Consider the following 69,820-nt stretch of genomic DNA (forward strand, 5'->3'; position numbering starts at 1 on the left):
GTCACTTACTGGTGGTAGCGGGCCATGTTGTAATTAATAAAGATACTAAAGATAAAAGCACACTTTCTCGGCCTACTCTGCAGCTTATAAACATTTCCAAATTCTTAACAGGCATGGTGCCAATGTTAGTTTAGGGAGCAGTAAATAGAACTTAACTCATGGCAGGAAAGGTAATACTAACTTTGTAAAAAACAAGGATGTAATTCTACTAATTCAGCAAGCTGTTCACCTTCTCTTGATCACAAGTTTTATTTAATTTATAGCACATCATTATTTACAGATTAGTTACCAGTGTGTATACCAGTTTATTACAGGACTCCTGAGTACATGCTGAGATGGTCAAGAGCTGGTGGGATTTTATGGTAGGCAGTTTGGAGGGGGAACACGCACAGGAATTACAGAGGCTTTACTTAGTACTTGCTCTGGAGACGTTGTACAAGAAGTGTGCATTAATACAAGTAATCCTCAGATTGTTTTGATTATTGTAGTTAGCTGTTGATGTATTTTCATACTGTTAGGACAAATTGAATATAATCCAACTGTATGCACTGTGTATATAAAAACAATCGACTCAAAGATGATTTAGCTTTTTTGCCTCTTGGCTTCTGAGAGTGTACTAACTTGCATTTCCTTTTTTCAGTTATGGTGACTAGAAGAAGGCAGTGCAGCAGTGGATATGTGTTGGAACATCGAAGGATAACAAAATGCAACTGATAAAGCTTGGCTTTTGAGTGTGGTGTTACCCACTATTTGTTTTAGAGGGTTGTGTTACCATTCAGGAGTTGCCTTTGAAAGTAGCACTACTAATTCCTTGGATATAAAAAAAATTCTCAGGTGGAAGTCAATTGCTGTCTGCCATAGCTAACATCTTCCAAGAGTCAAGAGTGAGCCTTTTTTTTAGTCAGTATACATGCATCAGTAGATTCTGCAGCAGAAAAATACTCCGGGGTTGCCCTTTACATAGGGTGCTTTCTGTTTATGCTGAAAAAAAGAGCAAGTTATATACAAGTGCGTTTTAGTCCTCTAAAATACAGAGGACTAAATTGTTATAAATTCTTCTTTACCAAGAAACCATGAAAAGTTTTACTGTATTCTTACATTAATGGTTTTATAATTGCCCAGGCCTTCTGGATGAGAGGAAGGAAGTGTTGATGTACTGAGACGATATTAGTGATAAATCCCCGGAATATTTGGTGTTCTGGTATGTACTAGCTTCTTGCAAAACTCCAGACAGCACTGCATCTCTTGCACAAGATGCTTTCTTCAAAACTTTGCCTTGGTTTTGATGCATTTTTATCTTACATATATGTTGATGTGCCAATGTATGTGAGGGGAATCCTCAGGCACCAGTACTTCATGTAGAAAACTAACTTCAGAGTGACTGAAGTACTTAAACAATCATGGCTAATAAAGTTTATACTCACTTCTTCTGTAGTAGACATAAATTGATCTCATTTAAACAATTAACAGTTAAGAATGAAAGAAGAAAAAGCATGCGTACCTTGTGTAGGGATTTAAAACTACCTTTGGGCTTGGGGATAAGAATATCACTTTAAACTTCAGTTACGGACTGTGGATTCTAGGAGTAAGTCTGCCTGTGTGTAGCAGATGGGTAGAATTGCAGTATTGCCCAGGGCTAATAAATTTACTGTTAAACAAAAAGCATTATGGGTTTCGTTTTGTTTTGTTTTTTAATTAAAATACCTGTTAGCGACACTTGCATGGTGGAAGAGATTACTAGTGTTACATATTGATGGAGGTTTATTGTTACAAAGTGGTCTCTGAGAGTGTATCTTCTGCAAGAAAGAATAATATGCTGTAATATTAAGAGACTCCTTTTTCAGCAGTAGCTTATTGTCTGGGTACTGCTGCTTAGGCTGAACCAGATCACCCTAACTAAAATGTAATGCCAACATAAGAGCTATCATACAAAAAAAGATGGATACCTGCCTAAAATGCTAAATAATGAGAATGTACCACCAGTGTAAATTAGCTCATGCGCTGACTCAGACTTCATCTTGAAAGTCACTAGTTTAAATGTAAGTAGATGTGCATCAGTAGATTCTGCAGCAGAAAAATGCTCCAGCGTTGTTCTTTGTATCGGGTGTTTTCCCTCTATGCTGAAAAAAAGAGCAAGTTACATAAAAGTGAGTGACTTTGAGGAGAATCACTCTAGAACGTTTTCTGAACATCTGAATGCTATTCTTAACTTGCTCCTGTTACCATACTGTTACTGATGTATATGCCATCAGAGTCCTTCGATAATTGGATATAGAGCCCCCCCCTTTTTAAATTTTTTTAAATAATACTGTGCTATATAGTCATCACTGGTGTAAATCAGGCTGCACATAAAAGTGTGACTTGGGGGTGGAGGTTGACTCTGCAAGAGATGATTGACAATTCATTTGATTTGTCCCTGTCAGCAAATAACCAAAGTTGAAGTCTTTTCCAAAGACCAGACCAGAAACTGTTCCTTGCTTGGTGGCTATACCTTCATACCCTGGGTTTGCCACAGAATTAATTTTAGTGTAGGAGTGGGTGAACAAGCTGGAACATTTTTAGATGGGTCCTTTCTGAAAGATGCAAGGTTGGCCTTGCAGTGGCTAATCAGAAATGCCTTAAATTTTGGGGCTTTCTGAATATGTAGATGTCTCCAGGTCTTTCAAGCAGTTGGTAAGCGTTCAAGGCGAGGGAAGTATTTTCATTTAATTGTAATTGCAGCCATTAACATCTGCTTGGCTGCAACAGCTGCATGTTGAAATACTCATGAAACAAAACCTGCCTATCTACACAAAAAAAGGTTTGCTTTAGAGGAGGGAGTGGGTGAAGTTCAGGTTTGTAACGCTGAGTTTAATGAAGCAGGTGTGTAATTTTCCCTGTGTTGAAATACTTCTCTTGCTCTTTACATCAGAAACTGGTATGTTCTGATGAGATGACTGAAGTGGATGTCTTCCATATACAAATGATTGTCCCCAGTAGATGAATGAGCGTTAGCAGTTGTCTTGCCTACTACAGATTTGGAAAAAGAAAAAGCAAGCTACGAAAGTGGAGACTGCAAGTACTCACTTCTACAAAATAGTAGTGCTCATGAGAACTGGAAAAAGAAAAAAAACCCTGAAGTTCTTACAATCAGTCAGAAATTTGAAATGTTTTGCACACATACGGATAGTTGTACTTCACCAGATGGCAGTGAGTTTTGTGATGTAGCTTCAGCCAGCTATATCGTTCACGCTGGCTGCAGCTATGTGTTACTAGTATTTGCACACAACAGAGAACAGGAACTCATCCCCGCATCCTCATAAAGGTCAAAAGTCTAACTCTGGTGGCTGTTAAAAGTGATCCTTATGTAGGTCCCAGTACCAGTCATAAGACCTGGAAAGTCAAGACACAAAACCACGCGTATTTATTGTATTATGATTTATCCTTTTCCTGTTTTGTTTCTCCCTACCCTTTAAATTACTAGCCTAAGCAGTTAGCGCTGATGTCTTGGAAACAGTTGCTTCAATTAACAGGATTAGTAATTGGCTCAGAATATTGTCACCAAGAAATTCTGGTCTCTAGGATAATTTGTTCCTGTTCTATTGCTTGAATCCGTGATGCTCCAAGTTCTTTGGCATCGTAAACAGAGAATTGCTTCATTTTCCATCTGTTCTGGTGAAAGGACAGTTAAAAAGGAGAAGAAAATGGCAAGATGACTGGACTTTTCTAAATTTATACGATCAATAGTGGTGGTTAATACTGTCCCAGAGCAGGGTGGAAAACTGATACTACTCCATACAATGGATCCTGAAGAGCTGGTGGAAAGGACAAGTAAAATAGTTGAGAAGTTTCATTCTCAGCTTTGGATGACTTAAATTTAGGAACTTTTCAAAGTTACCCAGATGTTTGTTTTGAGAGATTATCATCTTCCAAAAAACCAGTTTGGATTATATGTGCACTTCTTGTATAAAATAGTTGAAAAAATAAATTTTTTCTATATAAAGTGCATGATCACAATTTATTTTCAAAAATCAGATCCTGAAAATAGAAAACTACTATAAAAGGTAATTTTAATAACTCTGCCACCTAAAAAATGTTTATTTAAAGTTAGTGTGACATTTCCCCCCAATCATCTTTAGTGTGAAGTTCAATTTTAATGCTGCAAATACCTCATTATTTACAGTACTCAAGACAAATTTACATTTATTTCTTTGGGCAATAGCCACAAGTTAAGACCAAGTTTACCAGACGATAGGATGCCAGCTGCCATAAGGAGGAAGTCGCTAGGTAATACCTTTTTGGTGGAAAAAGGATCCACATGAAATACTTCTATTTTCAATAATGTTGAAAATGTGTAGTTAATCTGCTTTCACTGTCTAAAGTAACAGAGCGCTAGAAACTTACTTAAAAAAAAGTTTCTTACCTTAGAGTAACAGCACTTCTGGTTCTTAAGATTTGGTGAGTTTCTGTGCTGAGCAAAAAAAAAAAAAGTAGTTTCACACTTCAGCTCTGCAAGCAGCAGCAGAGGCAGGAAGATGTAATCACGGATGTGGGTTCCAGCAAGCTGCTGCACAGGAGAACTGCGCTGGTGGCAGAACTCTCCGCGATGAATCCAGAAGAACAAATTGTAACGTGGCTTATTTCATTAGGAGTTTTAAATTCCCCTAAGAAAATAGTAGATGATCCGGAGGAGTTCCTGAAAACTTCTCTGAAAGATGGAACTGTGCTTTGTAAACTCATTAATCGACTTCTTCCGGGATCTGCAGAAAAGGTAACTCTTTAAGATGTATTTTGCTAGCCTGAAACAGAGCACTGCTCAGTAAAATACTGCCCTGGTCATTTTGAGGTGTGGTTTTCAAAGTACGATTGTAGCTTTAGTTCTTTGATTTTGTCTCCACATCCAGAAAAAAACCCCGAAAGGTTGCAGTTGGCCGCATTACGCGTGTTCATTCAGTGGCAGGAAATACCGGGCCTACCAGAGATCAAAATATCTTGGTTTTGAATAGAAGGATATGCAGTTTGTCTGTATTTATGTAAATATTAATTACAACTGTAAATATATTCGCTCTTTCAGAACTCTTACTGTAAAATACTCTGTTAGTCAGGAAATACACTAGAGAAGCAGATTAGGTTAGGAATAAATAATAAACGTTGCATCCATGCCATTTTGAACTGTCCCAAGGCCAGCAAGTCCATGGGTGCTGAAGCCATTTAAGCCATGTGAGTACCTCCTATTACAGTTTTACAAGGCATATATTCAGACAGTCCAAAAGTGTGATAAGTAACTGCAGGAGAAAAAAAGGGAAGGAGTCCAATGAGAGATAGGAAATGGCAACACAGAAGAGAAGCTGTTTAATTAAAAAAAAAAAAAACAGGTTCTCCACCCTGTAAAACAGGAGCCTTTATTTATTATGCAAAAATCAGTTTTGCTAGCTCCTTATCTTTCGCTTGTATGTCATGGTTGGGGGCAGTGCGTTCTTAAAGGTCATCAATTTCCCACTGTCACTTAGGGCACTGTCATATGTTGACATTCAAAACAAGATGCCGACCATTGCGATGTATGCATCACTTCCTCCAGTGGCTCTTTCTTCCTGCTTCGACAGCTTGCCTGCCACCCCCATCCGCCCCCTTAAGAAGCTTCCCTAATTCAGTATAAAATGCACATGTCAATATTCATGCAGGCCTTCTGAATAGAGGCTATACGGAAGGTAATGCAATGATCTCAGTGAATTTTCTTTCTTTAGTATTGCCTGGAGCCTAAAAATGAAGCTGATTGCATCAGTAATATTCAAGAGTTCTTGAAAGGCTGTGCACTCCTTAAAGTGGAGGTAAGTCAACTTGGATCCTTTCTTTTATTGTCATAACATGCTTGTTTAATCAGCCTTCTGAAAGGAAGCCAGATACCAGAGGGATGAAATCGGTAGTCATTCCTCATCTTTTGTATTAATAACATAAATTGGAGCATGGGTAATTTCATATTCTGTCTGGAGAACTGGAAAACGGAGTGTATTGACTGTGAGCTTAACAGATTCCTCCTCATCTTTTGAGACAAACCTAAATGGTCAGGTAGAAATATGCACAGCAATAATGGGAGGCTGGCTAAACAGAGTTAAGCAGTGTGGACCTATTTACATTTTTTTTCATTATTAGAGAGAAGGGATTGCAGGTTTTAGCCTTGCTTTAATATAAAGGTGAAATATTCTTAATACTGCAGTATTTTTCATCCCTTTGCAACTGTTGCATGAGATTCTGCCAAACACATAATATTAAATTGATCCTTACAAATAAAAATAATCCTAATTAAGACAAAAGACACCTTTTCAGTGGCTATTCCTGATCCTATCTATATGCTGATTCTTATGCTTAAGTATAGCTTGTATTTGCAAGATCAGAGTCTAAATGAATCACTTAAGAGTTCAGCTAATTTTGCCATCAAATTTTTTACTAAGTGAATATGGATTTAAAATGTAAAGACTTTTGTATCACACTTAAATTCCTACAGTAAAAAAGAAACCTGTAACTAAGAGCCGTCACTGTCTCATTTGAAGTATGCTCAACATTGTGAAAAAAAACATATTCTGAAGACAAATTCTGCCAGAAGCAGGGACAGCATCCTGGGGCATTACACAGAATATTCATGCACCACAGTGAGAAAAGTCCAACCCATGGTAGCTCTGTTCCTGCGCTTTTCCTTTGAAAGTCTAAACAAGCAAAGAGCCTTTCTTCTCTTCAGAGTTTTTTAGCTAACCAGCATGAAAATTTGCTCATTCCAGAACTGTTTCACTAGCCTGTTGTTTCCCAGTAATGCATTTCTCAGAGCGTGCTGCAGCAGCCCAGTTTTAAGAGCGGATATATATAGAATCACTGAAGGCCTATCACATCAGAAATCAGTTGTTGCCAGTCTTCTGGTACTGACCATGTGATTTCCTCCGTTTTTCAGAGAGTTTATTTTTCTATTTGAAAACTAATCATAGTCGTTGTGGTGGAAAATATTAAAAAATAGGAGTCTTAAACAGCTAAAACAGTCCTCAACTGTTGTGCTTTAACATCTCATAGTTGTGAAAGCCAGTTCTGCAATACTGCAGTCACACTCCACAATTTTCAGACACTAGGAACTAGCAACATTGTGTGTCCAGCTCTGGGTGTTGCTCTGATCCTCCCTGTGCCTTTTCTTCCTTGGTTTTAATTTAAGAAAAGGTTTCTGACTTCTTTTTTCTTCTGATTTATAACCCCCTTAATCTTTGAAATATTCTGACCCTTCAGTAACTTCCCTAGTGCTGATGTGGTTGCCCCTGTCTTGGTTTCTGTGAAAGGAGACCTCAAAGCTGAATAAAAGCTCAAATCTCTCAAGCTTGAGTTTAAATGTTGCAGTGAAATGAAAATGATTTCTTCTTTTTTTTTTCCAAAATATTAAGTTATATTAGAATGCCAAGTGAAGACAGGAATTTTGCTTCTTTCTGGCTCCTCTCTGTAGCCTCAGGCAGAGGAACGCTCAAGGTAGGACAGCTGAGATGGTGGGCAAGACATGGCACAAGTCAGAGTGCTTATGCTTCCCTCTGGCTCTTCTCCTCCCGTATTGCCAGCTTTTCTGAGTGCTCTGAAGGCAAAGCCAGAGGAGACATGAAAACCCTCTGCCATCTGTTCCTTCTAAAAGCTGCCCTGTTTGGACCCTCTTGGCAAAGGGACTCTAAGAAGGATACCTATATGTGGTCCTTCCCTCAGGTCTGATGCTTAATTTGCCTTGGGAAGGGCCACTGCCCTTCAGAGGGAGTTTCTCTGCAGCACATTTACTCTGAAAGCACGTTTGGAGCATCAGAACAGGCAGGGAACCTTCTGGTTCCAAGATCCATCAGCACTGAAGTTGCAGTGGTTGGGTATTATGTCTAAGGAAGTTGAGCATAGGACAGAAAATCTGTTCTGCTCCAGTAATCCAGCCTGAGAAAAGAGTAACATCAGGAAAGCTCTCAGCTTAATAAGTTTGAATTCCCTGACAGCTGTCCTGCTGCTTACCCAGACCTTGGATTTCACAATAAAACCCTAATGGTTCTGTCAAATTCTGCCCTTCTCCGAATGCCACAGAGAACTCGTGTTCCTTAGATATGAAGAAGTAGCCTGGGACTGGATCTGAGCCACTTCTGTCTTGAGACTGACAAGTGCGTGTTAAGGTCAGAGATTCTGTTCCTGTTGCAGATGTGAGCAAAAGAGGATGTTCTGAGGAAATTCAGAGTTCACAACTTCTACTCTGGATAATGACTTGTACAAAAGGGCCTCATCCTGGGGAATCTCAAGCATGAAAAACTTCATACATGACATTAGCATCCCATCCTAGCATCCCATGGCTTCCTTGTACTTTGCCAAAGCAGTGGCTACCCTCACACTATGCCTTAAATTTGTTTTTGTCGTAGACGTTTGTACAGCTGCCATTTGGAGCTGAATAAATCACTTCACTGGGCATTGCGAGCGCGCAGGGAAGGTGATCAGTGTGGAAGGTAGGGTTTCCAACAGCTTTCATTTGAAACCCAAGTCCCACCTTCCACTGAACGGATACTGCTTGCAAGTCTCTTCCAGTGGGAGGGCATGCAAAGAGGTTACTCCTGCAGAGCTACACATACGCACTTCCCTCCTACCCTTCTTTGTTGTCCTGGTAACTCAATCTTAGGAAGTGGAAAAAAGAGACAGCGAGGCAAACAGCACCTTCTCCCATTTTACAGGAACAGTGAAACGTTTGGACATAGTGGAAGGGAGGGAGAAGGACACTCTGTGACCTTCCTGCTTTGAGGTGGCTCCATTAAGTTGCAGCAGCTCTACAGGCTGGTGGTGTGAGCTGGAAGAGTCCATCTCATTGCAGGGTATAAATAACCAAACTCGTCCTTAGCTTCAGCCCAGGACTGAAGCCTGCAAAAATTTGCTGCTTCAAATGTGTTAGTCCTAAAAAAGAAGGCAAGCAGGGGAATCAACACCTTCTTACAACTAGAGAAGTGCTGTAATGAGGTGAAACAATGAGACCGTGCCTGAAATCTTCTGACTTTTTCAGTGCTGGAATTTGATCCAAGTCATAAGAATGTCTGTCAGCCCAGCTCTGCTGAGACAGAGGACTAGGCAGAGGACATGGGCACCTCTTTGGAGCTTAAGTGTCCTTAGAGGATTCTTTGGTGGTTTGGACTGAGGAACAGTGCAGATAACCTGATTGTGCTTCATTTACGCTGTGGCTTCAACCTCTGAGCTGTGTATATGACCCAAGATCTGGTCCAGTGAGTGAGTACTGCTAAGGCAGTGACAGCTGGATGCAAGCGGGTTGAGGTGGAAAGTGGAAGGCAAGAGGTTCTGTCCTGATGGCCAGGTGGAGTCTAGTGTAGCAGATACAGGGAAAAGATCATGAGGAAAGAGAAAAATCAGGTAGAAAGCTCCTGGCCTAGCTTGATCTTGAGGGCACAAATGGGAACTTAGTCTTTGTTTTTGCTCTTGACACCACTTTGCATATAATAACAGCAGCTCAATAGCTAAGCATCATTTACTGCTGAAGAACCACAAGACCTTCATTCAGCGGCAACATTTTATTGCTAATACGACCACAAGATTTCTGGCAAGGGGCTGAATTTTGTGAACTAAGAACTGTATCTGCAAGATAAATCAATAGCTGGATTAAACCTGACTGTCCGGAACGATCATAGAGCATGTAGCGTGTTGTTGCCATCGTGGGCAGAACTGAAGCTATTCCTGCAGTTGGAGGTGCTTGCAACCTTCACCAAACTGTTTGTACCTGGACTGAGGGCATGGGAGAGCAGATGAAAAATCATCACCCCCTTGGCCCCCCATCCATGTGCTCCCAACACACGGGAGCTCGTGCTCTGCTTTGGCTTCGCTCCAAAGTGACATTACCTGTCCTAGCTGGGTAACGTCAGAAGCGAGAGCTCCTGCCCAGCACCGACCAGCACAAGCACTGGGGAATGGGTATGTCTGAATTCAGAGTGACCCAGTGTCCCAGACACCTCCGGCTCACAGGTGTGTGGGGTGTCTCCGACACCCCTGTGTCCCTGCATGGGGTTGGGACCTACAGCCAGGCTTCACCCTGGATGTCAGTACAGCGCTTCATTCCCTTTCCACGCTGCAGCCCGCTGTTGTGCTGAAGTGCCTGGGGATTTTCATGCTCCCCACAGGAGAGCGTTCACTGAACAGATGGGCACACGCAGCAGAGGCGCCGTGCTCGCCGCAGCGAGGACATGCTGTCTCAGAACTCACTGCCTCAACTGAACTGTGCCTCATCTACAGGCCCTTCTGCAGTATTTCTCTGCTCAGTGGTGCAAATCCGCTGTAATGACCATGTCAATAGCCTGAATTTTCCTTTCTTTTCCTATCCTTCCCCCTCATTTTTCCTGTCCTTTTTCCTGTTCTTTTTCCTTTCCCTTCCTTCTTCCCTTTCCCTTTCTTTTTTCCTTTCCTTTTCTCCTTTCCTCTTACCCCTCTTTCCTAATTTACTTTTTCCCCTTCCCTCCCCCCTCTTCCTCCCTTTTCCCTTCCCTTCCCTGATTTACTCTTTCCCTTTCCCTCCCTTTTCCCGTCCCTTCCCTTCCCTTTTCCCTTCCCCTGGCCTTTCTCCCGTTTCCCATCTCCCCTTCCCCTTTGCCGTCCGCTTCCCCCTCTCCCTCCCTCTCCCGCCCGCGGCCGGCGGAGGGAGCTGCGGCCGCACGGCCCGCCCGCGTCCCGCAGCCCGCGGCGGGGCGGAGCGGGGCGGCGGCGCCGCCTGTCACTTCCCCTTCCCCTTCCCCTTCGCTTCCCTTCCCCGCGCCGCGATCCGGCTCCGGGTCAGAGCCGCAGCGGCCGCCCCGTGGACCGCAGCACCGCCCGCCGCCGCTGCCGCCATGCCCCGGGGCTGCCCGCCCGCCCGCCCGCCGCCGTGAGTACCGACCGCGCCGCGGGCTCCGGCACCGGGCGGGCCGCGCCGCGTCCCCGCCGCTGTGCCTGGCCCGGCCTCGCCGGCGTCCCCGTCCTCCGGCTGGTCCCCGCGGGTGTCCCCAGCCGGTCCTCCCGGGTGTCGCCAGGCAGCACCCACGGGTGTTCCCCTCACCGGGCAGCTCGCACGGGTGTCCCCGCTGAGCTTGCCAGAGGGGGAGCGCGGCTCATTGCTGCCGAGAGAGCGAACCTGGTTTGGGGGTTGGCTGGGGGGTGTGGGAGCATCGCGGCACCGAAGATGAGGGGTCCGAGAGCCGGCGCGGCTGGCTGCGCTCCGGGCGGAGGAGGAGGGGGGGGGGGGGGGCTGGCTCTGCGGCGGGGAAAGGCGCTCCCCAGCCGCCTGCCTGTCTCCGTCTCGCCGGTTTTCGCAGAGCCGGCGGAGTCCGGCCGCGCCGCCGCTCCCGCTGAAGGCAGAGGCGCGTCTGGTCGGGAGCAGCCGGGGTTAGTAAAGCCGCCGGAACGCCGGCATCGCTGGCAGTCGGAGCGGGCGTGGGACGATCTGGCTCCAGCCCTCATCCTCGGGTTTGGATGAAGGGTCGCGGTCGCGCCGAGCTTTGGGCTTTGCACCCAGCTTGAGGTTTGCCGGGGTTTTGTCTAACTGTGGAAGTAGTTTGCGCAGCTAAAACAGCTCGGGCTCGAAACACAACCCAGCTTCCCCTAACTTTTCTGCACCTCGCATCCCGGTACTGGGATTTTGGGTGCTGATAACTTGCTAGATGCACCTGGGTTTGATTTTTCGTCCTTCCCGAAAAGCTGGGTGCTCTTCTGGTCACTGCTCTGCGAGCACCGGCCCCCCTCACCTTCTCGCTGTCTGTCTGTCTGTCTGTCGGAGGACTGGTGGTGCAGCAGTGCAGGTTTTCTCTCTCCCGGTGTGACGCCTGACGGAGCAGCCGGAGTGTTTCGCCATGGGGAGCTGCAGTCTGCGATTCTCAAAGTCGGGAAAGCATTTTAATGGAGATCCTCAGATGACAGCCATAGATTTAAGTGGGATTTTACTTACGTTCACCATGAGCTAAGAGCGAAAAAGCATTTCCCCCCCTCTATTTTTTTTCTAGCCTTGCAGCTTGTCTTCTAGTTAGCAATGGAATTATGGATGGATTGTGCTGGAAAAAGTGATTTTTAGCTCATAAATGAGGACTTTTCTGTATGATGAGTTTATTCTGGAACAAGCTGCAGAGTATATTTACATTACAGAGGCTGATCCAGAAGAGGTTTCCACATAGCCATTGTTCCACAGTAGCTATTCCAGACAATTTCTCCATGAAGAAAAGTCCTAAAAGTTATTGCTGGCTTTTGTGCTAGAATTTTTTGCATATCCCTGTCACCACGATTTTCCTCTGGACTTTGTCAGTCTGGTGACTCTGAGCTTACAGCATTATTCTGTGCATTGAAGGATCAGGGATGTATTTTACTACTTTGGTCCTTTAAAAAAAAAAAAAAAGATGCCATTCATTCAAGGCAGGACTTGTTTTTCTGGACTTACTGAAGTGGAAGAAAAAGGCTATGACTGAGAAAATGATACACCAGAGAGATGCACGCAAACTTCCCAGCCTCGCTGTTTGCTTTCCTCTTCTGCTTGGCAAGAGGGTGAAGGCGCGTTACTGTAATGTTGCATCCTCCAGCGGCTGCCAGCAGGGTCAGCAGACACCTGGGCTCTCCGTTACCATCTCCCTTTCCACGGAGATGCTAACATCGCTCCTTAGGGCTGGAGGCGATGCTCAGATAGCACTGGCTGCAATTGCAAGGCAGGAAAACTAGTTCACGCACCAGTTGGCAGAGGGGATGGGGTCCGCGTGGTCCAAAGGAGCAAACCCAAGCAAGCGTGGGCAATAGATCAGCTTGGAAACAGCCCAAAGTAGGTGGGGATGTCCCCGAAATGTACAGAGCAGTAGGTGCGATCGGAGCTGCAGAGCTACCGATTTTAATATTTGTAATGATGGCAGACTGTTCCCCCTCTGAGCGTGGATTAAATTTCTTTAGGGTAAAGCCTTTCTCCCAGTATTGAGTGGCTGAGTCAATTTTTAAATATATTCTCAACAAAGAGCAGCCTTTGTACTGTCTGTGTTGGACTTTGTTGCTGCACTGATGTGCCTGTCAAGAGGAAGAGATGCCGCGAGCATCCAGGGCTGCGGAAGAGGCCAGTCCTCTTCCTATTTGAAATATGCCAAGCGTACTCAAGGAGCTGTATGTGGAAAGCAAGAAAGGGCCATTTTAAAGGGCAGTACTACCCTAAAGGTAATTAAGGCTCGTGTACTTATTTAGCAGGATACACTCTTTAGTGCATTGGAAGTGTTTGTAAGTAGATGGTGTCTGCCAGGAGAGCTTTAAAATCATCTTTCCTGTTCACTGGATTTGCGGATCTGTGGTCTCCATCTGCAAGACAACGTGTATTTGGGGATTAGCAGATGGTGCCTTGGTGGTACCAATAATGGGGACTTTTTGTATCGCTTATCTTTGCTTCATTAATGGCACGATTTGTACAGTCTGTATGAACTTGAGGGCATTTCTCAGGTGTTAGAGGGGATTGCAGTGTTTTGGAAACTCAGATTGCCTCTCGTTGTGCTGGTGGTGATTTCTGAAGGCCTGGGTGTACAAGGTCCAGGTTACCAGTCATAGAAAATAAGCCCTTGCTAACTCTGTATATCTGTTTTGCCGTTGAGGCTTAGCAACACAAAATTTTTTAGAGTGGAATTTTTGTACATAAAATAACTGATTTTGGCTTCCTGTAAAAAAATGTAAATGTATTATATATGCCATATTGCAATAGCAGAAAATTCTGTGTGTTTGTTTCTTCTGCTGTGGAAAATATGTGTGTGTCTATGTACAGCCTCAATCTCTTCAGCTTTCGATAACAAAAATAGCAGCAAAATCTTCCCTTCCCTCAAGGCAAGCAATAACCTTCTCCGTGATTTTCAGAGGAGTCCCTGCTCTGCAGACAGCACCGATTTCTTCCTTCCCTGTCCCCAGCGTTACGCTCCAAATGCTGCCGGGTCCCCCTGCCCTTCCCGTGCCGCCTGCCTCCGGCGCCCCAGGAATTCACTTGCTATAAAGGAAATGGGACTTGTCAGCCCTGAATAAACACCCTTCCCCTGCAGAGACATACGGGCTACTTAATCCTCACTGTCACCCTCTACGTGAGCTGCTCAGACGGCCAGAGTAAGATGTTTCGGGCTCAACTGACCGAGTTCCTCTTTCGTAGGTGTTTGATCCACATGATTTGTACACCGGAGAACAGTTCTCCAAGGTCCTGAGTACATTAACAGCTGTAAATAAAGCTACCGAAGGTAAGAAAAAAGGTTTTTTTCTGTCTTCTTTTCAAATTCTGTCTCGTATGTATGCTGGGGTGGGGTTTTCTTTTTTGTAATTCCTAGTTTATGATGATTTCGGGAGGCTTGGCAAATTGTGCTGCCAGCACTGATGCCTGATGCTGGACGGTGGGATCAACATTTCATGCTTCTACCAACTCTGGGTTTAGATGTAGCATTTCAGAGTTGCTGTATGCACTTTGCAGAGCTTGATTATTATTGCTTTACACTAAGGGACCTCTGCTCAGTTTTGACAGTATTAAGGGATCTCAAATTAGGTCATCGTAAAGGAGCCTCGATGTGAATGAGCATGCACCTCCCAAAATGCAAATCTCAGATTTTAAGTAGTGCATTTTAAAGCTGGAGAGAAAAACAGATCCATTTACGTAATATCTTTACTGAATGTCAAAACAAACATTGTTGCCAGATGCTCAGTCAATTGTATTGATGTTTCTCTCTCTCCTCTCCCTGGGTCCGTGGAATAGGCTCCCGGATTTGGGAATCAAGCTGATGGCTTGTCCTGCCTCCCTGGGTGCAGGAGCAGGCTGCTGAAGCAAAGCAAATCAGCTCCTCTTGTTTCCATCCCAAATATGTAGCTGTTCCCCACAGGCTGCTTTAAACTGATATTCAGCCACATGGGCTGTGAAAGGAGAAGTTCAATGGGGAGGACGATGACAGCGTGGTGCTCTGGGGAGCGGTGAGAGGACCAGGGTCTCTTTTCTGAGGGGATGAGGAGCAGATCTGCATGGAGCTGGGAAGAGTTTGCAGGGTGGAAAGTGTTTATGGCCCCCTATCATACAAGCGGATTTGCACAGAGAGTCCTGCACACCCCCCAAAGTCCAGTACCAGGAGAAGAGTTCAGTTTCCCTGTTGCAGATTACATTTTAGGCGATTAAAAGGAGAAAAGTTCAAAACCCAAACCCACAATTTTCCTTTCATGGGAAGGTTTTTCTGTTGGCTTACTGCGTTTTGCCTAGATTTGGCTTGCGGTGGTTTTCTCAGTTGTTTCACTTCTCTTTCAGCTGAGTTTTTGCTTTTGGGTTCTCTTCTGCTAGTACAGAAGCTGCTCGGGTGTTCAATGAAACCACCTCATTGCTGGGACTGGACCCTCTCTTCCTTTTTTCCTCGCTGCTCGGGTGTTCAATGAAGCAACCTCATTGCTGGGACTGGACCCTCTCTTCCTTTTTTCCTCTTTTCTGTTCTATTCTGATGCAAGGTTTTATAAAATCATACATATATAAAATATATACTATATACATTATATAAACTATTGTATAAATTATCATGTATATATTATATAAACAGCAACATGCATATAATAATATAGTAATATATAATGTATAATATGTAACATATAATAATAGTATATATATGTACACACACACCACACACGTGTGTGTGTGTGTGTGTGTATGTGTGTATAATGCTGCTCTGAAGAAATTCAGGTTCTTAGACTGCCTTTGTGCAGCCAGCACTCAGCTCTGCCGCCAGCTCGCTCCCTAGAAGTCAGTGAACGGTAATTCAGCCTCAGCACATCTCCTTACAGCCTCTTACCGCTCCATTAAATGACAGCCCCCGGTGACGCCATGGAGAAAGCTCTTGCAGTTCAGTATGATGGGGGATATAAAATGCAGGTTGCCTAGACCGGGAGCGACCTTTGCAAATGCTGTCATGATGATTGACTTTAGCTTCATTGTTCTGAAAGCAAAAAGAGTGAGAAACTTTCCTGCCTCTGTGCTTGCCCGTTGCTGGACCGGAGGGGTGCGATGGGGTGTGTGCCGATGGGGCGGCGAGGCTGCGGTGCCGTTGTCACAGCAGTCCCTTTAGTGACAGCCCCAGCTCTATTCTTGCAGCCACCCGTGTCCCAGCTCACCCATGCAGTCACTGGGCGAGGCTTGGGATGGGGCTTTGCTGGGGAATAGTTTCTATCACACGTTACCAACGGGAGGCTATAGGGAAGCTGGGATCCTCTTGGTTTCATGGCAAACATCTGTTTGAACATATGCTTTCTCTGTTTAAATGTTAAAAAGCGCAATGCCTGCAATATAATTAGCTGCTCAGGCAGAGAGCACCCTTGGGAAAAGTACAGGGTAAAATAAATACATGTCTAAAACGTTTGCTTTTTGGTGGCTTGGCCAAGTTCCTGAGAAGCAGGAGCCTGTGTCCTACAAACCGCCACTGCAGATGGTCCGGTTTGTCCGTCTCGCCAGAGGCCAAGGGCTGAATGGAACATCAGGAGAAGTCTGGTACCGGCTACTGCAGTTCCTGCTACAGCCAGGGCTCCGGCATGCCTGCGCATCCTGACACCCGCAGAGCTGCTGCATCCTGACACCCTTGTCGGAGGCAGAGGGAAGTAGGTGACAGCTAAGGAAACGCCGTGGGAATGTGTTTCTGAGCATCCATTTGAAGTCCAAATCCTTGTGTCTTCGTGGATCTTGCTATGCAAATAACTAGAGGCATCATTTGTAGCGGATAAACTCAGAGTTCAGCAGCTGTCCATCAAATAACAGCAATACAGAGCTTGATGCTTTTATCTGAAAGAGAGGGCAGGGCAGGAAAACCAGCTGTGCTGGATCAGACGAGGCTCATCTGCCAAAAATAGTGTAGGAATGTGAGCAGAAAACCCAGCTATTTTAACCATAGTTTAAGCAACATATGGCAGCAGTGTTCCATGCTGGACCAGGCATAAAATAGGACGCTGTCATGATGCAATATAAATGATACACTTCCCTGCCAAACTGTCAAAGTCAGTTTTACATTTGTTTCTGGGTTGCTGCAGATATTTATAAAAGCTTTGGAAGATTGGGAGGGGCAGGGAGAAGCATAAAATCTACAGTAACCGAGTCATTTCCGTGGGACTGTTGCTGATGGCTTGAATAAGCGGAGAAGTCTGGACTCGTGGTTTACGCCCTCCCTTTTTAGAAGGAATCAGGGGAAGAACATCTCACGCTGGCAGCCGGCCACCCCTCCTGGCCTGTGAGTTGCCCGGAGCAGCCGAAACCGCTCCTGCTCAAATATCAGGATGCTTCAGAGAAAAAAAACCACTCTGTGTTTGCAAAGTGGGTTTTCCACGCGGACGGGTTTTGCTGTTGCTGCAGCCCAGGGAGCTGGGAATTCACCGTGCGGTCATCAGGCAGTTGTGTAACAAGCAGGGGCAAGAGAGAAGACTGACTCACTGACAGCACATGAGATTTAATGTGAACGTTGTCCATCGTTGGAGCATGGACTGGGCGGACCGGTGCGTGGGTATGGTATGGTTGGGGGTTTGTAAGGCAGTGGCACCTGGAAGTCGTAGTCACGGACCTGGTCCCCATTGTGCAAGGCGTTGGAGAAAGACAAAGCAAGTCCACTCTCCAAGAGCTCACAGTTTGTCTTGCTCCAGGTCCAATCTAAGGATGAGGTGTTTTCCTATTGAAACAAAAATCCTCTGGGGAGAATAAAAGCCCAGCTGAGTTCCTGTAACTCCCACCAAACTTCCCCTTCGGAATGATTTTTCCATGTTGACACTCAGACTGGAGGAGAATGGGGGAACAGCAGCCTTAGAGTTTGTGTTTTCTGACTCCTGTGCACACTCGGTGCCTTGATCACCCTCTCCTCTTGCAGCATTTTCAAAGAAGAACTCCAAGCATTATCCAGGGGACTTGCACACCCGGCAAAGTGATGCCTGCAGAACGCAGACTGCTCTTCTCTGTCCTCCTTTTGAGATCCATAGGCATGCTAGGTCCACACCACAGGTGGAAAAGCACAGCTCTGGGATACAGAAATGTTCTTAAATCTAAAAAGAAGCTACAAGGCAAATCTTAAAAGTACTTCACAGTTTACTGAAATGATAATGTCTGCCGTTGCTTCATTTGAGCACCATGGCACATAGAAAGGAGGTGATCTGAGTGTTGTCCCATGGTGTGGTATGAGGTACAGTAGCAGAGAAGTACTAGGAACTACTGGGTGGTTTGAATCCCATGTTTTTACCGCTCTGCAGCATCCAAGCAGGATTCTGGGGCTGAGCGCTGCCAGGTCCTGCAGGAGCCGGACTGCTCTTGGTGATGAGGCCACTGGCTCAATCTCAGCACAGGGCAGTTGTGACCAGGAAACTTTACCCTCTGGCAAGTTTTTTGGTATCAATATAGAAATACATCTCTACTCGTGAAAAATAGATATGTGTCAGAGCAGCAGCATTATTTCCAGCATCAGGCAGGTGGTGGCAGGAACAAGCCCAGAGACTAGTTTGCAAAACGATGAGCTTCGAGCGCGTGAAGGAGGCAACTCCAAGAGCTGCTGGTACGGCCTAAGCCTTTCCGTGGGCTGCCAGTCTCCTGGGCGTGACACTCCTGTCCTTCCTCAGCGCGGTCTGAATCCCTCCCTCACATGGTAATGGCAACGGTCCATGAACAGTAATCGAAATTGTGCCTAGCCTCTTTCAGCTGTATAATGAACCCAGAAGGACTTCTCCAAATAGAGAAGCGATTGTGTTGACCAGCTGTTCAGCATTCTTCCCCACTCAGCAGGGAAGCCCACGCTCCAGCTGCGGAGGTGACTTAAGAGTGCTCACTTGTGAGCTAAACTTCGAAACACCTTCAACAGTGCTTACTCAGATCCCAGAAACATTCCCATTTGGGCAGCATTGGGCTGAGTGTTATTCTGTTTTTCTACAGTTTTAAGGGGGATTTCAAAACCATAGTGCAATCGGATGTGTGGCTGCAGAGCTGGCATAACCTAGGAGTGCCTTGGGGTGCCATTCAACTTCTTCCATCATGGAAGGGTTAACCCAGCCCAGCAAAACCATCCTCACTGTTAACTAGGAGTACCCACACTGAGATGCAGTGCACTTGCTATCTTGCTCTGATAGATGCTCTTTCAACTGTTGTGCCCTGTTCTTGTTTTCTTTACAGGCTTTACTCTTTGTGTTGCTGTGATGCAGAGGGATGGTGGACAGTTGGATAAAACTCAGACGTTGTTTTTGTTTTACCAGATCAGCCATCAAAAGGGCCATGTTCACATCTATCATCTCGTAGCTCTGCGGCTGGAGGTCCCCCCACTGACTCCAACAGCACAGCTTCACAGTCAGCGAGGGTGTTAAGGAGACAGTCCAAGCCTGTGGTATCCTTTATTTAACATCTCATCAAGGGTTTGATGGCTGTGGGGATAGAGGGGTGTGAGTGGTATCCCTGGATCGAGCATGCCAGAGGGACTTGTTCTCCCTTGATCTCCATCGCAGCTTTGCTGCCCCGGCTGGAGAGAGTCTCGTGGCTTCTCCAGACCTTCTCTGTGAAACGAGAAGAGCGATTCTTCTCTGTCCTCCATTGCACTGTGAAACTAAATTAATGCGTGGGAGGGACCTTGTGGTCCTCTGGCAGGAGTGCTTACACAAAAGCAAGACATTATTGCTGTTATAAAGAGCAATACTGAAAAAACAGCTGTCACAACAAAGAAGAACAATAGCTTGTCTTAGTGGCTTCTGCTTTTTTGGACTATTTACTGATGTTTTTCCATGTTTGTTTCCTTAGGAGATGACCGAGAATGGCAGTCATCAGCTGGTGGTAAAGGCCAGGTTCAATTTTAAGCAGACCAATGAGGATGAACTCTCCGTTAACAAAGGAGACATTATTTATGTCACCCGGGTTGAAGAAGGGGGCTGGTGGGAAGGGACCTTGAATGGAAAAACAGGCTGGTTCCCAAGCAACTACGTCAGAGAAATCAAATCCACCGGTAAGCAAATTGCTTTCAAGGGCTGATTGAATGACAGCAGTATAATGCAGTGTAGATCCTTGTGCCGTTGGGAAATTGCTGCTGTTTATTAAGGACCGTTTGTGTCCTTAAAGCAGCGGGGCTAATGGAAGGATGAACGAGGCCAGAAGGGTAAAGCCTAGTCTTTCGCATGAGTTGTTTGAGAGCCGCTTCACCCTCTTCCCCAGTGCATCGTGCCTTTCTATTGCTCCCCCAAGCCCCAGCAGCGTGGGAGCAGGGATGTTGCCGGAGGACGAGGCCAGAGATGGCTGCATGGGTCCCTTTTGTCCTGGGGAGCTGCCAGGTCATTCCAGTGTCTGAGCACAGAATTAGCGTTTTGTTAGAGACCTCGGTCAGGCAATGTATTTGCGTTTGATCCTGCCATTTCTGGCAGTGGTGGAATGGATGCTCACGGTCGCAGTGAGGAAACCAGCAAAAACTATATGGCCACAGGGAACGGTCCCCTGGTTTTGTCCATAGTGATGGCTGATTTCACATAGTACATTTTCCCCCAGGTGCATCTTCTGCTGCGATATTGAGAAAGGAAGAGGGAGGGGAAGATCTGTCTGAGGACATCTGCCTTTATTGAGCTTTGTCTTGAGTGTCCTTAACATTTTCTGCGATGTGATTTTAACCAGATGTGGGGTGGTGATGACATGAAGCATGCCCCTGGCTAACTGCCCTGTAGCGTTACATATCCATTCAAGCAGCTCACCCCGTTGTGCTTCCGAGGCCATTGTGTGACAGTAAACTTGTTTTTTTTTACAAAATCCAACTTTAATTCCTTAATGTGCCTTGAGGGCTTACCGTAGACAGAGACCTGTTATGTGCTCGGTGCTGGTTTTATGGCTCAGGATCAGCCCTGGCCTCAAACACTGAGACATCAGCAGTGGTCTGCAAAGTGACTGCAAAATGTACAACCCCTGGTAGACATCCTTGCTCCCACACTTGCAAGCAAAAAAGCAAAGGAGGGAAGAATAAAATTAATGAGTGCTCAGAATTAGGCCAGGTTTTATTTAATGCTAAATGAAAAAAGCATTGTTAGGATATCTCCTCTCCCACTGTTTCCCTCTGGGAAATGATGTCTGAGCTGGAGCAGGACGTTGCAGCAGAGATTGAAGGCTTGTCTGGCACAACCCAGGAATCACTAATTAAGTCAGTGAGCGGAGAAGAGAAATGTTTTAAAAAAAGGAAAGCAAACTTGAGTCCTATGTGGAAAATCAGATGGGAGCTGCATGAAATAACGGCACCTCACTGAAGCGAAGGACAAGTCTCCCATTGATCCTGTTGTAGGAGCCCATCGGATTTTTTTACCCGCAGAGCTTTTCCCTCCAGGTCCTCACTCCACCACCCATTTCATGTGGGAGGAGGGTTCATTCCCCTGGCCTCTGCTTGCTCAGGACATGTGGTCGTATTGCAAATGATGGATGCAGGGACCATCAGCTAACCCTCTCCTGCCCCAGGACTGCTGCCTGGGGGCTGTAACCTCGGGGGGAGCCCTTGCTGCACGCCAGCGGGAGCTGCTTTCCTCACCTCCAAAGTGTGAGACTTGTCACTCTAAATGGAGTTACTTGTTTTTCAGCACTGTCTGTACCTCCACTGTGTCCTAAGCGTGCCCTTTGGGTGGAAATAACTAGCTGCGTGGAGCAAAGCTCCTCTGAGTCTTTAAATGAGGCACAGAGCTCGTGGCTGGAAGTGACAGGAAACTCAACAAGGGCAGTAATTAGACAATACATCAAGCTGCGGTTTCCAGGGGCTAAATTTATCAATTTCAAGCTTCTCCCCTGCTATTGGTGTGAAAGTAATTGCCTTCTGTGAGCGATTGCAGGGAGAAAGGAGAGACTGGCTGCTCCGCACGGCACAGAGGCATTTCGGTACGAGGTGTGCAGCGTGGCCAGGGCCGGCGGTGCAGCCTTGTGCTGCCGACCTGTCCCAGTCCGGAGGGGTAATGGTGCCGCTGCCGTGCCGGGAGAGCTGGCAAAGCTGTGCTGCTGGCAGGGAGCGGGCTTCTCTAGGGAAGGAAAATGGAGCAGGGACTTGTGCGTGTGTGTGTGTGTGTGTGTGCACGTGCATACCACGCTGGAGGCATCCACAGGGATTTAGCAAATGCAGAAGGAGATGAGAATTGACTTCCAGGTTTGTGGGAGCTTTTTGTTCAAATCTACGTTCGTTCAGAGAAGGATTTTACATCTCAAATGATTGCGGGGATCAGGGTTCAGCATATTGATTGGTGTTGGCTTCAAGTGCCTTGTGAATCACCTGGAACAAAACACTGTATCCAGCATTTCTGATAGACACCCAGTTTTAAAACCCAAATTTTGTGGGCCGGGTGAAGCCACACTGTAGCTCCAAACAGTGCCAGACACTGGGCTGCTGCCAGGGATTTCAGAGCAAACCTTTAAGTTAGTTGGCAGAGGCTGTGCAGTGCTTCTGGTGCGACTCGCTCGGCTGCCTTCAGTGTCATGCATGCCTTCGGTTTGCTCCTAGTTTTTCTGAAGCAGACAAAGAAACCCTGCAATTGAAGTTTTGTGTTCACAGGGGTGAAGTTATGTTTGCTGGCCATGATGCGGCAGTGACTTTTCCTGCTGGAATAATGAGAGCTGTGCACTGTAATTTATTGATGTATTTTTTTGTACAGATAAACCGCTCTCTCCCAAAGCATTAAAAGGACTTGAAAGCACTCAGCTGACAAAGAATTATTACCCTGTGGTAAGTTTTAAAGTGCTGATCATACATTTTAATAAGTAGCATATTATTAATCTTCTGAACTGGCTCCTTCCTTAGAAATCATTGAAGCAATTTGTAACAATTGGGGATGTGACTCTGTATTTAAATGCAGCTGTTGCCATTTCCTTGATTCAAGGCTGTCGAGACAATAAACCACAAATGGAAGTTGCTGCAAGATGTCGAAAGGAAAGACTCAAAGTAGGCGACTGAGATAATATAGCAGAGGTGGCAGCTTTGAGATCAGCGTTGGGGAATAAGGCACGATGTCTCTGGTGCAGTCCTTGCCATTGACTGCAGGCTGTTTCCCATTGATAAAGATGGGGAGATAGTGTCACAGCGTGAAGCAAGCCAAATTAGGGCTCTGATCCATGATCCCTTTCTTGGGTTTGGCTGGAGATGTTACACCCCAAGCTGCCTGCCCTGTGCCTCTGCCAGCAGCTGCAGCCCTTGGAGAAGGGGCAGCCGCCACAGCTCACAGCCTGGCTTGTAAACTGGGCTTGGCTTTGGAGCAGGTCAGCCTGCCAGGCTATGAACTGTGGCTGCAGAAGGCATGGAGGAACGTCACCTCCTCTACCATCTTGCTACCAGAGCGGTGAGGTCTGGCAAAGGCAGGCAGGTACCTTCCCGCTGCGTCCAGGCTAGAGCGAACCCTGCGGTGTAAGAGAGTTAAAATGCCTGCATGTGAACGTCCCTGGCTCTCAGTGCTGGAGGTGAAACGTGCTCATCAGCATGTCTAAATATATTTCCAGCAAAGCAAAGCAGAAACAATATGTCCAGAGAGCTGGGAACCACCTCCACTGTCTCCAAAGCTCATCCACACTGAGAAACTTGAGTGCTAACTGGGAGCGTGCAGGCAGTGGGTTTGCCTACCCTGCTGCTGGAGACGAATTGGCTGCTGAGATGGATTAGCAGGACCAAACCCAACTCAGCACGTCCTTGAAGTGGGAAGTGAGCTGTGCCCTGGCTTGAGCTGCTGCAGGAGCCGTCCTTGGTCCGGCCACTGTTGCGTTTAAATTGTTGCCTGCCTTGGTGCAAACAGTGCTCCCAGGATGCATGCACAAATCATTTGTTTGCATACCTTGGCAGCCAGTTATGCATGCAGGGTTAGGCATGAGCCTCTCGGGGGTCAAATACTAAACTCAGGTCTGAACTGACATTGTCTTCATGCTTTGCCAGAGAAGAAGGAGCAGCCCTTAACTCCTGCTTTCCAGGCCTCCCCCAGTTTGCAAAGTAAAATCCCAAAATTGGACCCCCCCAGGGCTTTCCTGAGCGTTCTGGGTTCTGCATTAACAAATGTAATTTATGGACTTAAAATACACTTCCGTGCTTTTCCACACTTGGAAGCTGATGTCATGTTCCTTTGACTAGTCGCTAGTACAAAGATCTACTCAGTGCTCTGTCTCTCACCCTAGGTGTTGCAAAATATTCTGGAAACAGAACGAGATTATGCGAAGGAACTACAGTCACTTCTGGGAACTTACTTAAGACCCCTCCAGTCCTATGATAAGTAAGATATAAGGGCATCTGAGGTGGAGAGAACCCTGTAAAATTGACCATAGTTCATTACTTTCCTGCTTTTGAATGTTTAGGGACTGTTACTGCTCTTCTTGTAAAGCCTCACAGCTTCTCTGTGAACCAGAAAAAAAGCCCACCTTGTACAGGTTTCTGCTCTTTCCTATTCCTCAGTGGTCGTGCAGGCATTGGGCTGTGTTAGAGGTGGGCATTTCCATCTGGTAGAGGGCTGGCTGTTACAACCCATCTGCAAGCTCGTGTGTGGCTGTCCCGGCATGCGTGTTTCCCGGCGGTATGCCTTGCATGGCTTCTCCCCTTGTAATTTGCCTTGTTGTGACTTCTCAGCCCCAAGTGGCATCTCCTAGTCATCTCTTCGTTTCGTGCGCGACGACACGTATTCTCTGCCGTTAGATTGCCTCTCGCTAAATCCAAACTGCTGCTGAGCAAGAAGCGACTCCCCTGTCTCCCTGTCTGCACAGCCATCGGCATTAGGTACCTCCATGCTCGGGAAGAGCATGCTGCCATTCCTTACGGCCTGAGCAACGCCGGGGCGACTGGGGGGCTTTGTCAGGGCTTACCTGTGGAAATAAGCCGATGTGTTTTCCATCCATGCTGGCCAGTGTGGTGCAGAGGCAGCACATGCTGTCCTGTCCTTACCCAGGCAGCGACAGGCAGTGCGCTGGTGCCTATCAGCAGATTCCTATCAATAGTTTCACCCTGCATAAAAGACCCGGTGCAGTTAACTTCACCTCCTGCTTATTGCTTCAGCTTTACAGTCATCTCTTCCAAACGGTGCCATCTCGGCGACCGTGTCCATGCAGCTGCGTTTGGGGCCGGGGTCCCTCCAGCTGAGCACGCTGTGGGAGGACCGGGCAGCCCCAGGGCATCACAGGTGGAGGGCAGATGTTTAGACATCATCCAGACCGGAGAGATGAGAGAGTGGTGTCTTAAGGCCTTTGTATTTAAATCTCTCCTCCCTTCCCTAGATCTTCATGTGGGATATATTCAGCTGTGAAAATTTCTCATGCTCTCAGCCTTGTAGGCAGCAAATGGCTTAAATGAGGGTGGTACGAGAGTGACCCTGAGGATGGCTCTGAGGATGACAGAAGCAGACACGTTAGCTTTGGCCAGGAAAAATCCAACCTCACTCAAGGAACAAAGCAACCCCTACCCGAGGGGCCGCTCTGTAGGACCCTCCTCCCATAGGGAAACCCACAGCATGAATCCTTGAAGACAAAGCTGTCTTTGTGTCTGTGCACACACCTCCCTCCCCACCCCTGGCTGAAATCCCATCTGTCTGTGTCTATTAGACAGCTAAACATCTGAGAAGATTAGTGTGATTAAGTGATTAAAATCCAATTAAGATAATCCTTGACAGCAGACATCTTTTCCGGGAGGCTGTGGTCTGTAGCTCACAGATCATGGATTTTGTGTTTTCCCATGTCCGATGGTGTATCTGAAGAAAGAGAAATTCTTGGGTTTTTTGGAAGGACCGCTTACAAATACCATGGGGGTGCTCCTGAGAGGAACACCTCTTTGATGCTAATTTGCGATTTGACTCTCTTAGGCTCAGTGCTGTGGACATCGCATCATTGCTGGGAAACGTGGAAGAAATCTCTGCATTTCAGCAAACACTGAACCAAGCCTTGGAAGAAGTTGCAAAGTAAGCTCGTGCCATAGCACTGAGGTTGTTAAGCTGTTAAACTGCAGCTAGAAATAATAGAAAGACACGTTCATTAATGTTCCTCCTGGCTGCTGTCTTAAACTTGTTAAATATAGACGAAAATAACAGGATTGGAGAAAGGCAGCAGGTAGTGCTTTGGCAGGAGGGAAGGTAGAAAGATCTCTGACATTTCTACTAAGGCATCTGCTGAATGAGAGTGTCACTAGACCTGACATGAAAGTGTACCTAGACCAAAGATGCAGACACCTGCAAGGTGGGAGATCTGGCAGGCATGAAGATGGGGATTGCCAGGGAGCAAAGAGCAAATTATTAGAGGTGATAATTTCCCACGGGGAGGCTGACAGACATGTTCAGCCTTAGCCCAGCCTCTCCTTTGGAAGGGCTGGAAAGAGATGGGGAAAAGACTGAATATTGGAAATATATTCAGGCCGTGGCTTCTCTTTCTCTCTCCATCTCCTCTCTCATATTCACGGGCAGCCCAGACAGTGAGACCACCCCCGTGTTGCACCCAGTTCTTTCCAGCACATCCTCATCAGCCGCAGTGGGCTGCAGCATCCCAGCTGCAGCTCTGCTGGTGGGACAGGACAGGCTGGGTCATACCTTGTCCCAGGCTGATAACGGGTTGTGATACTCACTGTCTGCACCACAGAAAGCCAGGCCCATCTGAGGACCTCCTTCTTCCCCCTCCCCAAGTGGCAGGCATGGGTATTTTGCTCGGTGCTGCAGTTATGCGGTGGCCTAGGAATGTCCCCGTGCAGAGGGTGGTTCCTGGGCAGATATCTGAGAGTGCCATAGCTGCAGGGTGCAGATCAAGAGGCTTAACGTGGTGGCTGGTGTGTTGGCGTCCGTAGGCTCCCTGAGAACCAGCAGCGTGTGGGAGGCTGTTTCATGAACCTGATGCCCCAGTTCCGCTCCTTGTACCTGACGTACTGTGCTAACCACCCGTCCGCAGTCAACGTCCTCACGCAACACAGGTGAGTGATGGAGGAGGAGATTCAGACTGAAATCCCTCCTTTAAAAAGTTACTTTTATTATTAATACTTGGCCTGGCATGGCTTTTGACCTGTATTTTGACAACAGGGCAAGGGGATAACATGGGATCCTGCTGCTGGGAAAACTGCTGGGGCTTTGGGCATTTCAACATAGCTTCTCAGCTCTAGCATGGAGACAACTCATGCTGCTTGTGTTCAGAGCTGGTCTTACAGGTCCTCTCTCACAGGACTCTCTTACCTTGGGTAAAACAGAGGCAACTTCAGCCCTTGCAGTAGCATCTCCTGTGATTGTTACTCGCTAAGGGACCCAGATGCTGTTTCAGACCCACTGCTGAAGTGCTCACACACTTGCAGATGGGAGTATGTTCCCCTGTGGCACTACGGTGTGGGGCACATCGTTGCAAAAGGAGCGTGGTCATCAAGTCACCGGAGTTACCGCATTTAATAATTCAGCTGCTGTTCAGCCAAATGGTTGATTCGCAGGGTCGTTGGTAGATTGCAGTAATAACATCTTCCTTCAACATGTCCCACTTGAGTAGACACTTGAATTTGTGTAATGTCATGCTAAAGAGCATGCCAAGCCAAAAGGCTACAACTGTGACAGCCCTCGTGCAGTTTAGCTGTCCTCCCTGCAGTGATGGGAAAGCCAGGACCCCGGCCATACTGTTTAAGTCTTCCCATTCTGTAATGGGAACTCACAATATATTTACTCACCTGCTGAAATTCAGTTTTAATTCAGCCTAACGAAAAGCCTGGCTCCTGTAAATGACTCATTCATGTGGTTCCTCAGTCTGACCCCTTTTCTTAAATCAATCAAAGAATCAGCTTTGCCAAATGTGCTGACACACACAAGCCATGTTTTCCGGAGCGATGTACGCGCTCACACCTGCGTCACGGCTCCCAGCGGGGTTCCAGCGCGTTGCTGCGGCATCCTCCAGCGCAGCACCAGCCTCTACGGCCCACGCTGTCCGCCAGACACTTGGCCCTGTGCCGCCTCGCTCTGCTGGGGGACCAGCTGCCGGCACCGAGGTACCCCAGAGGCTGTGCACACCAGCACCCGCCACCACGCAGCATCCTCCCCTGTGTCCCTGGGGAGCAGGGTCTTGCTCGGCTGGAAGCTCGCAGCTCCCTGCCTGCGCTGCTGGGTTTGCGGTGGGGGGTGCTCGGAGGGGAGGCTGGGCTGCCTTTAAAAAGGCGCAGCTCGGAGTAGAGCCCCGGCTATCAGGAGAGCGTGGGAGGCAGCAAAACACAGCCCTCAGCGGTGGCGAGCCCTCCTTCTTGTTGTTGTTGTCTCTATTTATAGTGATGAGCTGGAGAAGTTCATGGAGAGCCAGGGTGCGGCCAACCCAGGCATTCTCATCTTAACCACGAGCCTCAGCAAACCCTTCCTGAGGCTGGATAAATATGTGACACTGCTGCAGGAGTTGGAGCGGCACATGGAGGTAGGTGGGATGTGGGGCTGCTGGGCAGGCTGTGCCTCTTGATGCTGCAAGAGCTGCCCCCCGAGCTGCAAGAGGCATCTCTGCCCGTTGGTATTTGAGCACCACGTTGCTAAAAGTACTTACCATCCCTCCAAGAAGGTGTCCCACCTCCGTGAGACATTATCTGCCTTTCAGATTAAAAGTGAGAAAGCAGTGGAGGAGTCGGGGGGGATGTTGTGGGAAGGTATTGCCTGCTCTTCACCCCAGCCCTTCCTCAAAGATGGGCCGTGTCCAGCACAAGTAAAAGCAGAGTTCAGGGTCAGGCTACAGCTGGTATTTATTTGCACAGCGGGTAATAAATCAGTGTTTTTATTATCATTTTATGAGATTCCTATGCCCAGTCACTGGCTCCCGCAGCTCACAGGCAAATCCCCAGCCCTCGCCCGAGGCTTGTGCTCCTGGGTGGAGGCAGAGCTGCACAGGCAGACATCGATCTGGCAGCTGGCGCAGACACGGGGGCGGAGGAGCGAGTGCCTGGGAGCAGGGAGAGCAGCGAAGGGGGACAGAGACTTCCTCGGCGAGCGGCAGATCTGCTTTAGGACATTTCTGCCCCCGGGGACTGTAGAGATCTCTGCCGCTGGAGCTCTGCTACTCGCCTGCTGGTGCACTGCAGCCGCGGGGATGCAAACCTCAGGGGTGGTACAAGGAGGTGAAGAAAACAGAAGTAACAGTCTATTTTTAACCGGGTTTGCTTTTTCCCTCTTCCAGTATTAATTCCCAGTTAATTACTCAGCACACTTAGCCATGATCATTCAAATCCACATCCCAGCCAGAGGATTAAAACCGCTGTGCTTGAGCCAGGGGGGTTTCTGCATAGGAAAGGGCGTAAGAGCCTGCACTGTAGGCACACTACAGACCTGACCTGTCCCGCCCTCACCTGGCTTAGCTGAGCTGCAGGGACTGAGCTAAGCTTGGCTGCAGCCACCATGCCCATGCAGAGACAGCGTGCTCCGTGCAGGATGCTGTATGGGGGTCAGCAGTGGATTCGGGGACACACACATCACCTATTTCTCTTCGTTTCTAAGCTGAGTGTGGGGGGTTTGTTGCATGGATCGGTAGGCTTGAGGTTTAAGCTGCGATGCCATGCGAAGAGTATGGATGTATGCAATATAAATGTATGCAATATAGATGTGTATACCATAGCATTCCCTGCACTGCTCCACAGCTGGAGACGGAGCAGGTATGGTCAGGGCAGCCCTCGTCCCCGATTCAGAGGTGAGCGATCCCAGGCAGCCTCTGACAGCTGCAGGGACAGCTCCATCACAACCTAGACACCTTAGGTTTTGCTTGGCATGAGAACTGGATGGTGAAGAGCTTATGACATAGGGCCCTAGATCCAGGAGAAGGTGCTAGGAGAGTACTAGGATGCAGCTGCAGTCAGAGATAAGGGGCAGCATCCTGCTTTCCCCTCCCTGGCCCAAGAGCTCTCCACTCAGACGTGCCCTCCCTTAAACCCGGAGGTGAAGCTCCCATTGATGCTCATGGAAATGGCATCCTTGATGGGGCAATGGCTGGAATACCTCACATGCCAATGGAAGTTTCCTTCCTGAAGGTGAAACCAGAAATCCACCCTGCGCCTCTGCTTGTTTTGATGGATTTTCTTTGCAATCTGAGTTTGTTCTAATTAAAATCGTATCTGCCCTTGCTCTGGCCACTTTACACTCATTAAATTGGTATCAATGAATTGCATAGCTGCTTTAAACTGTGTCATGTTGAACCGGGTGGTGAGGAAGGTACCTGGGGGACATTGGCCCCCTCCTGCAGCCCATGCTGCCTGCACCCTCGGCCCTGCATCCCCCAGCGCCCTGCGAGCTCTGCAGCCCTGGGTGCGCTGGGGCAGTGGGTGCTGCACAGGGTGGCTGCTGGTGCTGGTGGCTGAGGGATTTTTCTCTTCCTTCACTAGGAGGCGCATGCAGATCACGAAGAGGTTTTGAAAGCCGTCACATCCTTCAAGTCCCTTGTGGTAGGTGGCAATTCTTAAAATAGAGCACTCCATTTCAGGGCTGCATTTCATGAAGAATGAGTCAAGCCTGACATTTGTCTCCTCATCAGAAAAAAAGGTCTTTTGGAATGGAAAAGATGGGTTATATAGAATCTTAATTTCAAGTTTCAAGCCTAGAGCTGCCCCTCTGGCTACGTGTTTCAGCAATTGCACGCTGGCTCCGTGGTCCCAGCAGCAGAGACGGAGGATCTCCGACTTTCTCCTCCGCTGCAGAAAGCCACGTGTGGGTAGTGGTAGCGGCGGGGTCCCTTTCATCTCCTTTTGTCTCCATACCCTAATCATTTGCCACCTGAAACTAGACCGCCCCTTGCTCATTGAGATGAGCTGTGAAAGGTTAACGCAGGTGTCTGACTCAACTGCTGGTGCCAGCAGGAAGGTCCCCTCTGAGCCCATTGAGCGACTCTTGGTTTTGTTGAGGTTTGCTCCACAGGCATCGGGAGGCTTTGACCAGATTGCAGGTAATTTGTGGCTCCGGGTGCCTGGCCATTGGCGGGGAACAGAGCAAGCGGCAGTGAAGGGATGAGTCAGAGATAACAAACCTATTTCTGTGAGCTGTGTTACTTACACCCCTCAAAGTCCTACTGCACTGAGATGAAAAAGAGGGGGAAAAGCCATCCACGTGCACAAAGGTTTTACCCGGCAAAGCTTTTTTCGGTTATTAAAAAAGCTATAGTCTTTCTCGCTTTGTAGCCACTGAATACCTTTCACTATAACCACTCCAGATGTGGTCCAACTTCCTTCCTTAGCACAGCAGATGCAAGTTTTCGGTGCTTAGCAGTGCAGATAAAAGATGGGGAGGAGAAAGTTCATAGAAAACAGGAAAGGGCGATCATGTTACATTTACTTAGAAACTTAGCTCCCTTTCCATTTATTCTAGTAGATAATAGGGGAATAATTCAATTAAATTACAAGGTGTCATTAATCTTTAGGAATGTTCGTAAGTGATGGATGGTCTTACTTGAAATGTGTACTTGGGTGTTGAGTAATTTAATTATGATATGACTAAAGAGGTTCAGTGCGGATTTGAGGTTAGACGGGCAGAGATGCCCCTTGCAACAGACGTGTGGTCCCGTGGTGGGACCGGGGAGGCTCCCGAGTGATGGCAGGGCAGGGACCATGCAGCCGCTGTGATTTGCAGTGGCACCTCTGCACAGACTGCGATGGATTGCTGTGGATTTTATATGGATTTGCATCCTGGGAACGTTGGATTCGGACACCCAGGGAGCCGTTGAAGCACACGACAGTTGCAAAACGAAAGGAAGCCCGCACAGTCTGGTTCAAAATTGTGTGTTTTCAGACTAGACCCAATGCAGCCTCTCTCTTTGAAGATCTTGATAGTCAAAGAGTTTGTATGAAACTCAGATGGAAAGGAGGAAAATCTCTGTCAGAAACAGGGGTTTAGAAAAAACGAAGCAGCTGCTGAAAACTGAGCCCGGGTTTCGCTTTGCAGCAATTTTCCCCGTTGGCACAGGGGTCAGTTAAAGCAAGTTTTGCTTGGATTTGCAGGGCTGTCTTTGTTCAGTCAGCGTTGTCCTCTGCTTGCTGAAAGCCACTGAAGGACTGGCTGCTCCGTGGAGCTCTACCAGTCCCCAGCTGCTGAGCATCGGTGCAGTCTTTTCAATTATAGCACCTTCAAAAGCTGCTTTTTGTGCTGCTCTGCTGCACCGCTGAAATATTGTGCCAAGTCCTGCTTTTGGGTTTGCAAATTTTGGTTAGAAAATAGCCACCCATCTCATTCGTGGGGGCTTTGCATTGCTGCAAGTATAACTCTTTGCTGTTTGGGCAAAATGGGCAAAATATCTAAGCAGCAGCAAAATTAGAGACATGTAACTCTGCAGCTGTCTTGGTTGGAAAATGTGACCCTGTACTCTCAGAGGTAGGACTGGTTTGGAAAGAAAAGTTTGCTCAGTGCAGTTTGCAATGTCTTTGACGTTTTAATGTATTCTTTACTTCATAAATCGCTAGGGTGTGATTTTTTTTAACAAACTTTGTGTAATAGAGACAAAGGAGGCTTTCCTGATCCCTTAACATGACCAGCCCTGAGCCCACGTGGCTGTGGGAGCATTGCTGGTGAAAACCATCTTCGTCGGGATGGTTTGGGTTTGCGCCTGCCCTTTGGCTAACGAAGTGCCCTGCTGTGATTCCCAGTCGCAATGCCAGGAGCTGAGGAAGAGGAAACAACTCGAATTGCAGATCCTTTCCGAATCCATCCAGCGTTGGGAAGGAGAGGACATAAAAACGATGGGAAACATCATCTACATGTCCCAGGTTATGGTACAGTGTGCGGGAAGTGAGGTGAGTGCGGTGGCTAAAGACATTGTGTCCAAGTACCCCCTTGCTCATGGGATTAGTGATGCAAGGCAGCAGCTACTCTCACTCCAGGTCAGCAAACTGCTGACAAATAATGCTGATAAATAATTTTACCTGGAGAAGAGCTGTGCAATGGGACTGTGCATGTCTTTGGAGTCAGGCACCCTGGGAGCTTAGCTTCAGGCCTTTGGTGACACACTTCTCAAGCAAAAGAAGCATCTCTGTGTCGTATAGCACGTTAATTTCCCTCTTTCCCCCCTGTGACTTACTCTGAGAAATGAGAGTGACTTGAAAGCGTGCATTAGCGTAACCATTTTGCCACGTCCTGTGCACAGCGCGGCGGCTGCTGTGACGTCCCACTCCAGAGCTGACTGCGCTTTAGAAAGAACTGGAGGGATTCCTGTGCTACTCGTCCTAAAGCATTGCACCAGTGCTTGCCACAGACCTTCACCAGTGGTGTTAAAGCCACGCATACTGCACGTTTGGTGTGGGAAAGTGCCTGTTATCACTGAATTGCTTGCTTGCTGTAGCAACTTTTCCCTGGGAAGGGAAGACCTGTAAAACAAAGCCCTGTAGAGTCTAGTCCCAAGTCTTGTTTGGGATGTGAGATGCTGGGGGACATAAGGTCTTGGTCTTCTGAGGCACTCTGAAATGATTGGAAGAGGATTAGCAGGATGCAGACAAAAATGTATGCAGGAAAAACTAGTACAGAAATGAGATGCTATTAAAAAAAAAAAGCCAAAATAATTGGTTTGGGAGTGATCTCTTGCAGGCTGTGATTCCAGCTGCAACAGGTTCAGTTTGCTGGAGGAAAGTACTTGTGATGCATTGCAAACTGGACTAACCTAAATTCTTATCCCCGCAGGAGAAAGAAGAGCGGTATTTCTTGTTGTTTTCAAACGTTTTGCTGATGCTGTCTGCAAGCCCACGGATGAGTGGGTTCATCTATCAGGTAGACATGCTTAATTTGAAGTTGCAAGGCGTTAGATGTGAAAAAGGAAATCAGATAGCTCTTATCAAATTCAAATCCTCTGCTTCCTTAAACCTCTCTGTTGTGATGCAAATGCCCCAGGCTGGGAACCAGGGCTTGGTTTTACCATGCGTGCCAGGACACTTAGTGCCTTTGTCCTGCCAACTGGTTAAACAGCATTTGGTAAGCGTGAATGCTGTGAAATTAGAAAAAAAAAAACCCTCACAGCATGCTGTGTCCTACATGCTGTTCTCAAGAATGTTGTGTGTATGTGTAAGGTGTCCTGACCCAGCTGTAGGGTTTTGCCCACACCACCAGCCAGCCGGCTCTCAGTGTTGTGCCATCTCTGGGAAATATTTCACTACTATACAGCCCACTGTAAAGAGGCCAAAATTTCCACTCCATGAGGCACCCCGAAACTCTGCATTTCTTGTATTTTACCATTTGAATGGCTGCAATCAGGCTGTTGGGAGCTTGACTTTCCTCCAGTTGCCTGAAACCATCAATACCCTCCAGGAAAAGGATGCTGTTGTGTTGATGTGTCATTTGTCATACGCAAGGGAGATAGGAAAGATTTGGGAAGGATTTGGCTGGGTTTTTCGATTTTACCCACCAGCAGGAGTAAGGTGAGCAGGCAGTTCAGCATGCAAAACAGAGGGACAGGGAAGGCTTTCAGAAAAACCAGGGGAAGTTGGTCCCTCTGACTTCATTGTAAAAAGGGTTTGCACCTAGTGAAGGGAAAGGGTGGCAGATGAGCCGGGGATGACTCAGTTGGCATGGGAGCCTCTTCTCAGGGTTTGACCTAGTTGTGCAGGGAAATCTACATCCATACATTAAAGGAGACTCTTCCTGCAGTCTGAAGCCTTCACAAATTAGTTTTTAATGGCCATTCCCAAAGAGAAAGGAATCAGCAGAAACAAGCAGAACAACACCCGCTGGGAGCAGATGCAGACACTGACTCCTCCTCATTTCTCCTAGGGAAAGCTGCCTTTGACGGGAATGACGCTCACAAAGCTGGAAGATGCCGAAGGGAATGAGCACATGTTTGAAATCGCAGGTCAGTGGGGCCCCTGCCTGGGGCCATCCTCCCAGTCCAAACAGCAGCTGCCACTGGAGGTACTGGTCCTCCTCCTCCCCCTAACCACTGCGCCACACTCTTCTTTTTGCTCTTATACCATGCTTTGCCTGAGTTCCTGAGCATCTCCCTCCTGGTTGAGGCAACCTCCTCCCAGTGCCCTTGAGCTCTGTCTCTGGCGCTGGGCTGCTGTTGGAGACCATAGTGTTTCGTATGGGACAAATCTCCTGCCCCAGTAGCACTGCTCTGTGCTGTGCGTGCCCCGTCTGCATCCAGCATCCATCCTGTGCAGCTGTGAGGGCCTCGTTCATTGACAGATTAACAGCTCTGGTCATCAGGTAGCTTTCCTAATGTTCCTCCCAATTTTCCCCTTCAATTTATCTCATTACTTGTAGCTATACACAGTCATTTCATGCTCAGTGCCTTGGCTGTGCAGTGCAGCTATTTGTGCTGGTGGTATTTGGTGTCAGGGTCCTGTTAAACATGGAAATGTTGCGTTTGCTTACTTTTAACATTAAATAATTCCTCACACATTCATCTCGCCAGTTCCCTTAGCTTAGCTGTGCAGCTCCCACACTGGCTGGCACTGGGTGCCCGGAGCAGGACGGGCAGTCACATCTTTGCCCTGGCCTTTTTGCAGCCACTGGACTTTGCAAACTGAGGAGCCTCTTGCTGCTGTGCCAGAGTTCAGCGCACCCTGTGTTTCCTCCTGGGTCTCTACCGCTTTCTAAAGACGGCTATTTAACCCTCTGCTGCAGGGAACATGACGGAGCGGATCACTGTGTCCTGCAGCACCAGCCAGGACTTGCACGAATGGCTTGACCACTTGCAAAGGCTGACCAAAGGGACGTGCAACACCGTATCCAAAACGCAGTCGTGGAGCGCTCATTCGGTAAGCGTCTCACCTCCCCAGCCTCTCTGCAGCCCAGGGTTCCTCAGTGCTGGCTGATCTCTCTGTTTCGGCAATGCACCTTGATATTGAGGTAATGTGTACAGCTGTAAGACATATCCTGCACTTTTGTTTGTAACCATGTCGCGCTTGTACCCTTTTACATGTATCCTGCCCTATTTTTGGTGCAACCTAGATGTCTCAAAGGAGTTCACAGTGAACTCTTGTCCACCCCCCTCTGCTTCTCTACATTGTTTGCCGGCTAACAGTCTTCATTTGCTTCTTGTCTATTTTCTCAGACATTTAGTTCAGCTGGACAGATCCGTGGGCCTCTGGAACCCCCCAAAATCCTCAAGCCCTGGAGCTTGAGCTGCCTCCGTCCTGCTCCTCCACTCAGACCATCAGCAGCACTGAGTTACAAAGAGGTAATCATCCCACGTGTCTGCAGAGGACCCTGATTTCATGGCAATCCCTAATGCTTGCGTCCGGGTTTCTTATCCCATGGCGAGGGCACAGAAGCTTAGGTTAATGGGAATGTTGAGAGAAATGACTCTGCTAAGTTTTGCCCCAGTCCTGCGATGGATGCTTGTCGCTGGGGCTGGCTTTGTGCTGCAAAGGAAGCATGAGCACCTGTGTTTGCAGGCTTGATGATTTGCTGTCGGCTGCTCTAGCCAGCACCCTCGGCTGCTGGATGTCACCGGTCCCGCAGCGGGGTGTCCCACAGCCTTGCATGTCCCATTGAGCGCTCTCCTTCGGTGGTGCCGTGGTGGAGGTGCCTCCTCTCCTCCTCCTCCTCCTGCCTTGGTGTGAGCTGTGGGTGGAGCTGGGCTCCCTGCTGGGACGTGTTCCAGCTCCAGCCATAGCAGCGGCTCAGCGTTGCCCAGGCCGGCGTTGCAGGATCGAGCAGCAATGCTGCACCAAGAGGAAGAGGAAAAAGGCCTGTTGATATTTCTCGTGTCTTCCACTCTGTGTTTTGGTGGCTGGAGCAGGGCTCCCTGCAGCAGCTGTGGGGCTCGACCCTCCTTCGCCACCCACCCGCGTGTTTTACACACCCATACCCTGCTGGGAGGCAGCAGCCCAGGGGATCGCTTCCCCCGCAGAAACCCCAAGCCTGGGAGGTAGGAGGCGGCGTGGGGAAACCCAAAATACAACCCAGCTCCGATTCTCACCCCCTGGTGCAACTGCAGTGCTCTCCTTCCCTACCTCATGTTAAACTTTTGGGATTACTCACCAGTAACTTGGGTAATGTTCCCCTTACTGAATGAGCACTCCGGTTCTGAGTCAGCAGCCTTTCTTGGTACAGCAGCCCTGGCAGTGTCACTGCCCAGGCTCCCAGCGGGGATGGGGACGGGGAGGGGGGCTTGGACCCTCCCAGCCCCCCTAGCACTCGGGGATGGAGAGCCTGGCAGCCGGGGAGGCTGTGGGTCCGCTGCTCCAGGTAGAGATTTTAGGTAGCCTCATGGCGTTTTGTTACATTTATTTCTTAAAATTTGTAAAACAGTGCATTTCAGTTCGGGAATTAAATTGTTCAAAAACCAACTAAGCAGACTGGAAACGACCCTTAATCTTTGCATGGTCCAAATCCCTAACGTAGACTAAACTGTTTCTTGCTTGCATGGTGAATTAAAATATAGGAAAAGGCTTGAAGTAGAGGAGACATTTTTCTGTGTGAAAGTGCAAGGCTGGTATTTATTTGTAAGGTAGGCCAAATCCACAGATTGAGTGATATCATTAACACCACAGTCCTTTGCAGTTTCTCAGCTGTCCCCTGCCACGCATAGCAGGAGTTAAACTCTCTGTGTCGAAACCAGGCAAGAAGATTTTGCCACAGAGGCTGAGCAGGCAGGGAGCCCCAGGGGCGGGATGCTGCTGCAGGCTGGATGGTAGCGTGCAAGGTGTCAAAGGACCAAAAATGTGGTTTGCACGGGAATGGGCTGTACTGGCCACATTGGTGGAAACCCAAAGGTCAACGGGTCCACCAGAGCTGGAGCAGAGCTGGGCAGGCACAGTCTGGTACCCAGTCAGTCCAGCCTGAGCCTGGAGGGCAGCTCCCCTCTCAGGGGAGGGACTCGTGGACACGAGCCTGCGATGACAAATGTGAAGTAAGTTCAGTTGTTGGCCCAAGCAGATCTGCATCTGCCTCATCCCTCCCTCCGGGGTGCTCAATCACTAAGCAGAACTCCTATTTCACCGTTTTTTTGGTTTTTGTTTTTTTTTTTCCTAATTTAAAGTAGGGCACAAAACAAACTATGCTAACAGCTCGATGTAAGTCACCTTCCTATAATGAAGCTGTAACAAAGGAATACAAATTTCAAAGGTTATTTGCAGGGAATGGAGTGGGGGAGTTTGATTAAAAGATTAGAGACTTTCAGACATCCAGTGTTACTTTAATTGGCTTCTAGTAATGTCGGATGGGATGGCACAGTCTTGTGCATTTCCTCATACCTAGCTGTGCTCAGGAAACCCCAGAACCTGCTTGCGTACCGCACAGCACTCTTGTTATTTCCATTGAAATTGGGTCATTTTTCCTGTTCTGTTTCCAGTAATCATTTGAAATGACAGAGCAGGTGCTGTGGGTAAAGCGGTGTGTCCGGATTCAGGTTAGCAAAGTGAAAAAAGATTTACGGATGATTTCTTCTACTTCTTTTTTTTTTTTTTTTAAGTGACCTGCTTTGCGTTAGGTGAAAAGTTTGTAACATTGGGATTCAGGACTTCGCTGGCCAGACCTGCAGGAGAGCCGCGCGGCTCCCTGTGCCGAGCATCCCAGGGATGGGACCCTCCACGGGGCGTGCAGGGAGCTCCCCGTCCTGCCAGCGGAGCAGGGAGATGCTGCTGCGCTGATGCCTGACGCCGTCAGGTCTCCAGTGAGGATGGCAGGTCCCCTCCGGGAGGGTCCCCTTTGAGAAGACACAGTCCTGGGCACTTGTCACCAGGATGGGCAGAGCATCCCATCGTCCCAGCTGGGTCAGGTTGAGGACCACAGGACCAGTGTTGAGCACGGGGCCAGACCCCGAGCTGTGCCCCGGGGCTCGGACGGAGCCGGGTGCATGGGGCAGCTGCGGCGTTGGCTAGCACCGAGCGGTGCTGCATTTTTAAGCTCCGTTCTCTTAGACAACCAATACCTACAGAAACCTACTACTAACCAAGGAGGCATGTTCTCTATTTTGATGTGTTTAGAGTGTATTAATGCCCACTTACCATGCGTTTCACATGTAATTTTTTCAGTTTTGCATGACACTGTGCTCCTTTGCATGTTGATAGTGCTCTAAAACCAGTACGGAGGGTGTGCCACATTAATTGCAAGACTAACATTTAAATGTGTTTTAGAATTGTGGATTTAATGGACTTGGTCAATAAAATCATCAGTCTCTCACACTCATCTTCTCTTTCTTTGCATATTCATTGTAGAGGATGTCTTATATCTTAAAGGTAAGGGTAGATACATCTCTTTGGCTTATCGTGGCAAAGAATGCTTGTTCCTGTTCACGCTTCTCGTGCTTGCATGACCCTAATTTTGCCTGGCTGTATCAGTAAGTTATTGTGAGAGTCAGTAGCGACTGGCAAATGTATTTTGAGATAACTCGCAAGAAGGATTTAGTATTATGGTACTTAAACTTCCTGGCATGCCTCTTCTCCTGCTTAAAATCCGTATTGCATGTAACCTACTAATACACTAATTCTCTCCAGATCAGCAAGACTTGTAACTCGGTGAAGGAGATAAAAGCTTGTGTTTCTTACTTGTGGAGTCATAGCAAACACTAACTTTGCGTGTATTTGTTTGTTCTCTGTGTATGTGTGTGTGGGATTTATACTCTCAAACAAATTGTGTGCATTTAGAAGCAATGTTATTTGCCAACTGTTTTATATTAGAAATCAAATCAAGTCAAGGAAATAATAAACAACATTATAGGGTTTTCTAACAAAGACCACAGAGTTAGTTAGCGGACTAAAAATGCTGTGAATGTGTTTGAATTCTTTGGCTAAAGGATCTTAGCCAAGGGTTGAATTTGTCCTGGCCCAGACCTGCAGCTGCAATTCCCACCGCTGTTCCAGGGAGCAGTGAGCCACAACTAGCGCATGGGAAAGGCAAAAAGCATCATTTTCCCCAACTTTGTCATTGTCTGCTTTGTAGTTCTCTAATGTGTTGTGCGTAACATGGATAGCTTCATTGAGCTCCGCTGCTCCGCTGTTTGAGCTGCCTTTGGTTCGGGTTAAACACAAGAGTCTGTTTCTCTATAGGATTCCAGCAAAAGTCCAAAAACAATGAAGAAGTTTCTTCCAAAAAGGAAAACTGAGAGAAAACCATCTGATGAAGAGTTTGTAATTCGGAAAAGTAAGTGTTGTATTTTTCTCTTCTTTTTGGAGGTTTCTCTGTACTCAGTGATCTCCATGGGACTTTGAGAACAGCCTTTCTTACGGTGCAGGATGCGACAGGATGCTCACGTTGTGAGCAAGCCTACATGCTGCTGAGCACAGGAGGCTTCTGGAAGCGCACCAGTCCTCAGCCTCTGACAGATCCCCTCCCAGTTATGAGTGCCAGACGTGCTACCACCCTCCTCGTGATTGCTAGCACAAGGTCATGGGTTGTGGGTGGTCTTGTTCTGGGTATGAAGCCAAGGAACTACTTCCAAGTAGTTAAAAGCTGCAGTAAAACTGCACATCAACAGTCATCCAAATCTGTCTGAGAGCTGGGACAAACCCTTACCTGGCCACGCCAGCAGGTTCTGGAACAGTTTCCATGGGGGATCAGGGAACAAAAAAAGGCCCTATCCCTGCAGGGGTGTTCACCTGCAAACAGGGATGTCCTGACAGCTCCCTGAAGTCCACTTGGGATGCTCCTCAGGGGTTTTACATGAAAGGCCATGGTCACCCAGCAGTGAGCTGCTGCAGTATACAGCTTGAAGGTCAGTTGTCTCCTTCAAGAAGACAGCGCTGAGCTACGGCTGGAAATGAAGACTTCACATTTCCAAGTCCTGCTCTGATGCGGCTGTACCAGACCCCTCCTAGCCGGGCTGCTCTGCCTATCCATCTCCCGGTGCTGCCTGCACCCAAAGTCAGGTATCACCCCCTGAGTTTTGCTGAGATGAGCAGCTAGAAGTGCGTTTTTATAACACTTAGTCATGGTGTTAGGCATGCTCAATGCCACAGGATGTTGCAAAGGCCAGAAAATGTAAAGGACCTCAAAAGGGAATTAGGCAAAGTCCCAGAGACAGTGTCAGTCAAGGAAACGGCACGCTGCTCTCTTAAGGGACTTCGGAGCGAAGACTGGGAGAGATGAAGGCAGAGCACTTTGCTTTTTGTGATAGCTATTGTCTGCAATGTTTTACAGGTACTGCTGCGCTGGAAGAAGATGCTCAGATCCTGAAGGTGATCGAGGCATACTGTACCGGCGCTGGCTTCCAGCAAGCTCTCAGCTCAGGTGGGCACACAACCAGATTATTTAGTTCTTACTCTGCCTGCAACACTGATAACCCCTCTGGGAAAAACCAGATGGTTGCATCATACAGCAACGAGACTCATGCTAGGAAACTGTGTGGTGTTCAATCTTCAAGATAAGGGAGCTTCATCTACCTAGTGGTTTAGTTGCCATTGTTTTTCTTCTAAACACAGAGAATGAAGCAGGTAGGAGGGCAGATGAGACACAGCTATTTCACCAGCGCTTGTTAGGAATTAAGCAAACCTAGTCAGTGCCTGTGGCTGTCAGCACTGAAAACCTGATGGTAATCTCAGGTTGCATATAGCTTTAGAAAGGAAGCATGAATATTATCTCTCAATCAGCTGCGTGTTTAAGAACAAGCTGCTTCATAAGAATCTATCTAACTTCTTCAACTCTGGAAATACAACTATTTTCATTGCTAGTGAGGTGTCAGATTAAATCACTGAACTATCAAATAATGGTACAGTTAAAAAAGGGAGGGCATGTTTCTTCTGAGAGCTCTTGACCCTAATCGAATGTTTTCATTTGTAAGTCATGATGTAGCTTTAGATGCAATGAGCACTCTTGAAAACTTTCCACTTGCTGCTTTAGCTCCAGGTTAGCGGTACATATAAGCCTGTATTTAACCGTGGCAGATAGCCGGCGGCTGCTCGAGCCCCTGCATTCCCGGCCTGCCCGAGGCTTGCAGAGGAGCCGGGAGAATGAGGGCTGCATTTGCCGTGCTGTCTCTGGAGTGTTCTGGGCATCAGGGAAAGTCTCCCTTTTTCTTCCTGATGAGTAATTCTTGTATGCAGGCTCCCGTAAAGACTCCATCCCCCAAGTCCTTCTTCCTGAGGAAGAGAAAATCATTGTAGAGGAAACACGAAGCAACGGCCAGACTGTCACGGAGGAAAAGTAAGCGTGGCTGCCCTCCACTTGCAGATCCCCTTGTCGCTTTTTGGAAGGACATTAAAAACCAATGCCCTCTCCCTCTGCATCTCTGCAGAGGAGCGGGGCTGGTGTCACTGACTGCTGCCTTAGTCCTGGCAAGAACCACTGGGCTATTTCAGTTGCTATTTTGTCCCTTTTTAGGAACAGAGCCACCTTCCCAGCTGCTCTGACGTGGCTGTAGCCCTCTGGGATTCTGTGTGCTGGGTCCCACGAGCCAGTTTATTGAGTCCCAGAGCTTATCCAGATGTAGCTAATGGGGTCAGGGAGGACAGAACCAAACAAGCGGCTCTGTTTTTTTAGCTACTGACGTACTGGGCTGCTGCTACCCCTCAGGAGCCTGCCTGGCACCCAGTCTGTGAGTGCTCCCAGCTTGTTACATAGCTTCAGCGTCTGGGTGACTGCGTTGATCCGCTCCTTTTCCAACCTAGACAGTGCATTCCTTTCGTGCTTGTTTTTTTGCAGCATAACCTCAAGGAATCAAGGCCATTTTACAAAAGATGCTCAGGCATTTCCAGTTTTAAAATCGTTGTTATTTATTGCAGTAGCATAAACAAGGAAGCCAAAGCCACAGACCTTTGTTGATAACTTAAAGATAGCAGAACAAGGTATTTTTCTTGAGTATTGAGAAAAGAGCCCTGAATTTTGGACTGGTGGCCTACAAATGCTCCTGGGCTTTGTTTCCAGAGTCCCCTCACAGGCAGCAGCGATAGCAGAGCCTTGATGCTTGCAATGGGCAGCAGAACAAAGCAGAAGCTGGAAGCACCTTCCCCATCAGTGCCTCGCTCACAAAAGTTCCCATGCTGTTGCTGTTTTGCTGCACTCCGGCTCTTTTTATTTCATTTGTTTGCATTTCTTTTTGTAGGAGCCTTGTTGACACTGTTTATGCACTGAAAGATGAAGTCAAAGAACTGAAGCAGGTAATTTGAGTGGGATTGTTTGTGCTGGGAGTTAAGCAAAAGCCATCCAGGCTGCACCGGGTTGTTGTCTTCAGCTGGTCGGTGCCCAGGAAAGGTCTTTGCCAATGCTGGTGCAGTCCTGTGGCTCCCTGAATCAGCGTTAGTTTTCTCCTGGATCAGCTCACCACGCAGTCCCTTGAGCACCAGAGCCAGCAGGAGGGAAGTAGTAGTTGGTCTTTGCGGTAACACGAAACTTTCCCCCTACTCTAAAAGCTCTTTTAACTTGACTGTTCATTTTATAGGGGTCTGGTGGATACCAATCCTTGTAGACTCAGAGGAAATATGTCCTCCTCCCTCCAGCCCCAAGCCTGGAGGCGGGAGAGACTACCCTGGGAGAACAGGGTCCTCCAACCCAGGCTAAAATTAGGTTTCCAGGAGTATGCTTCTGCCTGCCTAAAGTCACTGGGACTTTCATGCAGGTCTGTAAGGTAGTAAGGGTCTGCTTGAGTGGATCGGACCGCAAGTAACCCGTGTTGTTCATCCTCACAAGCTGGCAGTGACCTGTCAAATGTCCCTGATATTTCATCACCTCTGAGGCACCAGGCAGCCAGGCGCATGGAAGTGCCTCATTGCGTAAAGTGCGTGGGCATTAACTGCATCTTTATTCCTTTATTTTTCCCCTCGCAGGAGAACAAAAGGATGAAACAGTGTTTGGAAGAAGAGCTTAAATCCAGGAAGGACTTGGAGAAGCTGGTTAGAAGGCTGCTGAAGCAGACGGACGAGTGTGGCAGGGAGGACACGGGGCGCAAGTCGTCCCTGATTGCCTGAATTCGGGGAGAAGCTGCTGGCAGTGGTGTGTGACCTCAGGTGTTTTTTGGGAAGCGGAACTGGATCCTTTGCCTCTTCTTGCTCCTTATTTTGTTGGTTTGGGGAATTTTGTTACCAAAAAAAAAGCATAGAGAAAAAAAATAGTTTTTCTTTCATCTGATAAGGAAATAAACCAGAAACAATCGATCACAACTAAACCAGTAAGCAAGCGGTCCATGATTCACAATTCATCTGCAGCAACTAATACCTCATCGTACCTGCTACTGGGAGCAAATACAAACTGCTAATGATTGCCGCTCACAAAGGGTTTGGCAGCAGTTTCCTAGAGGAAGCTTAAGCACTTTTTAATGCTTTCATTCTTTTCAAAAGCACCGGTACCTATTTATTGAATGAAAACATTATTGAGGTGGCATTGAGCAGAAACCAAAAAGCACCGTGCTCCTCTTTTCAGATAATCACAACTGGGGAAGCTTTTCCCATCCACCTTCTTTTTCCCCATTAGTTGACTGTAGCGAACTAGAGCCCAGCAATACTGTGGTTCCCGTGTGGCCTTGATACTGATTAAAATGTGCAATTAACATGAAGACATTTGAACTCCTTGGGGAAGTCAGATCTGGAGCACCTGTCAGAGCGCATGGGAAGGTATGTTGCACAGTGCTGCCTCCTAACAGCTCGTGATCAGCACAACAGGTAACTGCTGTTCTGCTCCCCCATCCCTTTTATGCATGACCTACAACTCCTACCCCCTGCTTTGTTTTCACATGGAGTGTCCAAGTATCGTATGAGTTTAGAGTTTTGCTGTGCTTCCCCTTGCAGGACATGCTTTTCTCTGTATGAAATGTAAACACTGCTTGACAACAAAAAACAACGCCCAAATGTGCTGGTTCCCCGCTCCCTTCTGCCCACGTTAGGCTCTCCATCGCGCCTTCCCAAAGGCTGGGAACGTAGCCAACGGCCACTTCTCCCCCCATCGCCCCAAAGGGGCTTTTGGCTAGGAAAAAGGAACTTTCTCTTGGGATAGGAAAGATATTTATGTTTATGCTTTGACAAGAGTTGGAACGCTCCTGGGGCAAGGATGTGCAACACCCTTCCAGATCCCTGCACAGCTCCTCGGACACAGCACACAGGCAACATGCATATGTATCGGCTATCTTCATCTTATTTGGTGTTATACCCTAGTTTAGAACTGATGTTTTCCTTCCTTCCTTAGCAGCATTATAAAAGTAACCTTCTGTTAATGATAAATCTTACGTATATCACAGGGCAGCATGGTCCCAGGGTGTGCAAGCACACCACAGCTCATTACGGTCATACCGTTACGTTGGTCATGAAGGACATAATAGAGGCAATAATTACAACTCCCTCCTTGCAATTAGCATTTAGCCAGAACATAGCAAATGGTGTTTGGGGAGAGCTAGACTCCAAAACATCAGAAGGAGTGTAAACAGAAATGCTCTTTAAATCTAAACTGTTTCTAGGACAAAACAGCGGTCTTTTTTGCCCTGGCTACATTTGCCATCTCCAGAACATCCCAGCTGGATGGCAGCTCCCCACATCCCCACCCAGGCACACAGTTGAGCAGTTTGGTCAGCCGTCAAGCCCTACTGTGCTGGTTAATCGTTTTCCAGGATAACGACCTTTGCTGCACACTGAGCAGCTCATGCTGCTGTTCTGGGATGCCATGCCCAGACACGCCGGCATTGACCGGGCCTCCTGCCTGCCCAAAGGCGGGCTGGGGACCGGGCTCGGGATGCGCAGCCAGTGCAAGGAAGCAAACGAAGGGCCATTTACACTCTGAGGAGAGGGTAGTAGAAATGTTTCCCTGCTGCCCCCCAGTTTAGTTGAAACCCGTGCTGTGTACATATGCATGTTTGTAAGATGCAATGTGATGGAGGGCACACTGAGACATTTTGGATCAAGTGTTTGTCAAGAGCTAGAAGCCAAAAAAGACAAGAAAATAAAATAAAAAGGAAAAGAAGCCATGCCGGATGGACAGCAATGTTTCTATATTTACTTTGTTTACAGTGCTTTGTAAATAGGTTCCAGTGAGTCTGTCTTTAGATGGATGTTGTGTCAGCTGCCTTCCAGTTTATCTTTGTCATGTAGGTTTATTTACTGTAACTACTTATGCAGGTTCAACTTTTCTAACATGTTTTTATTTTGAACAGTTTTTTAATTGACATTTTCAACAAATAAAGAAGGATAAAAATCGCTTCTTAGCTCTCGGTGCTGCTTCCTTTGTTTCCACCACAAAAGCAAAGCCAGTGCTTGCTCTGGGCATCCCTGGTTTGCTAAAAATGCCCGTGACTGTATCATCCCCCCTCCATTTTACTGGATGCTGGCAGGGATACTGGTGCAAATGGTGATGCTGGCACTCGGGCTGTTGCTCCCACCATCACCCAGACCTGCAGCAGAGAAGGGCACCTGGTCCCAGGGGAAGGAGATGCATTTCCATCCCTCAAGCCCTGCTTGCACTCTGCTAACAAGGATGCTTTATGGAGAACTAGCTGCTCGCCGCCGCACCAGTGAGTTGCTGTAGATAAGTGACTTCCTGCCTGTTTGAGATTTTTTTTTTTTTTTTTTTTTTTTTTTTAGTTAGTGCATATTTTTTCTGGAGATTAGGTGTGGTGACAGGATTTCCTTTGGTCTACCGCTTGGACAAGACCTCTTCTACACGCTGATATTTTTAACTCTTAGGTAGAGACATGCCACGCTCTCAGCCTGCAGCCGAAGCAGGAGGATTGAGGGCAGGAGGGCCAGACCCTGCTCTCCCTCCCCAAACACAGCAGTCAGAATGGGAAAAGGAACAAGTGAAAAGGAAACACTGGCCTTGGGCACATCTTGGAAAAACACTGAAGTCTGCAAGGGAGCCTGCTTGAGCCCAAGTGGCACGTTGGGGAATTATTGCAGAGGCAGAGCAGGGCCGCATCCAGACCTGAGTGCCCCAGAGCCTGCACTGGGCAGAAGAGCAAGGAGGAGGCATCTCCCAGGCTCATTTTGGAGGGAGCACCTCCACTCCCGAGTCCCTGTGAGGCCAGATCCAGGCCTTAACCGAAGACCCTCCATCCTGCTCTGCTGTTGGGGTCCCTTTGGCCCCCTCTCTTATGCCAGTTCCCAAACGGCCCATTTGCACGACCCAACACAAGCAGCACCAGCATCCTCCAAGCAACGGAGTTTGGCTCCAAATGACCATCAATGTGAAAAAACAGAAAAAAAACCACCCAACAGCTTAATCTGCGCAGCCCAAACCACTGCTACGGCTGGGGATGCCCTGGAGGTGCCTGTTCGTGGTGGGCTGCTCCCGCTGACCACCCCAGTGTGGCACTGCTCCACGGCACGAGTGCCCCTGAACCCAAACCGAAATGAGGGGGAGAAATCTTCCTTGCCCCTAGGCAGGGGTGCATGCAACAGGTTTGGCCTCCTAGAAGAGACGGAGACCCTGCCAATGGGGACCCTGCCCCGAGCAGGGGAAAGGGCTGTCACCAAGCAAGGGGTGCCGAGGTAAGGCTGGTACCCAGGCACACAGTGCCTAACTGGGAAGAGGGATTAAAAAAAAAAAAAAGACCCCAAAGTAGTGCACAGAGATGCTAGGACAGGCTTGTCAGCCGGGTGGCCACCGTGCACAGCAACGCAGCATGTGGCCAGCCGTCCTCCAGCTCCTGCTGCCCAGCAGCCCTGAGCTCAGTGGCACGAGACGCAGAGACCCCACTTGGAAACAGGCATCCCAACCTTCTCTGAGGAAAACAAAACAAAACAAAATCTCATTTCTTATACAAAACTAAAAAAAAAATATATTTCCCAGTGATCTCAGCGTGTCTTGAGCCGTGCAAGCACCTCTCCCAGCAGATGACTGTGCTGCTGCTTGCTCCTGCCGCTGCTCATCCGTGAGCCCCCGTGCCAGTCCTGCTAATGTGCCCCACATACTCATCACCCTCTCATCACCTTCTCCCTTCTCAGAAAGGAGAACAAAAATCAGTTCAGAAACTGTAAAATCGACAGCCCAAGGAGTGACAGAGAGGCCCCACGTCAAGGGAAAAAAAAATCAATATATTGACGACCTTCAAACTTTCCACGGGGAGAGGAAACCTGTGCCTGCCACGGCACCGGGCAGGGGCCGGGGAGGAGAACAAAGCCATTCGGGAGAAGGCCACAGCTGGATGGTAGCAACCGCATCTCCTCCCCTCCCACGCGCTACCTCATGTCTGAATCCCACAGGCTATTTTTGGCAAGCGAAGAAACAGAGGCAAGAAACAAAAGCCCCAGGAAAGGCAGCAGCGCGGACGGGGCTGGGGCCAGGCAGGCAGCCCATGGGCAGGAGAGGCGGCAGTTGGCATCTGCTGCTCTTGCTGCAGAATTTATTGAGTTGGTTTATGCCTATTTTTTTCTGCCGTCCCTAATTGTTTCCCCCAACTATGCATGCAAATCTATTTCTTCCTGTGATTTGCAGCTCCTGGATCCCCTCTCGGTGATTTGGGCCGGGGATCGAAACCCTCCGGCGGGTGCTCCTGGCCACCGAAGCTGGGGGGCTGCGGGAAGGTTTCAAGGCTGTGCACCGATCACAATTTCTCCTCACCCGTGACAAACAGTGTTTCTGCTCCTGAAAGTTTTGAGCACCCGAGAATGGCCGCACATGCTCCTCGCAGCTCTCCCCTCCTCTCCCCAGCCACTTGCTCCCAGCCAGATCTTTCCCCTTTCTCAGACCATGCCACTTTGCATGGTCTTTGGTTCCTCCTGTGGCTCCCACCCGCGCTCCCACCACGGCCGGGCACCTCCACCTCCCCTGTGGAGGTTTGGGGCTCTCCAGCCACGCCAGCGCTGCCTCCATGAGCCCAGCCCAGTGGGGCTGGCTGGGTTTCAGCAGCAGCGGGGATGTGGTCGGGCCCACGCCACCGCAGGAGGCGGTGGCCGCCCAGCCGCTGCCGCCCCACGTGCGGCGGCCACAGGATCCCACCTTGCGCAGCATCCGTCCCTCTGCTCCAAAGCGGAGACTTCCCTGCAGACTCCATGACCTTAGGGCAGGCAGGAATAGGCCTCTTCCAGCCAGGTGTCCTAAATCCCCTTAAATTAACCCTCACCCCTCTGCCCCACAGCTGTGCTGGGGGCTCCAGCCCCAGTGCCTCGCTGCCTTCCCAGGGCAGGGGGGGGTCCCTGCTCCCTCTTGCAGCCAAAATGCCCCCGGCACTGCCTGGCCCTGGCACCCCACCATGCCCCAAGGAGCGGAGGGGGATGGCTGCCCCCTGAGGCTTTTAGGACTGGCTGTCCCCACTGTGCCCCCCAGTGCCACCTCACTGCCCTCCCGGTCTCCAGACCCCAAGTAGGACCCTGGGAAACCCCGGCCTGGGGCTGAGAAAGGTGAGCGGTGTTCAAAGCATACAAAGCACCCTATCTCTTAATTCATAAATTGTATTAGTTGTAGGGTGACAGTGGATGAAACCCCACACTCGGAAAGGGGGAACCAGTAATGTTGAAATACACTGCAAAACACAGCTACGGCCACACACAGTCCCTTGGCATGCAGTCCCTCTCTGTTTACGAATATAAGACAGTTTTATTTAAATAAATAGTTTTTATACATGCTGTCAGACAAGAGTGGTCCGTTTCCTGACGAAGTTAGGCAGTTTTGCAGAACAGCCAACAAAGACATATTAAATTATAGTAAAACCAGACTGGCTCTGAGCTCTCCTTTACTGACTTTTGGAGGGGGCCATGCCGGGCACCCAGCACTGCAATGAGCTGTGCAAAGACTGCCTCATCCATCCCGGCAGTGGTGGCACTCAGGCACCGTGTTAGGACCAGATCTGCAGCCTCCAGCCAAGCAAACCCTAAGGACTGCCCAAATCTGAAAGCTCTTCCACTTGCAAATCTTTTGGCTTCCAGGAGTATTTCCAAACTTTTGCACTCCGACAAATGTGACCTGTATAACTAAATGCTCCAGGCTTGCCACCTTTGGCATCTTCAGATGCTTTTAAAAAATGCTGCATCAACATCCTTGTGCCCTGCTGTTGCTCAGCTCACCTTCCCTGAGGGCCAAGCTGGAGAAGAGGGTCGGGGAGACCCCAGTGTGGAGTGTCACCCAGGTACCCTGTGCCCCAGAGGGGGTCCTGCCTGTCTGCACTGTCCTGCTCTCCTGGAGCTCCAGGAAAAGTGCCACTGTGGGCACGTCCTCGCTGAGGACAGCCAGAAGATGCTCTGCACATGCACCTTGGAGTGCTTGGGAAGAAGCAGTTGGTCCTGCCACCCCCACGCTTTCCTGGTCCTCCTCCTAGGGTAGGAGGGATCTCAGGAGAGGAGGCAGATCCAAATTTGATGGTGGTGGCCAACACCCCTTCCACAGAGGATGGAAACGGTCCATGGGCAGAGGGTCCTCTACCTGCAGAGGTGGGAGGAGGACAGTCTGGCAAGCAGATTCAGGTCACCAAGAGCAGAGCACCACTGGTGCCTTACCTGCACTCTGGCTTGAAATCTGCAGTCCCTCCTCAGCCACCAATTGCCCTGCTGATGCGGGGTGATTGTCACCGAGCATGAACCCGGCCAAGGCAGCGTCACCCTAAGCAAGAAGGCTGGTTGAGTTTCATAGATAGGCATGGGTGGAAAAAAGGGGATTCTCAAGAAAAAGCAGACAGTTAGGGTGGCAACAATGCATCACCAGCAGCTAGCACGTAAGGACAGCGCTTGGCTGATTGATTCCTTTAGAGGAGACGTTCCTAAGCCTTTTAATGTTTTTCCGTTGATGTTTTGTAAGCAGATTGGTACGGGAGATAGATATGTATGAACCTAGCTTGGCTGGAGCGCCCTGAGCCATCCTACGTTGTTAGGAAAGAAACGTTGATGATTGATTGATAGAGTTTGCTAAATAAAGCTCTTGTGACATAACGGGGACATCCACCCTGCCAGGCACACGGGGCACGGTGGACCCAGACACACAACACCAGCACGTACCAAACCATTGGCAATGAAATTAAAAAGCAAAGTGCAAACAACAATAGCTTCAAACTTTGTTCCATTTGTGTTCTCAGGGCCCCTTGGCCCCCATTAATAAATAACAAAATATACAAATTAACAATCAAGAAAACCAAAGAGGCAGAGGAACATAAATACGGGAAACAGGGAAAGCCACTTTGCTCGACAAAGTCGGGCTGGACCCCCAGCTTGGGGCAGCCTCCTCCTCACTACAGCTTGAACATGCCAAAATAGGTGCTGCCGTGGCTGTAGTTCACTCGCGTTGAGTCTGTCACGTTGACAAAGACCATGTCGCCTTCCCGGAGCTTGAAGACACCTCCCTCCCGGATGGACTGGAGCTCGCAGAGAGACCTGGAGGTGTTGTGTGTGTCTAGTCCCTTCAGCAAGAGCCGGTCCTCTTCCATGGGGAGATACAAATAAATATAGAGGGTGAAGGGTGCCGAAGTTGCTGGCTTGGTGCAGAAGCTGACTTGGGAGTAGATGTAGTAGAGCCCTGCTTCCTTCACCTTCAGTTTCCCCTCCTGGTAGGATATTGAGTTGTTGTTCATGGGGCCATACATCGTTGTCTTCCACTCCAGCACTGTAGGGGGAAAGCATGGCAGATGAGCTGGGAGAAGGAGACATCCAGTTTGGCAGGCTGATTTTGGGGGGACACCCCACAGACATTTGGCATCGCAGCCTCTGTCTGCTGCGGGGTGTGGGGGTAGGTCCTGCCCACCCCAGGACACCATCCCCAGCCCAGGGGAGCAGGGTCCCCTTCCCCGAGGCCAGGACATGTTGAACCCCTGTTTCTGGTCACTGGCCATGACACCCTTGAATCGATTATGCGAGCAGAGGAGCATTTTGTTTCCTTCATCCAACCAAGTGGAAATGCTTAGAGTGGAGGATTGCACACAGTTACCACCACAGGCCAAACATCCCCGTGTCCACCCCTGTAGGTTTGCTATCTCCACGGCTTTCGGTGGCCCAGCCTCCGAGCCCTCAGACCACTGCCAAAACACACTGCAGCTCCTATCTTCAGAGGCACCCATCCTAGAGCACATCATAGTTTTTCCAAACTGGGTGCTGCCTTTCCTCCAAAGTCCCTCCTCCACTTGGCTTCCAGAAAAGCCCAAACTTTGCCAAGGAAGTGCAAAAATAAACATCCCACAATTTCGGTCCCTGGCAGGGTGCAGAGCTGGAAGGGTTTTGCACGGCAAGTGCTGCCTCCCACCACCAGGACCGCTGCCCACACAGACCTGCTGCTGCCACGGCTTTTGGGGCACTATCGGTATCATCAGAGTAGCTCATGAACACACACTCCCGCTGGAGTCGGTACAGATGAGTCAATACAGAGACCAGAAAGCCATGGCCATAGGGGCTGAGCTCAGCTACGACTTCTGGGAGGGATTTTGGACCTCCGCCTTCCCCAGCTTACAGAAACACCTGTGAGAGCAGCAAGGGTGAGCAACCTGGCTCCAAGGGGAATAATGGGTTTGACTGTCCCAGCCCGGAGTCCTAGTCCCCCCAGCAGGGTGGCACAGGTGGTCCTGGAGAAGCCACGCAGCCCATGGTCCCTGCCCGTGCATCCCACGGGGACGTTTCCTCTGTGCCCGACTGCCGAGGCACAGAGCCGAGCTCCAGGCAGCTGCTGCTCTCTGGGCAATTTCAACCTGCTTTATAGGCTCAACAAGTGCTTAAGCAGGGAGTTTTAAAATGCAGTGAGTTTCTCGCTTCTTTGATCTTATCTAACACTAAGCTTTCCACAGGTAGACTGAGCTCTGGGTGAAATGCTGCGTCAGAGATGGAAAGAGCAGTTGCTGATTACTGGCAGTTACTCCAGAATTAAATCAAAAGTGCTCAGATTGCGAAATCCTTGCCAGATTGAGAGACTGACCTTTCAAGCTCTTACTCGCTTTGGTAATCCTTGCTCTTGCAGGATGTCCCTTAGCTAAGGCTACGCTCGGGGATAGAGCTGCGAGAGCAACCACAGTCTGTGCAGAGGGATGCACAAATGCAAATGGACTCACGTGCATTTCTCAAATCTAACGTGGCCATGGCTGTGAATAAGTGCAGCTTGCCTATATCAGTTTGGAGCTATCTATCTCGTGACTGTAAAGCCATCAGCCAGCCCATATTGCTACCAGGACTACTACAGGTGAGAAAATGATTAGATCAGCAGCAGAGCCGTCCTGCAGCAGCCACCCTGGCAAGACATGGTCAGGAGAGCAAAAGCATTGCGTTTTGAGTCCAAAAGAAAAGAAAGAGTTTGGTTTCCTTAAATACGAAGAGAAATAGTTTTCTGCTCATAAAAAACACTGTAAAGATTAAGCCATTGTGGTGCATTTCTAGAAAGGCATATATAAGGCTACTGAGGACAGCCGGCATGGGATGCGCAAACCTCGTGTGGCACAGGTGCACGTGGTGACGTGACCGCTGGGAGGTTTGCTGTGCTTTGGGGACACGCTTTTATGCTGGAGTTGTATTTTCCCTGTCCCTGCCCTTACAGAGCCACGGGGCAGGATTGCAGGGTCCAGCCGGGGGATGCACGCTGCCGTGCCTCACTGGCTCCCTGGCCAAGGCAGTGCCGAGTGGGTCTGTCTTACCTGAGACCACCTTGTTGCTCTTCTGACCTGCCAGGTGGGCTGCAATCGGCTGCCTCTTCTCTGCTGCAATTCGGAAAAGCCAGTGTTATTGATGCCTTGGCACCCACTGTCCCTCCCAGGCAGCACAGCTCCTCTGCAGGGACTGCGGCACCTCCCACCCTTGATATTTCTCTATGGGACAAATCCAGCTTGGAGACACAGTCTCCAAAGCCCCCCTCCAGCTTTGAGTGAGGCAGGATCTGGCCTCTGCTCGGCAAAGACGCTCAGTTGCCTTCAAGGTGGAGCCTCTGAGGGATAAAGCCCACGGAAGAGACTGTGCCACCTTGCCTGCCACGGAAACAGGACCTGGATGTGTCCGCCCCTTACCTGCCACAGACGTCTCATTCTTGTGCATCAAATGGGGATGCTCATGGTGCTTATGGCCTGCAAAGCAAAAAGGCCACGGATTTAATTTTGGATTCATTTTCATCGACTTCAGGCAACATGGGACCCGGAGCCACCTGCCCTGGTGAGACAGCCATGCCCAGTGCCCCCCTCTGCCAGCCTCATGCCGTGCACAGTCCTACCCCCATGGGGATGCTCCAAACCCTGACCCCATCCCCTGCCTCCGTGCCGTGCCCTGGGGCACTGGTGGGCTGTTGCAGGGTGAAGGAAACCCCCTCCCAGGCCGAGCTACTCCTCTTGCCCCTAGCAAGCCACGGGGGCACTGGTGGCACCAGGAAACTCACCTCTCTGCATTTCGAACTTGGGCTGCCCCTTGCTGACTCCCCCGTCCTGTAACAGCAAAAATATATGGTTTTTTTTTTTTTTAAGATGTACAAATCAATGATTTTGAAAGCTTCTGTGTAAAGGATGCTCTGGTCACTGCTCGAGTTGGTGCTGTTTGGCCTCGACAGCCCTGCCAGCTCTTGGCAGAGGGTACTCGAAACCACAAAGCCCCTCCAGTACCCTCCCGAGGATCACATACGGCCATGGGCTGACCAGCTGTTTGCAGCAGAGGGTTTGTAGGGTTTATGATCTTAGGTTTTATGCAATTAAAATGATGTGATGGTGAAAGTTTATTTGAAAAAAAAGAAACAGACAAAAAAACCATCTCCTTTTCATTTAAAACCATGTCAGAGAGCCATGCTGTAGATGCTGCCCAGCAAGCCGGGCATGTCCCTGCCCCTACAAGAGGGGGTTTTCAGGACTGCTGAGCAGGGCCCGTCTTAGACACAATTTTCTGTTGTCAGTTGGGTACTGATGCAAACCTGAAGGTTTAGCTGAAGCATTTGATGTCATCGGGCGCTGACAACGCGGAAAAAATGTCCCTCTCCTGCCTGCTGTGGCCAGCAAAACCACTCCTAAACAGCAAATTCAAGGGCTGAGCAAGCTGAGAGCACCTCATCCCTGGCTGGGCAGCCCTCAGCGACTCCAGGAGGACATTGCAGTGCAGGTTGGCTCTTTTGCACCCAAATGCGACGAGCCGCTGCACCGGCTGGAGGTGCTATCCCTGAGCCCATGGGGTGGCATTTGCTCAGCATCCTCCTCCTCGCCGGCTGCCAGGAGCCGTGCCGCCTGGCCCAAGCCTTGCACCGTCATTGACACCTGGGCAAAGCGGGCGTACAAGTGCTCCCAGTGGCAGGTGGCCGCAAGCATCCTCACAGCCACGCGGCACAGAATCGGAGCAAGGTGCTAGACAGCAGAAAAATCAACGTTTTTCAGACCGGGATCAGAGCTCAGAGCCAGGGTGGCTGCAGCTCCATCCCTTCCGCCGTGAGCCCCGAGCACCCCTCGGCATGCCGCAGCTGGACGTGCTCTGGCCAAGACCATTTTCAGAAAAAAAAGGATGAGATTTTTCAATGATATCAACATAGTGTAAAAATATAGCGTAAAAAGAATACAGTGTAAAAAGGGGCATGTGCTGTGCAGCCCCAAGGTAAAGGCCACCCATGGTTTTAAAAAAAAACTTGGGGTGAAGCTGTGTGTGTGCCTGGGAGCCCCCCCTCCACCTTCAGTGGGGTCTTTATCCGCCTAACAGCAGTGTACCTTGCACTGGAGATCCTGGAAGCCCTTTAAAATCTTTTCACAGTCCAATAATGTCGACTTCTGACCTTCTGCCATCTGACATTTCTGTACTTTCCTCAGGAAGATGTAATCTTCATTTAAGCTCAACACCTCTTCCATCTGCCAGCAGGGGAGAGAAGAGAGGGTGAATGGGATGTTAGTGGGAAACCTGCAACTGCTGGGAGCGGAGCTACGCTGTATTCCTGCCAGCGATAAATCACAGCCTGGAAAGCTCAGGGTCAGTTGTTCAGCATCGGGATGAGCCGGGCAGACACACTGCGGGTACCAAGTGCTCCCACCAGCCGCCCAGCACAGCATCTGCACCCGCATCTGCCGGGAATTGCACGCACGGGGCTGACCCTGGTTGGCAACGCTGGATGAGAGGAGGATTGCTCAGGATCCCTTCCTATTTCCTATCACCTTGGTAATGAATTTAAATTTCCCACTCTGCCTTTTCCAAAAGGCAGGTGGCAAATATCCACCTGCCTGCATTTACAGGCAGCAGCACAGAAATCTCAGCGAGTGGCTCGGGGCTCGCTGCTGCTGCCCCAGTGGCCCCAGCAGGCAAAGCCAAAAAAAGAATAAATATATATATAAATATATATAAAAATATTGATTTTTGAAACTACACCTGTTTTTTGTAAAAACCTAACATTCAGCTAAACAGTAAAGAGAAGTGCAGACGGACGTGAGGACACACAGCCTGGCAGAGCGCTCAGCACAGGCAGCGCCGGGATGCGGAGGGTCGGGTTTGAAGCCCTGCTGCGAGCTCTGAAGGCAGCTGAAATCCTCCTGCCACCCATGACTGCATTTCGGCTGCCTCTGATCCTCTGCCACGGCCCCGTGCAGTCAAGTTTTGCTCCACTGGAGACCCTCTACTTACCCCTTCACCCCTGGCTGCAACCTCCGTACAGCAAAGTCCCCTTCCATCCCCCCGACTTTTAAGCCCTTCTAGCTTAGGATTGCGCTCCACCCTTGAAGATCAGAAGTGACCCACTTAAATTTCAATTTAAGTTGAGATAACAAGTTTAAAAATCAGTAATGACAATCTTATCATTGTATCTGGTAAGGAGAACTCATTCTGGGTTTTAGACACATTTCATTTCTTTAGCTGGTAGTCTTTTCTGGTTTGGAGGAAAGTAGCTTTAGATCGGTGATTTTAAGCATCATGCAGTGCAGCTGCAGTCATGGCAACCTCAAAAACAGCTTTTCAGCTCATTCAAAAATTTTTAATTTTTTGGTAAATATTGTCCCAAGTACGGGACAGGATCACCGATACTGTGTCTCGTCAAAAAAAGACAAAGTACTAAGATCCACTCTTTTCTTCCCTAAACAGAAAGACAGCATCTGAAGTGAGATGTTGGTAAAATTCATACATGCAAACACTAAAAAAAATTTCGTTTCTGGACCCCTCAGCCTCGTGATTAGTGTCACAGTGCTGCCAAGTGCTACGGCACCAGAAAAACCACCGAGCCTAAAATAGCCACTTGTGTGTTTAAGCCACACGCCTCTCCCCGGACTGGCCGTCGGCTGCCAGGTTTGCTATTAACGGCTCTTCTTGATTGATCCATTCTCGTTTTGTTAATGAAGGGAACAGATCTCTTCCTCAGCGTACCTCTTAGTGGCAAATTGAAGCAGAAATGAGAACACAGGGTGTAATAAATGCCACTCCTGCGTCCATCCAGTGGCCAGCATCATCTTCTACCATGTTCATCCTTTTGGTGAGCACATCTCACCACGGCTGAAGGCAAATCGCGTTAGCAATCCAGCAGAGACAAACTTATTTCTCCACTTACCTTATCCATCTTCATGTGAAGATACAAACAGAAGAGTACGGTCCCAATCGTCTGTGCTACAATAAATACAGCAAGGAAGCCCATGAACATTTTCATGGTGCTGGGCGAGGTGCTGTTGATGGGTCGGGGTGTCGCGGGGCTGTAGGGTTCGTTCATCCTCTGTGCACGTTGCTGGGGCTCCTTCAAATGTGCTGCTTGCAAGTAGCATGAGAACTGTTGTGTGAGCACCCGCTGCTCAAGGGATACAGGTTGCAGCAACCTACACTTCCTGGAAAAACCTCTTCGTAGTGGGTAGGTTTGTTCACTACCGTCTCCCACAACAAAAAAAGGTTGCTTAGACTTTCTTCTCTGGTGTACTTCCATGCTTTTTCCTACCGTTCTACCAGAAGCACGAGAGAGGTTCTTATTCCATATATTCATATTTGCCTTCGAAACACTCCAGACTATGCCCCGGTGTTTTTTTCCTGCTGTGGATGAAAGTTGCATGGCACATTGTCTTCAAAGAAATGAAGACCATGAATACACAGATAGAGCTGCTGAACAGCACTGTGGGCTGCCAGGGGCTAGGAAGCACTCGGAAAGTCGGTTGTTTCTCAAAAGGGGAAGAAAGGCTTTTTGCCCTCTGTTTCCTTCATGAGAAGGATGATTTTGCAGTGAAGAGGTTTGGGTGAGGCAGGCGGGTTGTGCTGGTTTCTGGCCTTCCCTTGTGCTCCCCATGGGTGAAGTCTCTTTCCTGGAGAAAGGACCATCTCTGTGGGCAGTGCGACCCTAGCGTGGGCATAGCTTTCATGCTCCTCAACAGACAGCAGGACTTTGGGTCTTGGTGCTTGGCCATCACTTTAGAGAGACAAGTTTTAAGTAGCTTTCTTGATACCCTAGTAAGGTGCTCACCCTGCACCCAAGAGCACAAGCCATCTCAGACCCTGACCCCACTTACCCGTGTTACCTATATCTATATATCTGGGCATGAAAAGGGCTATTGGGGATGCTGGGCACTCCTGCCAGCTGCTGACCTCCCAGCATCACCTCCATGCAACTTTGGGCAACCCGTGTCCCCTCTATGCCCCCACGCCTCTCGAGCTGGCAGCAGGGAGGCGAGGTCCTGCCCCCAAGGTCTTCAGGCATCCGACACTTGTGTGGCCATGCACCACTGGTAAAATAATTTAGGGTAAATGCAGACAGCTCCTCACTGCTTGCAACAGGGGACAGACCTCCTTTTCTCCATGTAAAGTGGATAAATCTGGGTTTCTGCTGAGGTGCAGAGGAGGAGAGCTGCGAGGATTGACTGTGAAGAGGGCTGGGGTGCTGGTTTGAAGACAATCATCAAGCCATCATGTAAAGTTGTTTTGAAAGTAGCATGCTAAAGGCGATGCTCTTATCAGATGTGCATGCAGCAAATAAAGGGTTGAATCCTGCTAGAAGCAGCGGGGTGCTGAGCAGGGCACTGCTCACCAGCAGCCCCAGGAGAGGAGGGTACACAGCGCCTTGTCGGGGCTGCTCAGAGCGTTGCAGGATGGAGTCCAGCATTCGCTTTTGCTATCTACCCACTCTCTCGCATCCTGTCCTGTGTGGTTAGGGCGCTGTGAGCTGCAAATGCAAAAGCTGGTAACAAAGCACAAACATCTCTGCAACCAAGTTAGAGTTTGACCTTGGCAGGGCACCATGTTCCTAAATATAGCATCCAAATCACAAGTGTGGGATGGTGCCAGGGTCTTCGTGGGCAGCAATTCAGCAGCTGGGCAGAGGCCCTGGCCCTGGCTGGTGCTTTGGAGCCATGTAACCCCTCATCGTGCCAGGACTGTGACCCCTCTGCAACGAGGGAAGCTTTGGAATGGGGCTGCCAGCTCTGGGACCAGCCCCCCAGTGTCATTTTTGCCTTCTAGAGGACAGAATGGCCCCTGGGGTCCCTGCCCCTGGGCGCCTGTGCCCCGGGGGCTGCCCACGTGCCCTCGCAATCCAAGGGCTGCCTTGCTGTCCAGCTCACTGGGGCTTCCCAGCCCCCACAGGAGCATCCTCCTGGCAGCAGTGAGGTGACCCCAACAGTGCTGGGGATGCACTGTGTTGGGTCTCAAATGGACATCCCCTCAGCATTGCTGGGCTTTGGACCTGGTCCCGTGGGCTTGCAGCCCTGCTGTGCGTGGGACCAAGCCCACACGCAGCTGGAGGGCACTGCCAAGCCACTGCTTTTATTCCTTTTTATCTTAAAATTGGCATTATCTTTGGAAAGACCAGCCCTGGCATCCTCACAGGGGTCTGGTCTGACACCAAGCTCCTACACACCATCCCTGCCACGGCGAGCTTGCCACAGGCAAAAAGCCGTTTTGTGGTGGACATCCCCAAGGACACCCCATACAGCTGAGAGCCACAAGGCCACGGCAGGGAGCAGCGCCCACTCCCCAAAGTCCTCGCCCCGTGCCTCAGCCCCATGGCACTCACCGGCATTTTCCAGGGGTCTTCAGAGTTTTCTCTGAATTTTTTAACACTCACATTTGGGGGAAGTCTCTACATGAGAAACAAAATGACATGAGAAGTCATCACTTAATACTTTCCCCGAATCCTGAGTGTTGGGACTGAGAGGCAGCCAATAACGTGTGAAACCACAGCAATGAGCGTTGCAGAGAGCAGCAAGTGAGGTTTTGCACAGCTATTCCCGAGCCCTGGCTGTCCCCGGCAGATGAAACCTTTTCAAAGCCGTTTCTGGATAGCCAGCCGTCACTGTTTCACTGAAATGAGAAGAACCTGTAGGCAATGCTGGAAACCCCGAGCGCATCGTTGCTGGCCCCATTGCATGCACCTTGCTGGGGAGGCCGGAGCCGGCAGCACCCTTGGAGGGGCTGCCGGGTTTGGTGAGGAGGGTGGGGAAAGGCTCCGGTTTTGGGTACCCAGCACAAAACATCACCAGAAGGTTGGCCGGCTTGCACTGCAAACCAGGAAACTGAGAGTCGCTCGTCACCGGCACCCTGACGGGAGAAACCGGGTGGAAAATATGACAGCGGGGATCCTGGCAGAGGTTCGTCAGCGGGGAGGGCAGGCTGGCAGCTCCTCTTCAGGAAACCATTGCTCCATGTCGGCAATCAAGCCCCTCGCCGCCCTGGCTGGCGGGGAGGAAGCCCTCAGGAGCCACCTCCTCCACCCCGCACTACCAGGTCCTGCAGCTTCTTTGGTTCGAGCTGGGAGTCGATGCCAGTAGTGCCAGATCTACCAGGAGGTGCTGACAGAGCTCTGGGGAAGGCAGAGCCCCATCAGGCCATCCCATCACCGTTGCTGTTCAGAGCCAGGCAGCCCAGGAAGACAGAGCTGCCGCAGAGTGTGCGGTGGTGTTGGCCCCTGGGGACATGCTCTGTTGCCACCTCACTGCTTCACATGGATGGTAGGGATAGGGGGAAAGACTCAAAATCCTCAAACCCCCCGTTATCCCATGGCAGGGCCAGGTAGCATGATGGTTGCACATCCTTGACCACTTGGCTGCTGTAGGAACATGGGGGAGCAGAGCAGAGGGGTGACACAGCCTTGGGGAAAAAGGGGCATGGTCCAGAGGGACGATGGGCAACGGAGAGAGGACCCAACACCAGAGAAGAGTCTGCCTTCATGGGATAACCCCAGGGAAGGTAAAGTCACACCTTCACCTGGTGATGAGCACACCACCGAGAAACCAAGAGGGTTTTCTTTCACCCCCCAAACCCTCTGAATGTAACTGTACCCATCCACTTGTGAACCCAAACTGGTACAGTTCCTCCAGCCAGATCAGCCCCGGGTGAGACGATGGGAAAATGTGATCCATCGCTTGCATTCCTATTGACCTAGTTGTGGTATTTCCGCTGATCAGCAAATTGTCTCCACTTGTACTCAGTGCTCAGAGTTTTGTTTACTGAGAAAATATCCGGTTGCCTGCCCCGGTGATCTGTCAAAGGCTGGGAGCATTTCTGAAGGCAGCAAGGTGAAAGCTGATGAGAAGAGAGTGATTTTTTTTTTGGGTGCCCGCTGCGGTTTTGTGACTAGCTCTTTAAAATGTGCTGCTCACCCCACATGCTCTTTACAATTAACAAAAACTGGGTGCTGTGCAGTACTAAGAACAAGACATTCAAAAAGAATATTTTATTCTGAGTCACAAAAGGAGTTTGCCTGCCATGCCGTGGGAGGGATGCAGAAGGGAACCTATAAGAGAAACCTAAATTAAGTCCCTTCAACACAGGGCCGCGGGCAGAAGGGAAATTTGAGCTTTTCTACCATTAGCTTTGTCACTTCTTTAGATTTTTCCCTCTCCTGCGTCCTCTGAGCTCTCGTGTCTCCAGGATAACCCCGTCACCGGAGAGGAAGAGGGAACAGACATAGCCAGGACACCACAAAAAGCATCACCAGCATCCGGAGAAGGAAAGGTTGCATCGCAGTTTCCGTTCATTTTTTACCTTGGTATGAATGAGAGAAAGCTCTTGGAGTCCAGACCAGCAATAAGCAGTCTCAGGGACAGATGAAGGTGTCAATACTTGTGACGGTTGTGTCTGTCTGCAGAAGAAAAGAGCAGAAGATGGTGGTTGTAGCCACTATGGTGGTAATGGCAGGCTGCAGCCCCATCGCTTGCCATGGCCCTCAGCCATGGAGACACCCATGCGAAGGTCAGCAAAAGTTCCAAGCTCCAGCAGATGTGAACACGAGCTGTCCCAGGCTCCTGCTGCCCAGCAGGTAGATCAAAGCAGGGTGCAGAGTGCCATCTCCACTGCATTTTCCCCAGAGATGTGAGGGGACATCTGCCCCTTCTCTGCCACCCTTCAGAGCAGCCAAGAGCAATGGGAAAGAACTGCAGGGGATGGCACTGGGGTGCTGCTGTCCCTCTGAGCTGCCCTGCTCCGAGGGCCATCGTCCTCTGTGCTCCCTTCCCTCCATCCCTCCTCACCTCCCTGCCCTGCTGTACCCCCACGGACGCACCCCGAGCCGGCCTTTCCCAACGGGATTGAGGTGGGCGGAGAGCAGGGAAAGGCAGAGAAACAAGCCCCAGTGACCCCACAAAGGATGGAGGCCCCCAAAGGGCACGTGGCTTTCACACCACATCTGGGCTGCACATCTGGGCGGCGATGCCAGCCTTGCTGTGCTGAGCCACGGAGAGCACCCAGCCTCTAAACTGCTGATGCTGAGCCTTACCGAAGCTGTGAAACCACAAATCGCACTAGAAACTTCTTGCTGTGACGGCTGCACCTACTTCTCCTAGCTTCCTAAAAATAGAGTTTGGCACGGGGAGCCCCACGGCCCTGGCCCTGCCAAACAACCCCTGCTGCCTGAGTCACAGCGGAAGGGAGCGGGAGCATCCCGTATGTCCCCCCACACTCGGCTGAGTGCCGAAAGCAGCTCTCCCTGGCACGAGGTGCGGGGGCCTGCAACCATCAAAGCTGCAGCGAAACGCCCTGGCGAGGCTCTGCCCTTTCATGTTGCGAAAGGAGAGAGTAGGAGCAGGGAAAAGCAAAACCCGCGGGAGGCTACGTGGCTGCCGACGCCAGCGGCTGCCTCCCACAGCACGGTACGATGGGGTGGGTGGGGAGGGTCCCAGCATCGTCTTTGCATCGCCCCTTCCTCCCCCGCCCGCCCTGTTGGGACAGGACCGAAAGGCAGCCGGGACCACGTCTTCTGCATCCGTGTGGGACTCGCAAACAAAACAAAAGCCTCGGGAGGAGAGGGGGGACGCTGCCATTCCTCCCCACCCTGTGGGGCCAAGCCCCTGGCAGCCGCTGCTGCAGCTGGCTCCAAGCACTTGCTGGGCTCCATGGGGCCAAACCCAGCCTTGCCGCGCAGCAGAGCCACCCAGCCCTCGGCTCCCACCACCCCACGAGGATCCCCAGCCGTGCAGGTGGGACATGCCCATAGGTCAGGGTTTGCATTGTGCCCTAAGGAGGGTTTCACAGCTCTTGGCCGAAGTTCAGGAGGTGATGCCACGTGCAGCGCTGGGATGGATGGAACCCCAAGGATTTCGGGTGGATTCTGTCATGGAAGGTGGGCGAGACGCAACCTGGATCAGCTGCCGTCCTGCACAGCCTTTCCCTCTGTAGCCGGAGGTTTGCAGTGAGCCCTCGCACTGGCTGAGCCCGGGGCTGGCCATGCCTGGTTATCCCACCGGGGCTGCGTGGCACCGACACATCTTGCAGCAAATCATCTGGATCCTGATTGGAAATTATCAAGAGATGGGCAATCTCCCAGAGTTGATCTGGCAGCCACTAATTTAATTTTCTGCCTTTCTCTCCTGCATTAAACCTCAATCCCCCTGCCAAGGCAATATTAATGCAAATTACTCATCTTTTTCAAAACTTTGCACAGATTGACCTCCTTAAGTCTCTCATCATAGGGCTTTCTTCACCACTACGAGAATCACCTCCGTGGCTCTTCACTGCATCCCCTTTCAACCTTCACTGCCATTTCTCCCTTCTCCCTCTGTTGACCTTTGAATCCCCTGGGAGGCTGTGCTCATCCCTCAGGATCACTGGGAGTCCCTTGGGGTCATGCACAGCCCCAAGGTGAGCAAGAGAGTGACGCTGCTGGCAATGGCAGGAGATCAGCCAGCAAGGGTGAGCAGCCAAAGGGGTGAGGGGCAGACAAGGAGCACTGCTCTGACCTGGGGGCTTTGGGGAGAAAATCCTCAGCCCCTGCCTGGGACTAACCATCCCTATGGAGAAGGCAGAGCCTGGGGGCAGGAGGGATCTGTGCTCTGGTGGAAATCCACATGCAGCCATGCTCTCTAGTAATGCTCAGTCTGAAAGCCCAACCAAGACGATGCACACACGGTTGGAGGCAGCAAAACCAATCTTGAATCTCCTGCAAAGTGATGCAAAGGCAGAGCAGTGTCACCTTCAGTGGCAAGCAATAGATACTGCAATGGTAACCCATAGACCTTTCGTCTCGGTGCTGTAAGCAGTGATGCTCTGAGCCAGGCACGTAAGCATCGTGAGGAGCCCTGTCCCTCCATGGTGCCAGCCCTGCCGCTGCTGCAGCATGGTGGTGTGAATGCTTGCCCCGACCAGCTGGTTTGCAGCAGCCCCAGCCCCAGCTTGTTCCTAGGCCAGGCCGCAGCGGCCCAAGCTTTGGGGCGTCATCTTGATAACAAATCCATCATTAAATCCCTGTAAGCCTGCAAGAGACATGGCAGAGAGCAGATGCTAAAACAACTCTGCCATCTACTGACTTCTCTGGCTCCCCTCCCTGTCCCGTCCATCCCTCCATCCCTGCCACACACAGCCACCTGGAAAGTTGTTGCTAAAAATGAAGGACCTCTGTGCTGGGATGTGATGCCACAGGGGATGCCGGAGGAGCCCTGCGGCCAAGCACACATACAGCCTCGCCTGCCCTGCGCCCCGGGGACGTGGGCACAGCTCAGGCTAGTCCTCAGGCTGCAGAGCAAAGGGCTTTCTGGGGAGAAGAGCAAATTAAAGCTGCAAAAGCTGCTGCCGACATAATAATGTTCTTAGTGCCTAGGCCAGGGACAAGACCTGCTTAAAGCAGAGAGCAAGTCCCACTCCCATAAAGCACTGATGTTTCTGGAATTTCTCCATCTGAACAGACCTCAGCTGCAGGTTTTCCTTTGCATGGCTGAGGAAGCAGTGCCCCGCGGCTGGCGCTGTCTCCTCGAGGTCCGACCACCTCTGCTTTCCCCACAGTCCATGGGAGCAGGGCCGGCACAGAGACCAGGTCTGGCTTAGCGTGTGCTCAGCTGAAGCGCTGGCAGCCACGGTGGGGAAGAGCAAGTGACAGCCCCAAGCCAGCCTGGCAGCCCCGATGCCATGACCAGCGGCAGTGCAAAGGCCGGGTCGGGGCTGAGCTCTGACCCCATTTGGCTGGTTTCAGCGACCACCACAGTGGCACGGACCAGCCCCCGGGTAGGGGTGGACAGCACCCCTTTTGTAGGAACTACCGCCTGTGCACAGAAACCTGAGCAGCAAGATCAGCGTCGCCTCGCTAGTAAAATTAAAGGAAACAACACATGCAGAAGTGGAAATAGAAGAAAGAAAGACATCCCTGGTGCTATGGAAACCATCCTGCCAGCATGGAAAGGTACCTCCTGGACTAAATCCTGGCCACCGGGGCTGCTCCCTCTTTCCAGTGCTGCAAAGCAAAGGAGCTTTGGCTGCAGAGATGAGGGGAGACACCCAGCCATAAGGACAAGGATATCACCGGCACCCCAGCCTCAGTTTGCGCCTTACTAAGTTCATGGCTAAGCAGCACAGAGACAGCTGTGTGTGATAAATGGGAGTGTTGAAACACACCAGTAATTAATTTTCTCTTTTGCTTTCCTCTGCAGCGGAGTCCCGGCACGCACCATGTGTGCGGGACCTCTACTGCCGGAGATGGCTGGTGGGCCAGCACACCGTGCTGCTGGGAGCACCATGGCCTCGGCCCCAAACTCCTGCCTTCACACCAGAGGTCCCAGTGGCTCGGGCGGCTTCTGCAGAGGAAAATGGTGGCAGCACGATGACAAATGTCAAGCTTGCATCTCAGAGGCTGGGGACCGCCTCTCCCTGTGGTGCTCTGGGGATGCACCAGATGGAGGATGGAGACTTCCCATGGCAGTGCTGCAGTGGGGTGGTGCTACCAGAAGCATCGACATGAGGGTCTTTAAGATGTTTCTCTTTCTAAACAGTGAGAAAGCTAAAACCATGGTCGCTGTGTAGATGAGCTGTTCCACAAATACTTTATTTTCCCAAGGGAGATATTTCCTTTTCAATACAGGTACCAGTGGTAAAAGGCTGTGTTGCAGCTTGAGCTCTCCTGCCCACTGGCACGCCATTTCCATCACAGCCAGACACACTTGTCACCAGGAAGACCCGCTTTGAATTTTTTTTTTGGTCACTGCCCAGAGAGATGCAGATCTCCAAACACCCTGCTGAGCTGTCTGTGCTAAGCATCCTTTCTGCAAAGGGTGCTGCACACTTGAAAATGAGTAAATGAGGTCAATAGATGCGGCCACCCATAGCGCCTGGTGATGGTATGGCATTGGATATACCAGCTTCAGCATTCCTCTCTGCCCTTGTCAGCCCGGAGTACAGGCATTTCCAAGAAGTGGCTCCAGCCCAGTTGAATCACAGCCCCGAAGCACAAGCAGGGCATCTCCCGTCCTTCCAGGAACGTGACGGCAGAAGATGCTGCAGCCCCGGCCCCTGCATCCTGCTGACGCTGGGAGCAAATCTGCTGCAGTTTCTAGGTACAAGTCACTCTTACCAGCAGACGCACGGTGCTTCTCGGAGCTTGCAGCCTACAGCCTGTTTGCAGAGGGCTGAGAGACCTCAGCTCATCTCACATTTACCACAGGGGCCAGGCGCGTACCCAGGCAGCTCCCGCAGAGCGGCTGCCATGCTGGGAGCCCCACACCCGGCTCCGGCCCCCCTCGCATGGCTGCTTCGTGATGTAGGAGCTCTGCTCCGGCTCCTGTCCCACCACGCTTGGGCTGTGATGGACTGGTGGCTGGAAACCCCCGAGGAAGCGCGCTGAGCGTGTCAGCTGTCTTCATCCTTCCCAGAGGTTTCCCACAAGGTGTGGACAAAGTTCCCGTAGAGCTACAGAAAAACGTGGCTAGTTCAAGCACTCTGATTTAGGAGGGGTTGGGGCTAAAAAACTAAAATTAAGACGATTATCCACATGCAAGTCCCCCAGGATCACGTCACACCAGAGGAACAAGCTTCATCTGGAAAAGACTCCTTCAGACATATCTCATGCATAATAAACCAGACCCAGAGCTATGTGCCTCATGGGTGGGTGCTGGTTATGGGTTCAGGGGACAGATCCCGACATTAAATTGCAGAGCCATGGGATTTCAGCTCTCCTGCTGACGCCCAGGCTGAGCCAGAGTCCCAGGCAGCACATCCCTACCAAAGCTGGCCTGGGGACACCCAAACACTGCTCAGGGTACACTTTTTTCTTTCCAGAGCAGCTTCTCATAAGCCCAGGCTGGAGGACACCCTTCTCCTCTCTTGCTTCAATGAGTCACCAAAACCCAGAAGTTGTAATTCCCTTTTAGCAGAAAAGCAACATTTATTTTAAAGTGGAAAACCTTTGGCCTAAAAAACCCCTGCGCACCTGGAGGGACAGATATCACACAGACATGATGCAATCAGAGAGGCTTGCACGCTGAAATGGCCACTTGTTGCAAAATAGAGTGAAAGAAAAACCCCAAACACCATGTTCAAGGAAAACACCCAAATGGCACTAACCATAAGGACAGAAAAAAGGACCATTTCCCCCCAGTATTCAGGGAAGGGAAGAAGAACGTGCAGCTGTCAAGAAATTATCACCATTTTGCTGAGCCACAAGAAAATCTACCCACGTAAGTATTGAGTGTTGTCAGCCCAGTGACAGTAAGTTGGGGGAGCCGTACTGGAAACAGGGCTAAGTGGTTTGAGAGAAAGGAAAGCAAATCCAGAGCACATCCCAGCCGGTTCCCTTGCTCCACCGCAGGCCAGGAGCCAGCTGGGATGTGGATCCTGTTGGTCTTTGCCACCTGGGCATATAGGTGGAGAGATCTGGAAAGGCAGGACACTGGCTTTCTCTTGCTGCCTGCGTCCGGTTGCTTATGATACCTTAGATAAGTCAACTGGTCTCAATTTCATCACTGGTGAAATGAGGCATCTCTGTTGCTGGGTAAAGATCCAGAGATGGAAACAGCCAAATATATTCAGTGGATATAGAAAAAAATCGCTATGCCAGCTCTAACCTTCAGAACAATACTATTTCAGAGTGGATTGTATCTTGAGGTGAGGCTGCAGGATTAGCAGATCCCTTTTTTCCCCAAGCTGAGTCTGGTTTGCCTGTAGTGGTAACTGGTGAGTGATCTGCCTGTCCTTATCTCAGCCTATGAGCTTTTTCATCTTATCTTCTCCCCCGTCTTGTTGACGAGGGGGAGTGAGAGAGCAGCTGGGTGGGCGACTGGCAGCCAGCCAAGGTCAACCCACCACAAGGTCCCAGCCCTCCCACAGCCCCATTCACTTCTCACTCTGCACTGCAGTTCCTGAGGAGCATCACTGCCCTTCCTGGCTTCCTGACCAGTGAATTCACCCTAATTCTCAAAGAACTGAGCTGAATCACTACAGCTAATAATTACGTAGTGCAAGATTGAGTCTCAGTGCTGCCACATGCACATACGTCTCTACTAACCGCCCCCCGGACCATGAAGGTCTGTGGCAGTGCCACATGACACAGAGACAGTTTCTAAGTCACAGCCTGGATTTGGTGCAGGAAGGTGAATTTCCACTGATTCCCTCCTGCAGTGCGTGAAATAATAATAGAGTGTGCAGCCTCTGGGGCAGTTGTTAGGATCTTTGAAAAGGGGACTCAGGTTTTTTTCTTTAGTTTTGCAAGGCAAGAACATCAATGGAACTGAAAGTATGTTCACACCACAGTGCCCACCCATGCAAAACTATAACGAACCACAAAACCAGGCAATTACACAATCTTTTTCTAATGTTTACCAGGTTCATCTTCTGAGCACTGGCTGCTGCTGAAAACAGCCTCAGAAGAGTTTAGTGGTAGAAATGACCTCTTGGTCTGCTATTGCCAGAAAAACTACTGAGCTTGTCCTAGAGGGTAGAAGCACATGATTCAGGTCTCTAAGAATGAGTCGCGGTCTTCAAATAATCCTGCAAGCGTTTCAGTACAAACCCAGAGGTCTCATATCACCTTCCTTCACATACCTGAGCTCAAAGGGAAAAGATGTAAAGCAAGTATTCCTCCCTGCATGGCAAGGATGGACGGGCATGTCCCAGGAGGATGGAGCTTGAGGTTCATGGTGCCTGCAAAGAACCATATGGAAAGGCTGCATCTGATTAACAGTAGACAATGGGCATCTCTTAGACCCAACTAAGTCCTTCTAGCCCATTTCAGGAGCTGCCAAACACTGTCCCTGCTGAAATCCAGACCAGGTCCTCCAAGTTCTCTTTGGTCACAGCCAAAGACACTATCACACATGGCATCCAGCAGAGGAGAAGGTAGGTAACCACAGACACCACCACAATGCCTATGTGATGTTCCTTCTTCTACAAACCTCCTAAAATAACTAGCTGCTTTTATTAAAAACCGCACTGAAGTGAAGTTGTAAGAAGCAAGTTGCAGTACTCTTTCTGAAGAATGGAGTGTGGGAGCCCACCCGGACACAATGACATGTGGGCTGTCTCGGCCATGCTATGGGATCTGGAGCTGAAACCACCCCTACCCATAAGGGACGGTCAAGGCCAAGGCTGTGTGTACACTGAGGTGTGCAAGCCGAAACCCCACTGGGCACACACATTGTGGAGCCATGCTAGCTCCAGACATGGTGCCCACCTTGATGCAGGGACACTTCCAGGTCAGAAGAGCGATAACACCAAAGATCTCTGCAGCGACCGATTCCTTCCTCTGAGCAGATTTCCAAAAACCCTGAGAAATCCCTCTCCAGCTGCGTGTAAGGACTCAGGAGGAAGCACAATTTAGAACCCCTTCACACAGGTGGGGACGTGCCTACCCCTTCTCACATGGCACAGGAGCAGCAACATGGCCTGGAGGATCGTGGGGCATCTGAAGCCTCTGCTCCCGTGTCCTCCTCACAGCCTGTGGATAACTGGTGTTCATGGGATGGGTCAACTTTCTCCTCCTTCCCAGAAGGAGAAGGAAATTTCTTCCCTGACAGCCGCCACTACAATCCTTTGCAACGTGGTGGCTCCTGCTGCGTGGCAAGGTGCCAGCAAGTCATTCGTAAAATTATGCCTCAGGTAGGAAAAAGGTCAGAGCTCTGCATGGGAAA

The 69,820-nt window shown here is 49.6% G+C and overlaps 2 protein-coding genes across 4 annotated transcripts; one reads left to right on the forward strand and one right to left on the reverse strand.

Annotated features, from left to right (window-relative positions):
* Window positions 1-4,585: 4,585 nt before the first annotated feature.
* Window positions 4,586-45,904, forward strand: ARHGEF6 (Rac/Cdc42 guanine nucleotide exchange factor 6). 3 transcript variants are annotated; one of them, XM_050901765.1, is made up of 22 exons: window positions 4,586-4,750; window positions 5,724-5,807; window positions 14,129-14,213; window positions 19,204-19,331; window positions 19,739-19,940; window positions 22,597-22,667; window positions 24,098-24,192; window positions 25,765-25,860; window positions 26,733-26,855; window positions 28,177-28,315; window positions 30,258-30,317; window positions 32,505-32,651; window positions 33,532-33,618; window positions 34,615-34,693; window positions 35,470-35,603; window positions 35,900-36,025; window positions 39,009-39,029; window positions 39,840-39,933; window positions 40,930-41,019; window positions 41,832-41,931; window positions 42,830-42,884; window positions 43,551-45,904. In XM_050901765.1, exons 1-22 carry the CDS (start codon window positions 4,586-4,588, stop codon window positions 43,689-43,691), a joined length of 2,322 nt encoding a protein of 773 aa, XP_050757722.1. In that variant the 3' UTR covers window positions 43,692-45,904. The 3 variants fall into 3 exon arrangements, with proteins under 3 accessions (XP_050757722.1, XP_050757723.1, XP_050757724.1); XM_050901766.1 differs by having other exon boundaries at window positions 19,204-19,304; XM_050901767.1 differs by lacking the exons at window positions 4,586-4,750; window positions 5,724-5,807 and adding an exon at window positions 10,832-10,873.
* Window positions 45,905-50,813: 4,909 nt separating this feature from the next.
* CD40LG (CD40 ligand) lies at window positions 50,814-57,234 on the reverse strand. The gene is made up of 6 exons (XM_050901945.1): window positions 57,079-57,234; window positions 55,265-55,402; window positions 53,965-54,010; window positions 53,603-53,659; window positions 53,237-53,299; window positions 50,814-51,231 (listed from the first exon to the last, which is right to left on the reverse strand). Exons 1-6 carry the CDS (start codon window positions 57,232-57,234, stop codon window positions 50,861-50,863), a joined length of 831 nt encoding a protein of 276 aa, XP_050757902.1. The 3' UTR covers window positions 50,814-50,860.
* Window positions 57,235-69,820: the final 12,586 nt, after the last annotated feature.

This window comes from Gymnogyps californianus, chromosome 9, assembly GCF_018139145.2.
Source record: "Gymnogyps californianus isolate 813 chromosome 9, ASM1813914v2, whole genome shotgun sequence".
Classification (NCBI taxonomy): Eukaryota; Metazoa; Chordata; class Aves; order Accipitriformes; family Cathartidae; genus Gymnogyps; species Gymnogyps californianus.

What these genes read in the sequence shown, in the direction of transcription:
- ARHGEF6 (XM_050901765.1), top strand. Translation starts at nt 4,586, where the DNA reads ATGAATCCAGAAGAACAAATTGTAACGTGGCTTATTTCATTAGGAGTT. An exon ending in TGAGTGGGTTCATCTATCAG is followed by an intron (nt 33,619 to 34,614) that starts GTAGACATGCTT and finishes CATTTCTCCTAG; the next exon opens with GGAAAGCTGCCTTTGACGGG. An exon ending in AGTCGTGGAGCGCTCATTCG is followed by an intron (nt 35,604 to 35,899) that starts GTAAGCGTCTCA and finishes CTATTTTCTCAG; the next exon opens with ACATTTAGTTCAGCTGGACA.
- CD40LG (XM_050901945.1), bottom strand. Translation starts at nt 57,234, where the DNA reads ATGAACGAACCCTACAGCCCCGCGACACCCCGACCCATCAACAGCACC. An exon ending in CAAGTTCGAAATGCAGAGAG is followed by an intron (nt 53,660 to 53,964) that starts GTGAGTTTCCTG and finishes TTTGCTTTGCAG; the next exon opens with GCCATAAGCACCATGAGCAT. An exon ending in GAATGAGACGTCTGTGGCAG is followed by an intron (nt 53,300 to 53,602) that starts GTAAGGGGCGGA and finishes TCCGAATTGCAG; the next exon opens with CAGAGAAGAGGCAGCCGATT.